At 41.1% G+C, this 72,089-nt stretch overlaps 1 protein-coding gene across 1 annotated transcript; it reads left to right on the forward strand.

Annotated features, from left to right (window-relative positions):
* Positions 1-2,812: 2,812 nt before the first annotated feature.
* On the forward strand, positions 2,813-46,254 carry npr3 (natriuretic peptide receptor 3; the record flags this gene model as incomplete). Its single annotated transcript, XM_080530923.1, has 8 exons — positions 2,813-3,482; positions 16,099-16,221; positions 17,057-17,232; positions 33,890-34,025; positions 36,829-36,923; positions 37,190-37,310; positions 40,426-40,510; positions 46,143-46,254. The coding sequence occupies 8 exons, from the start codon at positions 2,813-2,815 to the stop codon at positions 46,252-46,254; spliced, it is 1,518 nt and encodes a 505-aa protein (XP_080387049.1).
* Positions 46,255-72,089: the final 25,835 nt, after the last annotated feature.

Here is a 72,089-nt window from a genome sequence, read left to right on the forward strand (position 1 = left end):
GGGTTAGGCAGAGAATGGTCGTAGAGCAAGCGGGGGGTCAGGCAGGGGGAGTAGTCGGCAGGCAGGCAGGGGGTTAGGCAGGAGGGGTAGTCGGCAGGCAGGCAGGGGCTTAGGCAGGAGGGGTAGTCGACAGGCAGGCAGGGGCTTAGGCAGGAGGGGTAGTCGGCAGGCAGGCAGGGGCTTAGGCAGGAGGAGTAGTCGTTAGGCAGGCAGGGGTCAGGCCGGTAGGGCAGGCAGGCAGGAGGGCAGGCAGGGCAGGCAGGCCGGAGGGCAGGCAGGGCAGGCAGGCAGGAAGGGCAGGTAGGGCAGGCAGGCAGGAGGGCAGGTAGCAGGAGTCCGGTTGGTTTCCATAGACCTCCATGTTTAAAAGTGCACAATGGTCGACTTGCAAGGCCACACATAATAGGAATAAGTATGAGCAATAACCATTGTTGGACTTGCTGAAACAAGCCCACTAATGGACCCACTTGCTGATCAGCACCAATCAGCATGGTCAGCATGATGGGACACAATTTGTCCTTCAGTCTGCGTGACATTATGAGAGCAAGACCGTTTTTAGAACAAAGCAACGGCTCCAGTTGCTCATCACCAACTGCATGGAGCACCGCTACCCCCACTGTCGGTGGTGGAGGCACTTCTGACCAATAATAGGTCTTTAGAAAAAAAAAAGCTTTTTTAACTTGTGTATTTGAGCCACAATGAATTACACTATATGCTGTGATTTGTTGGCTTTTGAGAGATCTATTGATTGCACATGTTATGTGCAGTTGACGGTTGCTATGTAGTGGTTATTCAAAGGGAATTCATAAGTACATTATATTGAGGATTTTATAGACAAAAAAATTGCGCTTCTATTCCCACCTTCATCAGGCTGCTTTCCAAGCGGACGGCTTTTCAGGGGACGCGCTATACCGGCCGCAGTGGTCTCACATCAGTTATCAGCCATCTGTGTTCTTCTGCTAGAAATGTCTTTTTAGGCTCTATTTCAAGTGTTTCACAGGTGTCTCTGAAGCCTCAAAAGACTAAAGACTAGAAAGAGTGGCATGCGCTGCTGTTTGCCTCCATTTAGATGACTCTGTTGTACCATAGGTCTATCAAAAGTAATACTCACAGAGGAAATACAGGATGCTTGCAGTTTAGTTTCACAGTTTTACACATTTGGAACCATTTGTTGATTTAAAACAGACAAACTCAGACAGAACCCACCTCTCACCAAATCTTACCAACAACTAGTGGTGGTGAGAAGTGTCATGTACAGGTTTGTTCAAACAGGTTTATTCCCGTCACAAGTTATCTCAGAACACTGGTTTTGCTTAGTGTTGGACTAAAATCTCTAAAGAAGATGCAATTTAGTCTAGGACTGGACCTAACCTCTGTTTCATAGTGTCAACCCTCTCACTAGCAAAGTAAATATACATTTATTGCATGTTAACATTCCAGTACAGATGGATAGTTATTTTGGTAGCCTAAACGTTGTTTATGAACTATTTTTAACAAATTTCCCTTTGTCTGCCTCTTGACTTTTACAGAAAGAGGAGAGGTGGAGAGGAGAGCATGTGTTGTCAACCGTCTCAGAGAGGAGGAGAGAAGCGAATAGGAGAATGTGTTTTTGGAAGTGTCATCAAGTCTGTCATTAATAAAATCAAAGGGAAAAATGTGTATCTCTCGACATTATTATTATTATTATTATTATTATTTTAAGTAGCTCTCATGGTAAAAAAAAAGGTCAAAGACCCCTGATCTGGAGTTTTAAGTACAGTCTATCTTCTATTTCCACTAGATGGCACTCTGTAAAAGGACTTACTTTATGCAATGTATCCTCGAGCTGCACCAGTCGTAAATCCCAGTTGGTTCACGTTGGTACACTTGGGCATAGGCTATCAAAAATATGTATATATCTATTTATATTTGATTAATTATGTCCAGTGGGTGTTTCTGTGAGGAAACATGAATTACAATAAGAAGGGGGGAAATCTCTAAAGGTATAGAATTAATCAACAAACAGATTACATGGACTCGTGTACCCATTGACTTCAGAGTAAATGTATCACGTTGTCTGACAAGTTCATAATCAAGTTTATTTGTAAGTCGCTTTGGATTAAAAGCGTCTGCTAAATGGCAAAATTAATTAATTAATTAATTAATTATTATATGACAACATTGTATGTCAGTAGTCTGTACCTAAAACTGCACTGAATCCTCAATTCAATTTTTGTTTGTTTACATGACAGGCATTTTACATTTCCTTCACAATGCTAATTAGGAAACCCGACCCAGTTGGTATGTTTTATTTGAGGCGGTGTATCCCAGTCTGTTTTAATCCAGTACATGCACAGTAAAGTAGATGCAGCAGTAGATCATTACATGTCTGTAAAACGTGACCTGTATCTTTAAGAAGGAGGAGGGGCCGCTGAGATGACGCAGGAATAATAACGCTTCAGATGCTTGATAACCCCTCCTCTCAGCAGCGTGGTGTGGTGGCTGGGCAGCAGCGTGTGTGTGGCTGGCTGAGCGGCTCTGGTTAAACAACAGGAATTACCGGGGAAACAGTAGAATTACAGAGAAAATACTGGGGGTTTCTTGAGCAAGTTGATGAAGTTGCAGAGGACTCTGAATGCAGGATAAAACACTCCATATGATTTGACACCTTTATTCATACAGAAAGATAAAGGCAATTCAATTTAGAAATAGTCATTTACCTGTGCTCTCCGGGGAAGCAATTGACTTAGATAAAGAAAAACGACACAGTTTTATAGCATATCTCTAGCAGTGCATTACTATTGGTGATCAGTATAAGTTTTGAAGTCGCATCATGCCTTGCCTCATTTCATTGTGTTTGTATCTCTGGCTGCTTGTGTTACCTGTAAGGACAAGCACCATCACTGAAGACGTAGAAGTGTTGGTGATGTTGCCAACAAATAACTCCTACATCTTCTCCATTTCAAGAGTTGCACCAGCCATAGAGTATGCAAGACAGAGGTTGTTGAAAGTCGGCGGAGGACAGTATTCTGGACTTCATTTCAATGTCCACTATGAGAACTCCGACTGTGGCAATGATGCTCTCTTCACGCTGGTGGACAGGTCCTGCGAGAAGAAGCCGGATCTGATCCTGGGGCCGGTGTGTGAATACGCCGCTGCGCCGGTGATCAGGATGGCCTCCCACTGGAACATCCCCGTCATCTCGGCAGGTGCTCTGGCCACCGGCTTCAACAACAAGACTAAAGAATACTCCCACCTGACCCGGGTCTCTCCATCTTACCTGAAAATGGCAGAAACCTTCTCTGCGATGTTCCACCACTTCGGCTGGAAAGACGCGCTTCTGATCTACGACGACGATAAAGAGGAGCGGAATTGTTACTTCACGGTGGAAGGGGTGTACAACATCCTACAGCTGGAGGAATATAACATTCACAATTATCAGTTTCACTCTGAAGAGCGCCTGAATACTGACGAGATCATCAAATACATCTACGAGAGTGAAGGTACTGTACTGAAAAAGTATATTTCTTGTCCGATAGCCTACATGTTTAGTGCAAAAAATGTCTAGCACTTTTATTCCTAACAACTTATTCCACTATTCATATGGGCCTTATTGAAGTTGAAAGACACTTTTTTTGGCCAAATGTTTACAGGTAGGCAGATGTGAAACCCCTATTTCATCCAAACATTTGCAGGCATGTGAAGAGTTAATCTGAAGATTACCAGTTATAAAGTATGACTAATGTTAGGTGGTAGCTAGATGGCATGTTTTGCAGTGCTGAGATGCATACCTATGAATTGTTGTCACTCTTGGAAATACAACATAATACATGCACTGTGTGTGTGACCCTACTGTCATTTTACTCAAGCCTATTGAATCTGGTGGATCAGAGAGGGTGCCTTGTGTTGTCCCACTCCCATGGTCTCCTAAGTTGCAGGTGTTTAAACAGTAACATGTCTGTGTCATGACGTGACCGTAGCCAATGACAAGTTTTCAGGAGACCAGAGCAGGTGCCACAGGTCAGTTGCCATCTGACTCACTGTAAATGGCAAGCATGCTTCACTGATTAAAGGAACAATGTGCCACAAGCAGACTGAATGTATTTCACACAACAGAATGTCAGTATAGTGGGTAGTACTGTATTAACACTGTTACCCACCTGAAGAAGCCTGTTAGTATTTCACCTGACTTATGTCTCTAGCTGCAACCCCCTGATTTGGTCCTGACTGATAATGTTTTTTGGGGAAAAACCATTTAGTTTCAGGTAAAAGCTGCTTTCAAGGTAGCGTGCCAGTGTTTTAAGTTTGAGCGTTTCCTTCATGTAGAACAGTGATGCTGTTATGGGTGGTGTTATTGGAGCACCAGCCCCCCCCCTCCCTCTGAGTCCTCTCCAGACCTGCTCAATGTGTCGTCACATGGGTGTGTGTGATGTATCCTCCCTTTTTTGGATGGGAGTCGTATGTCCCTCCCCACTCTCTCCCTCTCTTCCCCTCCCCTGGAGAGCTGATTTCAACATGCCCATGCCCCCCCCCGCCACAAGCACACCCACACCCACCCACCCACCCACCCACACCCACAGCCACACACCCACACACACCCACCCACCCACCCACACAGACAAACACCAAATGATTCTCCTCTGGTACCGGGTTCCTTTACCCTGTGGTGAGCCCTCTGCCCCCGTCACGGTTCTCTCTGCCCAGAGAGGTGGCTAGCTCTCAGGGGGAGTAGCTCCATGTCTGCCATGCCGCTATGCTATTGGATCCGCTCAGGTGTCAACACATCTCCCCCAGAACCATCCATTGTCTCTCTGAGCCCATCATATGTCCAGCCTCCCAAACATTCCCTCCCAAAAATAATCCTGGCCATGACCAGGCTTCCAGGGGGAAACTCTGATTGGCATCCTTTTACCTGGAACTGAACGGTGAACTAGGAGAGCATTCATAGATTTGTGAAACCAGCCAAAGAACTACACTGAACAACATGATATCCTTCTGAAGCTCCAGCTAGAGGCGGCTCAAAAGCAAGGTTTCATTGTCATTTTCTCTCCAAATATGTTTGGATTGCACATTGAGATTGGCAAAAGGCTCATGACTGAATTGCACTCCATGATGGATGGACTAAGATGATGGATGACTAAGATCCAGAGCCCAAATTCTACATGCTGATGCCAAAGGATAGTTTCCATCCTTGGACAATAAAATTCAAATCTATTCTGTTCTCATATCGATCGCTAATCCCTATCAGACTTAAACATTGAATGAGTCTGCTCTAGGTGACGGTTACCGAGAGACGGTTGCTGAGAGACGGTTGCTGAGAGACAGTTGCTGAGAGACGGTTGCTGAGCGACTGTTGCCGAGCGATTGTTAATGGGTGACTGTTGCTGAGTGATTGTCTTCTCTTTTCACTGCACTTCATAGATGCATGGAGTAGAACCGTCTGTGCGTGCTTTCTCCCCAGGCTAGTGCAGCCTCTGAGCTAGGGCAGCCTCTGAGCTAGGGCAGCCTCTGAGGCTGGTAGCAGCATGACCTGAGGCAGGGAACATGCACCTCACCCACAGGGACAAGGGTTTGAGAGTTGTGTGTGTGTGTGTGTGTGTGTGATGGATCATCAGGACAGCTGACCAGCGTGTTGGCTGAAATCGTGTGGTCATAATAGTTACTGTTTACATTACCATATATTATATACATAGTTGTTGTATAAATTAGCATATATTATGCATGCTAAATGGTGCAGTGCCACAAAGTGAACTGGTTGGCATCCAAATTAGTATTCCAAGCATGGTAGAGGCTTTATTGTTGGGTTTGCAGGGTTTCAGTAAAGGTTGCAGGGTTGTTGTGTGGAGCAGGGTTGAGCCGCTGTAGGGGGGAGAGGAGCAACATTCTTTGCCTATTTGATTGGGCTCTCTGCTAAAATGCGTCATTCAAGGACAAATGACAAATTGACAGTTTTATCAGCTCTCTACTTGCGACACCTACTAGTAAGCACACAAAGTCCTATTAGGTATCAGTTTGTTTTATAGAAAGCGTACGGCACAAAATATGAGCTACTATTACCTAGGCCTAATTACACTTCTTAGAGATAAAACGCTTTATGTTGCCACTGTGCTGGCAGTCTATTTCATTATTAGATTAGATTAGATTCAACTTTATTGTTAGAGTACAAGTAAAACGACAATGAAACGCAGTTCGGCATCTAACCAGATACCACATAGTGCCATAAATGTACGGATAGTGCATGGTGGTACACTATCCAAGGTCAAAGTGAAAATAGGCAAACGGGTTTTAAATGCAATTCTAGCCAATTGGTTTTGAATATATATTTTCTCACACATTTTTCAGGCTAGTTTTACTGACAGCCTGCATAACACTGCTTTTGACATAAACCTTCCACATGTCAACTTACATTATGATAAGGCATGACATGTTGTAACAATCCAAAAATGAAAAATGTCTGCCTCATTTCATAATACTATTTAATTTCTTAGAGTTGCCCGTAGTGATCCACTCAACCACTTTCATAAACAAATTGGCAATCAGGTCGGCTTGACTCATGTTGTGGATGTCGTCAATCATCCTGTCACTCCTGCACATAGCTCTGAGCCCACAGATGCTGGGATGCTCATGGGCGTGTAGGATAATGATATACAAATGTGCATTACAAATATTTTCAATTCAAACAATAGCTGTGGTATCAAGGCATGTTGTGGTATTTCTAATGCCGCATTAAATATACCACATGTGCCAGAAACCCAAGCCCTATGACTTAAACAACGCTAAAGTTTGTTTACGTTTCAAAGCAAAATGTGAACCTTCTCAAGGTTGTTTTGGTAAAAGCAAATCCATTTTTACAGGTGTACCCTCCAGTTAATGGTATCTAGAACCTGCTTGTCCTATTGTTCCGTCATCAAACGGGCCAATGGTTACAGCTGAATTGCCAAATAGTTCTCACATAGCCCCGAGTCAAACTTGTTAAAGATCCTCAGCATCAAGGTGGAAGACGTCAGCGCTGCTGGAAGAAGTCCAATGACGTCTTGTTTGATTCAACTTGCTCTCAGTGTCTGTGTTATTATCAGGGCCTGTGTTATTTTTCCATTTTGAACATGTTGCACCAGCCATGGCATATCACCCAGCACAGATGAGGTTTATGGAATGAAAACACAAATAACAGCTCTGACGTGGTCTCACAGCACCACAGCAACACAACACTTGAATAGCCACCATTGTTTGTTGATTTGGTTTTTGTTTCTTCAGATGGTCCGACCATATCAATGTCTACTGGTTAGAAACACCTCACCCATGTCATTGTTTGGTGTCTCCCAAGACAGTATCATTATCAAGACAGTATCATTAGCAAGACATTATCATGTCTTCTGAGTTCTCTGCTGGTTGTTGAGGTAGAAGCAGTGAGTTCTCTGCTGGTTGTTGAGGTAGAAGCAGTGAGTTCCCTGCTGGTTGTTGAGGTAGAAGCAGTGAGTTCCCTGCTGGTTGTTGAGGTAGAAGCAGTGAGTTCTCTGCTGGTTGTTGAGGTAGAAACAGTGAGTTCCCTGCTGGTTGTTGAGGTAGAAGCAGTGAGTTCTCTGCTGGTTGTTGAGGTAGAAACAGTGAGTTCCCTGCTGGTTGTTGAGGTAGAATCAGTGAGTTCTCTGCTGGTTGTTGAGGTAGAAGCAGTGAGTTCTCTGCTGGCCTTTGAGGTAGAAGCGACTCACTGAATGCCAAAACACCAGTGGACATAATGGTTAACATTCATATGGATTGATGTCGGCCAGCACACGATGCATGTATACCATATCGAACTTACTTACAACTTAATAACCAACGACTTTAAGGGGAGGGAGCCCCTTGCGATTGGTCCATTTCTGAAGTGAAGCCTGTAAGCTTGTATAAACTCTTTGTGTTTGCCCCTGAAGTCCTGCAGAGCACTGAGGTCAATTACCTGCTTATATGGCGCTTTTCCACTACCGGGCCAACTCGAGCCGAGCCGTGCCGGCCGAGCTGGGCCGAACCGAGCCGAACCGGGCTGTTTTAGCTACCCTTCGCGACCAGGAACTACAGGAGCGAAAGGTACTTTTTTGCCAGGCTGCGTGTGACGTGTGACGCTGCACACCATTGATTGGTCAATGGAAATCGTCATCCCATGTTCATAGATTTCATCGCTAACCGCCATTTTTAAATACCACAACAGATTTCGCTCTCGGAAAATGTCACTTACTGTTTCTGTAATAACTTATTAATAAAGACTTGAAAAAACATGATAACCATCGTATTATCTTAGTTTAATGTCATTTCAATGCATCATAGAACTTTTATTTACAACAAGCATAACAAAAAAATCGCTATTATGGCGATGTGCTGTGCCTATGCTGTTCCTCAGTCCAGTGCGCTTCATCATCCCCCTTCTAAAACTGCCATCTCCCCTTTCCATCCCTTATGTCATTTTATCAATGAACATTGTATTACTGTTATTTCAACATTTAAGCCTCTTTCTCACATAGTTCCCTGTAACTTCAATGGAATCCCAAGCTGTGCCGTCCAGCCATTTTCGCCGTTCACTCATGAGTCAAATGCCGGTAGATCCGCGTCTTGCTCCCTTTAACACATGTCGGCGTTTTCCTGGTTGCGAGATCTAAACTACTAGAACTGAAAGCGGCAGCACTCGTATCTATAACAAACGCGGAGATTGTATGAGCCCCGCCCGCGTCAGTCAGCCTTTCCGTAGAAATACATCGCTCCGTTATATATCTAACGTTACATGTTTTAAGGCTGATCTGTGCATGATAGTGCTGCATTATGTTGATCTATTTATATCGATCTATTCTTGCCAATTCCTTATTACCAGTGGAAAGGGGGAAGGCTAAAACACTTTGAATGGAATAGATAGGACTTTCCGTTCAATGGATGAAGCATGATACTCGCGCAGAGTTCATCTCGCTTTTCCCCCATTGATGTAAACAATCTAAGCAATCTAATCAGAGCAGTTGTTATTATGTAATATTATTGATGGATGTGCCATTTTTGATGGAGAGCAGTGAGCGGATGACTGGATGTGAGCATGTATTTGACTAATGTCGATAGATTCGCTTCTTGCTCCGAAATCGGAGCTGTCGGCGCCGACAGGATTTTACAGCGTTCCTTCAAACTATCGTAATTCATGAACTATATGCCCAAGCAAAAAAATTCTAACAGTTTCTGAAAGCAGAGAAGTTGCTCTTTCTTTCTTTTTTAGGCTTATTACGGTAGTTCACCAACAAAAAAAACACAGTGCTCAACATGTCAGGAGAAATAAAAATAGAATCGGGGCTTTAACACATGTCGGCATTTCCCTGGTTGCGAGATCTAAACTAGTCTACTAGAACTGAAAGCGGCAAGTAACAGGCACTTAACGTTACATGTTGTAAGGCTGATCTGTGCACGATAGTGCTGCATTTTGACATAATTCTTATCGCATTTCCCCCCGCTGAGCTGTATAGCGGGGGGAATCTTATGACACGTAACTCCTCCTACAGTCCCGGGTCGTTCCTGGTCTCTTGTATACACCGCGTTCCAAATTATTATGCAAACGATATTTTTCTCAGATTTTCCTAAATAGTCGATGCAAATGACAATCAGTATAATTTTTAAAGTCATCAACCGTTAGAGTATAATTCAAATTTTATTGAACAAACCTCCCAATGATAACAGTATTTAAAAAAAATAAAAATAAAACTCAAAATGCACTGTTCCAAATTATTATGCACAACAGAGTTTCAAAACATTTTATAGGTTGTAAAGAACAAAAAATGGTAATTTGATGAATTTAGGGTTAGGAGGTCATATTAGGAGGTCATATTTACTGAAATCAAAAGCTATTTCAAACAAAAACATCTTAACAGGTCAAGTTACATGTTAACATAGGACCCCTTCTTTGATATCACCTTCACAATTCTTGCATCCATTGAACTTATGAGTTTTTGGACAGTTTCTGCTTGAATTTCTTTGCAGGATGCCAGAATAGCCTCCCAGAGCTGCTGTTTTGATGTGAACTGCCTCCCACCCTCATATATATTTTGCTTGAGGATGCTCCAAAGGTTCTCAATAGGGTTGAGGTCAGGGGAAGATGGGGGCCACACCATGAGTTTCTCTCCTTTTATGCCTATAGCAGCCAATGACACAGAGGTATTCTTTGCAGCATGACAGTGGGCTCAGAAATACATGAAGACTAATTTCCAAACAGTCTTGTTTACTGATGAGTGCCGTGCAACCCTGGATGGTCCAGATGGATGGAGTAGTGGATGGTTGGTGGATGGCCACCATGTCCCAACAAGGCTGCGACGTCAGCAAGGAGGTGGCGGAGTCATGTTTTGGGCCGGAATCATGGGGAGAGAGCTGGTAGGCCCTTTTAAGGTCCCTGAAGGTGTGAAAATGACCTCGGCAAAGTATGTAGAGTTTCTGACTGACCACTTTCTTCCGTGGTACAAAAAGAAGAACCGTGCCTTCCGTAGCAAAATCATCTTCATGCATGACAATGCACCATGTCATGCTGCAAAGAATACCTCTGTGTCATTGGCTGCTATAGGCATAAAAGGAGAGAAACTCATGGTGTGGCCCCCATCTTCCCCTGACCTCAACCCTATTGAGAACCTTTGGAGCATCCTCAAGCAAAATATATATGAGGGTGGGAGGCAGTTCACATCAAAACAGCAGCTCTGGGAGGCTATTCTGGCATCCTGCAAAGAAATTCAAGCAGAAACTGTCCAAAAACTCACAAGTTCAATGGATGCAAGAATTGTGGAGGTGATTTCAAAGAAGGGGTCCTATGTTAACATGTAACTTGACCTGTTAAGATGTTTTTGTTTGAAATAGCTTTTGATTTCAGTAAATATGACCTCCTAACCCTAAATTCATCAAATTACCATTTTTAGTTCTTTACAACCTATAACATGTTTTGAAACTCTGTTGTGCATAATAATTTGGAACAGTGCATTTTGAGTTTTTTATTAAAAAAAAAAATACTGTTATCATTGGGAGGTTTGTTCAATAAAATTTGAATTATACTCTAACGGTTGATGACTTGAAAATTATACTGATTGTCATTTGCATCGACTATTTAGGAAAATCTGAGAAAAATATCATTTGCATAATAATTTGGAACGAGGTGTATAGTGGAGAACGATTCCTATATGGAACTTTTCAAAAGCGTGGCGAGCCGTGCCGAGCCGAACCGGTCTGGTCAATGGAAAAGCGCCATTACTGTATCATTCAGGGGCTCCTGCCAAGCCAAAAGACTCTGAACTGGGGATTCACTGCTGCCATTAACCCCGGAGAAGAGCTTTTAACTCTGTTTGGAATATGATGTCACCAAATCAATCAAAACACTGTAGCAGAGCAGTGAAGTATGTTGCGCAGTGGTAATGAGCATAAGTCAGTTCGATACAATCTCGTAGTGTATGATGTCATTTTGGTTTGGACTGACTAGAAAAAAGGGAAATGGCTGGGCCGTATTAATTAAGTTATTCTGTGCATATATATTGCTGTTATTTTAAAATGAGGAATATAGTTAGTTTTTTTATTGCTGAGAAACAAAATAGTCTATGCAAGGCACATTTTTTTTTTACACATAGAACCATTGATAAGGGGTCGTTTTCACCTTACCTCCCCCCCCGCCTTCCAATCTGGCAACCACACAGCCCAATGGAATAAAGACGCAGGACTATAAATCCCCATCTCAGTAGCGACCATTACAAGTTGGCACAATGGCTCCCCTATTTTGCATATGCACTCGCGCTACATTTTTATAGTGAGCCCAGGGCACATAAAATGCACTGTGAGCCTGCGATAAGTGTGCCCGTGTGTTGCCTCCGTTGCATTCCTGAGCTCATTTGTAACGAGCGTCAGCGCCCTAGTGAGAGGGAAAATCCAGGATTTTTGAAATATTGCTGGCTGCAAGTCGCTACCCCACGGAATGGCTGGGCGAGCACACACAGGGCCGTAGTGTGTGTGGAGCGCTGAGTAATTAAAGGGTGCTATAGTGCTGGCAGTACTGAGGTGAAGTTTGTCCCACTGACTCCAGGGAGATTTTCAGGAGGCGCTTACAGTGTCAGAGCTGTGGGGAATGTTCCAGAGAGCCTCTGAATCTGCCCTATTAATGGGACACTCAGGGTTATTTCCAAACGCTCTCTCTCTCTCTCTCTCTTGTTGGTTATTCATGTTGAATCTGTTGCGCCAGGGGGGGGGGGGGGTGGTATTTCATCCATTCTATTCCCACTCAGGTTTTTTTGGGGGGTTGTTGTTATTTGGGAGTGTGGAGCTAGCACGGCCTGCTGTACCTACAGTAGTACAGAATTGCTTCTGAACTGGACTGTGCATGATTGTTTACTTTGCGTTCACATGTTGACTTTCCTAATGAAGGGCATCTCTGGAGGGGAAGGTATTGCATGGCTAACCTGTATTCCCATGGCTGGCACATTACAGCACAACTTAAGAGCCTTTTAGGGACAATTGACCGGGGCAATTATATTTGGGTAAAAGTTAGGGATGTCCCGATCCCATTTTTTCACTACCGATACCTGGGCTTCAATCAATCTATCAATCCGATATTTGTATTTATTGTTTTACTCCTGAATAATAACAAATACTTCCCCAGTATAGTCCACAACAACAGTTGGCTATTAAAGACTGCCAGCCTTTATTCAAGCAACAAAAACAGTACTCTGCAGTACTCAGTGACCAACTGGTATAAAGTTAAAACAATTTAAACAGCAGCATTCAGCATTGTAGAAAAAAAAGAGTTACTGTCCGATTTCTAGTTTTAGTGCCTTCATGTTTTTATTCTATTTATCTTCTCTTACAAATGGCAAATCAATTATAGCACCCTTTTTAAAAGTGTAGCCTAGTGACGCTGCTGGTGAGACCAAAAACCAGTCGCAGAATCAAAGGGGTGTCAACAATATCTGGTTTTCGTTTTTTTCATAACAGGCAACTTGAAATGTTAAAGTACCACTCGATATAATATACAACAGTTTAACGATCACTAACTACCTATAATCTGTGGGTTGGATTCACTGTTGCCAGAGGCTACCAGTAAGTGATACCTGGCTTGTAAACAATCTTTCGTTTTAGAACGAAACGTTAGCCGCTAGCTGTTAGCAGCGTTTTTAGCAGTCACCGTTCTTGAGCAAAACATTGATACAAACAAACATTCAAATACTTGTGTCGCCTTGAATTTTTTTCCGATTTCAATGTATGACGCATCATTTGAAAGCTTACCATCTGTAGTTTCAGACTGTGTAAACAACCGAAAAAATACATAAGCAAATGGTTTATGATTTCACCAGCTAGCATCATGACATTGTCAGACTCATTACACACAGGTAGCTACTAGCCAAGTCTCATGCCCGTGACTACTGTTGTCATCACGTGAGTGACACGCCGGATCGCGAGCCCCAGATCGCTGCCTATTTTTTTTCTGGTGCGATCTGCGATCCAGCATTCAGGACCAATATCGCGGCGATATGCGATATCAATATCGGATCGGGACATCCCTAGTAAAAGTCCAGGGCAAGGAATCGATTCCGAGGGCACCCCTAATGCGACACCATGCAGAATGCACATGTGTTTATGTATTCCTCTGACATCCTTTTACATAGGTCAGCTTCTGTCATCTATGCAGAAACAACACAATTAATAGGCTACATGTGGTACTTTTTTTTCACTATCACTATTTGCTCTTATGGTTCGATGCTAAACTGCATTTTGTTGTCTGGTACTTGTACTCTGCAATGACCACAATGTTGAATCTAATCTGAATCGAAAACTTTGTTTTTGAGGTTGTCTCCAAATAGTCTCTGAGTGAGTCCTAACTTTCATCTTAACATGGAGATGAGTGTGTGCTGAATGAATGTTTACTGTACAGTAATGTCCCTTACTGTGCCCTAGAGAGGGTAAAGTGTATTGCATTTACAACTTTGAGTTACTAAGCTAATTGATGCACAATTACCTTGCGCACGGCAGCCCTAGCCCTCGTTTATTCAACTAGTGAATACTGCGCCCCAGTATGGTGTCGCAGTGCCCACACCCGCCTCATCGACTCGCCTATAAACGAAGCCTTGCGCATTGTGACAGGATGCCTGCGTCCTACCCCCATGGACAACCTTCCCATCCTAGCAGGCATCCAGCCCGCAGGCCTCCGCCGCATGGGAGCCACAGCACGTCTCGCCTGCCGGGCCGTGGAGCTTAATAACCATCTGCTCCATGATAGGCTCACTATAACAGCGGAGCCTTCCCGGCGTCTCAAGTCGAGACACCCATTTGTGCCTGCCGCACAGGATCTCAGGCAGCAATGCAGAGATCTTAACATCAGTGCGGCAGGATGGGCGGATTATATGTGGCGCGCGGAGTGGGAAGCAAACACCTCCAAACTCCGCGACCACATCCCAGTCGCCGGCCCTGAGCCCCTCGGGATGGACTTGCCAAGGCTATCCTGGGTGAGGCTCAATCGTCTCCGGACCGGCGTCGGGCGTTTCCGCTCATCAATGCACAGATGGGGCTTGGCCCCAAATGCGTCGTGCGAGTGTGGCGCAGAGGACCAAACCGCAGACCATGTTATCCTGGATTGCCCGGTGTACCACCCACCCAACGGGATGCATGGTCTGTCGGTATTAGATGACGAGACGATGACGTGGCTTCTGGAGGGGTGTCCAGAAATATAGCCCGGGTGAGCCCCTCAACCAGGTCTCGGGGTGGTAAAAGGGTAGCCCCTCGGCCCCAAGCCTGGTGGAGTGGAGAGGAAAACAACTACCCATACGCTGAAGATGCACAATGTTGGCTATTCGAGCCAACTGACCTGGTTGGGATATGTCTGAATATCCTAGACCTTCTCTCCTCACACCATGAACAAAGGAGAGGCAGATGAGAATCCAGAGCAGGAAGCCCTTCAGTAGCTCTGAAGAGCAGGTGGGTGCGGTGGGTCCAGCCCAGCACATAAACACAGACTTCTCCGATTGCTTCAACCCAGATTGTAGATTAGATTAGATTCAACTTATATTGTCATTGCAGAGTACAAGTACCAGGCCAATGAAATGCAGTAACCTAATCTTCCCTGACCGGGAATCGAACCCGGGCCGCGGCAGTGAGAGCGGGGGAATCCTAACCACTAGACCACCAGGGAGGTGGTTGAACTAGGTGTTTTTAGATGTGTGGCTTGAACAAAAAGCCTGAAAACCCTTATGACTCTCCTGGACCCGATGTTGCCAGATCGAGATAATGACATCATGCATATCTTTGCTGTGAATCCAGTGGTTTAGTGCTGCTGCCACAACAAAAGCTTACAGACTCAATGATTTGTTTGGTACCAGGGTTGCCAGATACCAGGGTTGCCAGACAGGCAGGTGGAAGTCAGTATGTCTGTCTGTATATCAGTATTGTAGATTGTAGAACTCACTGTAGAACTCAATAGTGGCTATAATGATATGTGTTGCTCAAAGTAGTAATGAAATGTTTGTACAGTAACATAGCATCGGCTTGTAATTTTGGAATGAAATAATGCTTTAAAAGTAGTGAACGCCCATGGACTTACACCCGCGAATACCCATATCGCATGGCTGTAGGGTATACAGTACAGACACCTTCTGATCTGAGGGACACTGGTCTGATATTGCCATACCCTCCCCCCCCCCATTCCTCTCAATAGAAATATTGGTATTAAAAACCGTAATGGATCCCAACTTCAAAGAGGCACATATCTCCTTATTTCTATGGTCCCCTCTTCGGAAAATCTATATTTTAAAAACATGTTTTGAAGACAATACTGCGCAGGTCAAATGACTCACAGTTTTTTAATCCAACCAGTATAGAGACGTTTCATATATCCTTTCGCTCCAGAATAGAGGTCGATTTCATTAGATAACAATTATGAATTTATTGTCATCGTGGACGTTTGTTTGTAAAGACAAACACATTTGGAACATTTGCTTAAGTGATTTATTTTGTGTACAAAGTAGATGAAGTTGGGTCAAGGTAGCAGTTGTATGTGTAACATGTGTCGTGTGTGGTGTGGTAGTGGTGATCATGTGTAACATGTTGTGTCTTGTGTGTGGTGTGGTAGTGGTGAACATGTGTAACATGTTGTGTCTTGTGTGGTAGTGGTGATCATGTGTGCGAGGGCGGAGGCCATCCGGGAGATCATGCTGGCGGCCCACCGGAGAAGACTGACCAACGGCAGCTACATCTTCTTCAACATCGAGCTCTTCAACTCAACATCATATGGTGAATATATACACTACATATACACTACATCACAGTCCTCTTCAACTCAACATCATATGGTGAATATATACACTACATCACTACATCATATATACACTACATCACAGTCCTTCACCAGTCCCCTTATTAGTGGACGTCTAGTTATTAGTGGACGTCTAGTTATTAGTGTACGTCTAGTGGAGATCCTGCCAGAAAAATGTCTGCATTAAACATCTCATTGTGGATTTCCATTGGATTGGCTACAGTCACGTCATATGGACGCGTGGATGTCCACAAAAGGTAGAAGTGCAAGCCCCTATGTGGATGAAAATCCATGTCCGCTATTAAAATCCACACCAAATCAGCCTTTACACCCAGATGAAGATGACTTCCCTGACAATCAATGCCATTATTTCTGAGAGCAAACCCTTAGGAGATTATGGGCCAGTTTCACAGACAAGGCGTAAGCCTAATCCTGGACTAAAAAGCATCTTCAATGGAGATTTTACATTGAAAGTGTGATTTAGTCCAGGACTAGGCTTAAGCCTTGTCTGTGAAACCGGCCCCATGTGTATTAACATATGCTAGTGGTCATCAACCCTACTCATGGAGAACCACAGATTCTGCAGACCTTTATTCTAATCCAGCACTGAATCAATCAATGAATGAATCATCAAGACCTTGAGCAGTCAGTTGAATATGGCAAGTGACTGCAAGATACTACGCATCTTTCCAGGATCATTATACTATCCTACTATTGATGGTTGGTACAGTACACACACAATACTGATACATCTAGGTGTGAGTACATTTTCTAACGTTTGGCTGTGGCTTCTTTTTAAACTTCCTTTCCAAGGCAATGGGTCCTGGAAGAGAGGAGACAAGTATGACAATGATGCAAGACTGGCATACGCTTCCCTCAACACTGTGACGTTACTCAGGACAGTCAAGCCTGAGTTTGAGAACTTCACCATAGAAGTGAAGAAGTCCATCCAGAAAGCAGGCTTCCATGACTGCAAAGATTGTGACAATGTACGTAAGTTTGGAGAAAGCACCCAACAGCAAACTGAGAGAATCCTACAATCAGCTAATAGCTACCTTTTGTTTACAAATACATTGTTTACAAACAATAGAATAAAACGTATAAAGCTTATATTGTGGGTACTAATGGAATCAAGAATCAACTCTATATAGAATTGTTTTTTATTTTTATTTTTATTAAAACATTTTAATGCATGTACCAATCCCAGATTGCCCCTTTAATGTTCAGTTGAAGTTCCATTTATTTAATTTAGTTTATTTATTTATTATATTTATTTTGGGTGTGTAGGGTTTTCTGTTTTCCATGTGCACACCCTCACAAGCATTCTTAAGGTCGGTGTGTATGTTTGAACCCCATCACTGTAGGAGGCCAGGCAGAGGCCAGGCAGAGTGGTCTGTTCAACACTTGAGGATTGAGGCTGTCATTGTGTAGAAACACCATGCTGAGTTGGAGAGTAAAAAGTTGTATTATAACGCAACTGGACATGATACCCCCACTTGATAACATTAAAGGGAAACCTTTAACCTCGTGTTCATGGGACAGGGGAGAAACACTGGTCTAGCTCCCTCATTTTCAAGTCAGTTCACAATCAGAAGGTTCCATTAGATCAACTGAACGTGTTTGGAAAAAATCAAGTGAGGTAAAAAGAAGTTTCCATCTCTAGTAGACAAGCCTAGGATGGAGACCATGTTCTGCCATGTAGACGAGCCTAGGATGGAGACCATGTTCTGCCATGTAGACGAGCCTAGGATGGAGACCATGTTCTGCCATGTAGACGAGCCTAGGATGGAGACCATGTTCTGCCATGTAGACGAGCCTAGGATGGAGACCATGTTCTGCCATGTAGACGAGCCTAGGATGGAGACCATGTTCTGCCATGTAGACGAGCCTAGGATGGAGACCATGTTCTAGGATGGAGACCATGTTCATGTTCTGCCATCTGTAAACTGTTTTTAATTCAGCGAGGCTAATTGATTAGCCTCAAGCCCTGCTTAATTTAGCCCTCAGGAGACCAGCATCCTCTTGTGTTAGGGGGACTGAATGGGGGGGGGGGGGGGGCATTTGCCCAGCCACTTTGTCCCCCCTCTGCATATCAGCTTTCATTGAAAAGCCATCAAGGCTTTAAACACAGGCAGCGGGAGCCATCGTGTTGGAACAAACAGTCACTGACGAATCGACTAGACAAGGTTAATACGGCCCAGCAGGGGCCAATGCATGAAACCCTCCCTCCCTCTCTCTCTCTCTCTCTCTCTCTCTCTCTCTCTCTCTCTCTCTCTCTCTCTCTCTCTCTCTCTCTCTCTCTCTCTCTCTCTCTCTCTCTCTCTCTCTCTCTCTCTCTCTCTCTCTCTCTCTCTCTCTCTCTCTCTCTCTCTCTCTCTCTCTCTCTCTCTCTCTCTCTCTCTCTCTCTCTCTCTCTCTCTCTCTCTCTCTCTCTCTCTCTCTCTCTCTCTCTCTCTCTCTCTCTCTCTCTCTCTCTCTCTCTCAATCTATCTACCGGGGGTGAGCTGTTGAGAGGTCCGACTTCAGAAATAGCTAGCTGCTGGGAAGGCGAGCCGTCGCCCCTAAACACCAAACTCTCTGCTTCTGGTTTGGATAAGTGGTCAGCTGGACCCCCCAGGGTTGGATTGGTTTTGCTTTGTGTCACTTTGCAACGTAGATGTTCACTGTTTAGTTAGTAGTTGTTCAGAGGGTAATATGACATTCTTTGAAATTGGCTTAGCTCATGTTGTCTATGCCGACTGAGCCAGGGAGGATCTAGGTGGAGAGAATAGCGGGGTTGGATGTTAAGGAAAGTCATCCATGTTTATGGTTTGACTGACGGAGCACAATGTGCCCGTGGGGCAAGGGGGACCTGTGTTTTTTCCACCATGCATGATCAGTGTGGTCAGTGCTAGGGAATTCTGGATGGCTAATTGCCAGTTTGCTCGTCACATACAGTATGTAAATCCGAGGTCCCAGACACAGCAGCAACAGACGTCACAAAAGCCTTCATTGTCAATGTGGGCTCTGCTTGTGTTCTGTCACAGAAAGGACAGTTATTCACTTGACTGCTGAGGAATAGTAGACTTAGGCCTGATTTACAAGTTTGTAATGGAATCAGTGGACAGATTAAATATAATTCTAACTGTATTCATTTGAATGAGATTGATATGGTCTGCGCATTACATGAGCGTCTCTTAGAAATGTTGACATTGTTTTGACTAATGAGATGAAATGCAACTCTGTCTGTAAATGCAGCAGAATGAATAATATTCACATATTATGTGTAGGTGGCTTTGTGAACCATTTATGACATCAGCCTAACTGAAGAGAGAGATTGTAGATAAGTACACTCTCAAAGGCACTCACGCTCTCCCTCCCTCAAACTCCCCTCTTCCCACACATCATACACACAGTCGCCCACGGCCAAAATTACTGCCAATTAACTTGTTTCCATTGCAAGGAGAGGAAAAAAAAATAGCAAAGACATCATTCAAGGGCAGTCGTGATGCAGAGCCTCTCTCCACAACCTACGCTGAGTGTAATGCCATATCCCAAATATTTATATGCAATCACAACCAGTAGGTGGGTGTGTTGGATTACAGCACTGTTATTAGATTCACTACATGACATGCGTTATAAAAGGGAGCAGGACTGAATCTCTTGAAATGAAAACAAGAATAAGACTGAACTACCAAAACAGAGCTGTTTCCAACACAGCTGAATTCCGCTTTGAGCATTCGTTCATTGTTAATGCATGTTCAGAAGGTTTAAGGAAAAAAAAAAAAAAAAAATAGCATTTTTACTTACCTTGTTGTTCATTAATCACAAAGTAAATCATTTTCCAGTACGTGAAACAGTTGATGACATTGTATGGCAAATAAACCTACTGCATGGCACAGTATATTGAAAGGGAATGCATGGAATTGGGAAAAAAAGCTTTTTATCCATATTTACATTTAGACTTAATGTTTTTTAAATGTTGAATCTTTAGATAATTGTAGTAAATGTAATGTTTGTGGGGGTTTTCCTGTTCTGGTCCTGGGTCAGATGTCTGGTGAGTTACCAGTGTGTTTTGGGCTGCCACAGCAGAGTGCGTCATAATGAAGAAAAACAACCCTGGAGGCCAAATTAATATTCAGTAATTAAGTGTGCTTGCAGTAGCAAGCAGCACTTATTGTTATTGTACATATAATTTATTAATAATAATATTATTATTATAGCATAATTTGCCCCGGCTTCTCGTCCCACAGTTTTGGCACTAGGTAGACATGAGAGGTGTCAAAACGTGTTCCAACTCGCGTTGCTATTGTCCGGCGGAAGGTTACGGCATACGGTTTACCCACAATGCCCCGTTTTGCAGACAAAAAATCCCATAGACAATGAATTGGGCAATATTGAAAACGCCACAGCTCGGCCTCTGGGTGACGTAAAGACACGCGGGTTTCGCCGGGGGGGGCAGGGTGGTGACCAAAACACACACATACACACACTCACACACACACACACAGACACAGACTTTTTGTGGAGAGAAATCGCCATTGAAATTCAATGGCGGAACTTTGAGAACAGAGTGAGCAGAAAACGTTTTTGAACTTTTTGTACACATTGTGCAAACTGCGCCCACGGGAATTGTCCCTGTCTAGTTAGACTTATTATCTTATTATTATTAAGAGAAGTGTTGTCATTCTTGACAGCTTGATTATCGTAGCTGGTTTTAAACTTACCTCCAAGCCTTCCATTTGCGTAAAAGCAAAGAGGGGGGGAATAGCACAAGTGCATTCTGACTAAGACCCTCCAGTGGTTTAGCACAGCATTTCATGGAGGCCACAATGAATGAATTACACAAGGTTGACAAAAAGGATCTAACCATTTTTTTCATATAATTATTTATTTATTTATTTTTACTTTTTTTACTTAACATTTACTCAAACCAGGGTTAGGATTAGAGTGAGTTCCTTCCCCATTGACATACAAAATAGCTTAGAAGATGGCGAATAACTGAATAGACTTGAGGCCAAACCAAGTCAAACCAGGGCTTCATAGAAGCCCCCCCCCTTGAGCATCCATTGCATGTCACCAGTTCACCATGACTGCCTGGTGTCTAGTTGGCTCTTTGGCATCTTTGGCCAGTCTGCTGGGGGTAAAATGCAGATAGGCTTTATATGGCTGTTTTCACAACCTGAGCAGGGTGGGAAGCGTGTCCCGTTAGTGACAGATGTGTGTCTGTGTTAGGGAGATAACAAGGGCTCTATCACACACTTCATTCTGCCTCCTTCATTCCAGGCTGCTAGGACAAAGAGCTCTGTCATTTCCCCCGCAGATTGTGAGTTTGAGAGGCTAGATTTGAGGCAAGACTGAAGGCTGATGCCGTAACATGTTAGTGTATGAGACCCATGTCTTTAACATGTTAGTGTATGAGACCCATGTCTTTAACATGTTAGTGTATGAGGAGACCCATGACTTTAACATGTTAGTGTATGAGGAGAGGAGACCCATGTCTTTAACATGTTAGTGTATGAGGAGACCCATGACTTTAACATGTTAGTGTATGAGGAGACCCATGTCTTTAAGATGTTAGTGTATGAGGAGATTCATTTCCTCTCTCCAAACAACAGCTCATCCTTCTACCGTTTATATGTTCCAAATAACGTTCATTGTTAGATCTCATTTAACGTGCGTCACTTGCATCCCGAGCCGTTGCTCCTAATACCACTGTCAGACCCAAAACGGATACATTTACAGAACCTCTCTCTCTGTCACTGCTGATGTGTTTAGTATGGGTCAGTGTTTGCATAATATTTTCACCGACCAATATTTCCTCTTGGTATTAACACTGCAGTACTGATGCATTGTTAAAACAAAAAGCACACATTCAATGTGGGGAAAGCAGGCCCTGTCTGGTTATTCAAACTGGCCGTCAAACTTCTCCTTGTCTCCTGTGTCGCTTACCACAGTATGCCCCAGCCACTAGGCTAGGCTGATGTTGTGTGACTTTTCACCACAGTGAAGAAGTTGACATGCGGTTGCTCCTTTTAGTACTGCTCCCCAAAGCTGCTCAGGGTTTCAGAGGCATCAGGCTGACGCAGTAGAGAGGAAGGAGAGGAAGAAAAGGGAGGACAGTGGCCAAGCTCTTCACCACTCCCCCCCCATTGACGTTGTCGTCTTTTTCGACAAACGTTTCGAACGATGCCCTGACGGATGGATGACACAAGTCTCCTCTCCATTCAATCTCCCCCCCCCCCCCCCCCCCCCACAGACACACCACAAAAAGCTTGATACAGAAAGTTAGGGTGCAGCCTTTCTTAATAAGATACTAGAAGTGATTTTTCCCCAAAACAAGCCAAGACCTGGACTAAATGACACCTTCAATAGAGACTCTCCATTTCAGAAGCCTTTTAGATCTGCCTTTTAACCTGGGTCTAATACTAACACTGTTGACAGATAGACAGCCTAATAGATAGATATCATGAACTACATAGAAAAGTGCTTATTTAAACAGCTGCAGATTGACAAAGGAGTGCCTTATAGAACAGGAGGCACTGTAGTTGTTGATGCAAGCACTTATGAGTGTGTCTTATACAGTCGTGCCTCTCCAGCTGCTTGGCATGGTTTAATAATGCATTGTGTGGATCTTACATAAGGCTCCTAAGTGGATCAAATGACAGAAACGGGTGTTGTCAGGTAGTGTAATTATAGAACGATTTGCATTGTCTCTCTCATTGGTATTGATGGTGGTGAACATCATTACTATCCCGAATTGTGACTGTCAAAATCACTTGTGTTGAAACAATGTGATACAGTACACATTAATGTCATAATTGTATTACTTGACTTACGTTTTAAACAAACTGTGTAGAGCTTGTGTGGTGTTTTGCGCAAGCACTTATGCAAGATATATTGGAACTGAAGTTCTTGTATTCAACCTAAAATGGTATAAGTCAGCTTTTTTTTTTGCTGCAAAAATGTTCCATTGTATTCTTAGCTCTATGGGTATTTTGGGGGGGGGAAACGATTTAGCCATATATTGGGTGGGAGAAAATGTATGTCCATGGATTGTGTTGTCAGGGTTGAGAAAGCAAACGGCTTCAGATAGGAGAGTGTGTCAGCAGCACAGTGTGTAGTAGCAGCAGTGTGTGTAGTAGCAGCACAGTGTGTAGTATCAGTGTGTAGTAGCAGTGTGTAGTAGCAGCAAAGTGTGTAGTATCAGTGTGTAGTAGCAGCACAGTGTGTAGTAGCATCACAGTGTGTAGTAGCAGCACCGTGTGTAGTAGCAGCACAGTGTGTAGTAGCATCACAGTGTGTAGTAGCAGCACCGTGTGTAGTAGCAGCAGTGTGTGTAGTAGCAGCACAGTGTGTGTAGTAGCAGTGTGTAGTAGCAGCACAGTGTGTAGCAGCAGCAGTGTGTGTAGTAGCAGTGTGTAGTAGCAGCACAGTGTGTAGTAGCAGCACAGTGTGTGAAGTATCAGTGTGTAGTAGCAGCACAGTGTGTAGTATCAGTGTGTAGTATCAGCACAGTGTGTAGTAGCAGCAGTGTGTAGTAGCAGCAGTGTGTAGTAGCATCACAGTGTGTAGTAGCAGCAGTGTGTAGTAGCAGCACAGTGTGTAGTAGCAGCAGTGTGTAGTAGCATCACAGTGTGTAGTAGCAGCAGTGTGTAGTAGCATCACAGTGTGTAGTAGCAGTGTGTAGTAGCAGCAGTGTGTGTAGTAGCAGCACAGTGTGTAGTAGCAGTGTGTAGTTGCAGCACAGTGTGTAGTAGCAGCACAGTGTGTAGTTGCAGCACAGTGTGTAGTATCAGCAAGCTCCAAGAGCTTTTCTCCCCCTATCCCTCACGAAGAATGAGTGGCAGTTCTAGTTCCAAAAAAGAAAATATATATTTGAAAAAACAGAGTTGTACAGCAATATCAGCCTTCCCCTGCTCCTCCGTTGCTAATAGGCTGTTGAAGGTGAATGTAAATATACAGACATCACCTCCTCCGTTATTGAATTCTCTCTGAGCAGCAGTCCTATGTTGCGTTGGGATTTCTTCTTGTTTGGATTGGGCAGCGCACTGGGAGTAGATGCTCGAAAAGACATGGAATGGAACATTGATCCCAATCATAACATTTGCATGTATTAGTGTTAGTGTTCAGTATCCACCGCTCTTAGGGGTATCACTATTGGCAGCATGCTAGTAATTGCGCTATTAGGGCAATGGAAGCATAAAGAACCTTCTGAGAAGTGTTCAGCCATGTTTGATTGTTCCTTTCTCATGGGAAAATGAAGACATGGAAACCGGTTACAAGATATTTAAGTAGATGCCACAGTGTTTTGTTTTGAGAGAGAGCACACCGATCACTGTTTGGGAAAATGGAAGTTAGATTTACCTTAGTTACAAAATAAATGATCTAGACCACGTAAATCAGAATTGAGGTTTGATTTGTACCATTAGAATAAATCACGCGGGTAAAATGATCTTGTGATGATTATCGCACAATGACGCACTGTGTAAGTGTGGGAAAACATTTAGATAATCATTGTCGGTTTCATGGTTTGTTGTGAAAACAAATATGGTGACATTGTTTGTTTAGAAAGAGACTGTGTGGACCAAATCATATTTTTTTGGGTACTTGGGTTGTAAGTTGTCATTGAAAGCCCTGACTGGGTTTTTCTGTGAGGTATTGTTTATATGATAACGGGTAAGGTTTTTCATCATAAAGTGAAAACAAGGTATGATAGTATGCCCACCAATCAGCTGTCCACTTTGCCTTGGATAAATCTCAATAGTCCATACTCTCTTTGCTCAACTGCAATGAACCCAAAGTGTATGTTTTTACTTGAACATTTCACATCAGAGCAAATGAGAAAAGAGGATGGCACTGATCTTTGAGACTATTGAGATTCACCCCAGCACCTGGGTTGATAACTACATCAGCGATTAGTTGAAAATGCCTGGTTCGAGCTTATCTTGATTGTGATTTAAGACTCAACTCATTCCAATAATCCAATTCCGGCTTGTCTCTTTAATGATAACTCAGTTCTCGCTTGGAATTGCTGGCTTTGGGCGCGCGCAAGCAAACCTAAACACTAAATGCTACAAAGTTAAACATGACACCTTTCTGCACATTTTAAAGCTAGGTTTATTTTTATTTTTATTTTTCAGAGTTTTTAAATGATAAAAAAGGAAATGGGCCCTGTGCAAAAGTTTGGGAACCCTTTTGGATTATTCTTTGTTACCTTTTGAGAAGATGATTACTAAGGCCCAGACCAAGGTGATTTACTTGTTAGGGCTTCAATGAGTCAGGTGAATATAATTCCAGGGTTGAACTACAGTATATATTCTGAAGTAACTCCATGCCTTCTAAAGTATCCAACTGCGGTGACTGTCATCATAAGCTATAGATATAACACTTCTATACAAGAACTAAATAAGATAATATAACACTAAATACAAAATAAAATAAGCTATTCATCAAATAGTCATTTTGCCAAGAATACAGTGCCCTGTGTAGGTAATAGGACTGAAGTATTTAAATCAAACAGATACTGTGTGGTTAAAGAAGACATTTTCAGATTTTATTTGATGGTATTTGCGTGTATATTGGTTTTCACCGGTATGTTTTGGGTCATTGTCTTACTGTATGATGAAGCGACAGTCAATGCATTTTGAGGGATTTGCTTTTGCTACTCGAGCAGACAAGATGTTTCTGTACACTTCAGAATACAATCTTGCTGCCATCAGCAGTTAAATCATCAAATATAGCCACAAGCCGCAATTAAGGGTGCAAGGGTTAACCTAAATTTGCTGCACATCCCTGTTATAGTACTGTCTCAAAGCACACTAAAGTTGAGACTAACAATGACTGACAGCTCTATTTGCATATGTCATCATTTATGGTGCATATTCATTTGCATGTAGCTGTGTATTTTTATTTATTATGTACTTGTCCTTTGCAGACACTGGTACAAGCATACTACATAAGGATTTTCATGTCAACCGGACTTGCGGTTCATGAGAAGAGACATACATTTCTCATGACATACATACTTTTCTCTCTTGAAGTCATTCCACAGCATCCCTATTGGGTTAAGGTCTGGGCTCTGACTGGGCCACTCCAAAAGGCAGATTTTTTTGGAAGCCATTCTGTAGTAGATGGACTTCAATGTTCAGGGTCATTGTCCTGCTGCATCACCCAACTTCTACTGAGCTTCAGCTGGCGGACAGCCACTCTGACGTTATCCTGTAGGCAGGGTTTCCGTTAACCGGTAATTACCGGTCTTTGTCCGGTAACATTTGTTGAAGTCCGACAAATTGAAAACTCGTCGGACATAATGTCCGGTGAAAATAATTCCCTCTAAGCACAATTTGAATACAATTCGCTAAAGTTACTTTAGCAAATTGTATTCAAATTGGCTTCGGGCCACCATTTTCAGCTGAGCACCAAACACACACACACTCATACACACACAACACTGCCCGAGAGAGAAGGACCCGCCCCCTTTAGTTAGCCTATAGGCTAACTAAAGGGGGCGGGTCCTTCTCTCTCTGGCAGTGTTGTGTGTGTATGAGTGTGTGTGTGTTTGGTGCTCAGCTGAAAATGGTGGCCCGAAGCGGAGCGCCTTAACTTTATCGCACAATAACAAGGATAACAAACGAAACGGACAACATTTACACTAAGATGGAGACAAACTTCAGCGATATGATCTAACAGCCGGTCTTCAGGACGACATACAGACCCGTATGAGCTTACAGGGCTATCCCCTATCTATCTGAGAAAAGGCATAGGCCTAGGCTGTAACATCGAACGGAAATTAGCCTATACGCATTGCAAGTTAATTTAAAGCCTATTTATTTTCAAAGAGTTTTATTCTATTTTATTTTATCTGATAAAAGGCATATGAACGGAAATTAGGCTAGCCGTGTCACGCCAGAAGCCTACATGCTTGCACTGTTCAATAAAATGTTATACATCTAGACATTGTGGTATTTCTTTATATACGTATCCCAGCCTGCCTATCAATTGTTTCTCAATAAACAGTTATGTTCTCCTCATTGTCATACTCCCGAGTCCGATTAAGTATGATTTGACAGGCAGCTAAACGAAATGCCTTCCCAACCAGCGAGACCTGGTTATAGAAATGACGTTGTTTTATTGATGAAAAAAGGGTAAAACTGGAAAGAGAAAATAGAAAACTCACATTAATCCCAAACAATTTAACAAACTTCAGTTAACGTAATGTGGAGTCCGTTCATTCATCGATGCTGTCTGTTCAGTTCCCAGTGAGGCGCCCGTTCAGCGCTGGACATAATGGCATAGCGCGCATGCGAATCATGTTATATTATTATATATTATATAGCTCGCATCTAATCGTATCGGATGAGAAATAGACATTAAATGGCATATATAGGCCGCTACACAACAGTAATCACCGCGACAAACAGCTATATTATATTTTAATATGATGACCGGAATATCTCACGTTTGTCCGGTAAATCGAAATCTTCCCGGACACGATGTCCGGCGGCAATTTTTTCTAACGGAAACCCTGCCTGTAGGAAACCTTGATAAACTGTAGGATACCTTGATAAACTGTAGGAAACCTTGATAAACGTGGGAATGCATTTTCCCCTCGATGATGGCAAGCTGTCCAAGGCAGCAAAGCAGCCCCAATTCATGATGCTCCCTCCACCATACTTCACTGTTGGGATGATGTTTTCATGTTGGTATGCGTGCCCTTTTTACACCATAGGTAGTGCTGCGTGTTCTTCCCGAACAATTCAACCTTAGTTTCATCAGTCCACAAAACATTTTCCCAGTAGCGTTGTGGAGTATCAAGGTGCTCTTTGGCAAACTTCAGGCAAAGGTTTTTTTGGAGAGCAGCGGCTTCCTCCGTGGTGTCCTGCCATGGACACCATAACTGTTCAATGTTTTATGTATGGTAGACTCATGAACAGAGATGTTAGCCAGTTCCAATGATTCCTTCAAGCCTTTAGCTGTTACTCTAGGGTTCTTTTTTGACCTCATTAAGCATTCTGCGTTGTGCCTTTGGAGTCATCTTGGCTGGGCGCCCACTTCTAGGGAGAGTAGCCACAGTAATAAATCGTCTCCATTTATAGACAATTAGTCTAACTGTGGACTGATGAATATCGAAAATCTTTGAGATTACTTAGGGTTAGGGTTAGGGTAACTCTTGTAACTCTTAGCAGCTTTATGCAAATCAACAATGCTTGATCGTAGGTCTTCGGAGATCTCTTTTTTGCGAGGCATGGCTCACATCTGCAGATGTTTCTTGTGAATAGCAAACCCAAAATGTTTCAGTGTTTTTTATAAATCAAAGTATCTCTAACCCACACCTCCAATCTCGTTTCATTGATTGGACTCCAGGTTTGCTAATCCTGTCTCCAATTAGTTTTTGTAGAAGTCATTAGCCTAGGGGTTCACATACTTTTTCCAACCTACACTGTGAATGTTTCTTCTTTCGTGTAACATCAGAGGTCCAACTCGGTGTCGTGTAGCCATGCCCGCATCTCTGGTTCTAAGTCGAAGAGGCTGGCTTCCGAGGGTGGTCTATATAAGGGGCAGGTGGTGATTATATGGTCGGCGGTCTGCTCAGGGTCACCACACTCGCATGCCGCACTGTCCGCCAGGCCCCACACCTTCATTGATGTTTTAAAGCGACCGACACCAGTTCGTAGACGGTTCAGTGTGATCCATTGCCGGCGTGGTAGGTCGTCTCCTCCAATGGCGCCATCTCCTGTGTCCCAGATGTAGCGGTGGATTCGGGAGGGTCCGGCTGACTCCCACTCCTGCTTCCAAGCTGCTGCCAACAATGCATCTCTGGGGATGTCCTCAGAGGTGGAGTTGAGCATCTCTTGTGCTGCCTTGTAAGGGTGGTGGGTCTTGAGTCTGCTTGGAGGTGCTGGTGTTATTGTGGTGTTGTGCAGGATGTGCCAGTCATACTTTTGTGCCTTCCTGGCCTGGGCGAGGGTGGCAGCCTCCCGTCGGAGGCCGGCCGGTGCTGTTCCCGCGAGGACTGGCAAGAGGGACACGGGTAGGCTTCAAGCATCCAGTTATTATTCTGAGGGAGGTATTGATAGCCACGTCGACCTTTCTCGCATGAGGGCTTCTGCTCCAGGCTGGGGCGCAGTATTCCGCTGCAGAGAAGACCAGGGCTTGGGTGGATATTCTTAGGGTCTTAGCGGAGGCTCCCCAAGTTGTACCAGCGAGGCGGCGGATCAGCGCGGCCCTGGATGTCACCTTGGCCTTGACTTCTTCCAGGTGTTGCTTGAAGGATAATGTCCTGTGAATGTTTGAATGATGTATTCAATATGGACAAATACAATACAATAATCTGTGTGTTATTAGTTAAAACACATTGGGCCGGTCTCAGAGACAAGGCTTAAGCCTAGTCCTGGACTAAATCACACTTTCAATGTAAAATCTCCATTGAAGATGTTTTTTAGTCTAGGATTAGGCTTAAGCCTTGTCTGTGAAACCGGCCCATTGTGTTTGTTGACTGCCAGCCATGTTCAGAGCGGAGAGCTCCACACTGCCAGACTTTTGGGGCATTTTCGCTGAACTTTGAAGACCCACCAAATATTGACTTTTCGGACTACATAAACATTGAACATATCTACCAAAACTTTAGACTCTCTTCTTTCATCAGAAAAAGAAAGTTTGTTTCTAGCCTCTTTGAGTGTTTAGAAATCGGCCGTAGAACATAGGGTGGTTTCAGCAAAAACACCTGATTTTGACCAATAAACAGAGAAAACGAGCTTTTTCTGCAGAACTTTTTTTTTTTTTTTTTTCTGCACTTTTTCTGTATCATCCGACTCTGAACTGTTTGAAGAGTCGCGCGATGGCCGCGATGCTCCGCAATGCTCCGCGCCGCGTTTGGCACATACCCTGATCCGTTTCGCCATTACTACAACCCACAGCAAGCCACTTCCTTCTCCAGGCTTTTATCGAACTACTGCCCCCATCTGGGACCGAAATACATTACACCCAAGTCTGAAATTCACTCGCTAGGTGTAGAACATGTCAATAACGCGATCCCCGCGATTTTTTTTTATTTTTATATAAGACGCCAATTAGCGTCTTTGGCAGTCAACGTTACTATTCTATAAGACGCCAATTGGCGTCTTTGCCAGTCAATGAGTTAATGTAACTTAGATGAAGATCAGGCCATATTTTAAGATAAATGTATACATAAATGCAGTTAATTCCAAAGGGTTCACTTACTTTTTCTTGCCACTCTACATGCCCAAACACCCGCTGAACCATGTTTCACAGATGAGGTGATATGCTGTAAATCTTGGGCAGATCCTTTTTTCTCCAAACTTTCCTCTTGATCTCACTCTGGTGCATGGTAATATTCATCTTATTTGTCCACCAGACCTCTGCTGAGCTCACCAGTGCTTTTTTCTTTGTAATGATGACCCAAACTGTTGATTTTGGCAAAGCTAAGCTATGTTTCTGAGTTTCTTAATTTTCTGCTTACTATTCCACATATTCTTAATGGCTTCCTTTACTTTCATTGACACCTCTTTGGTCCTCATGTTGAGGCAAGGCAAATGCAAAGCCTAGAATCAATACTAGACATTGACAGCTCTCTTATTCCTGCATAAATGATGTGACTGCACACACCTGACTTATCAGGAACACCTGTCAGGTAGGGGGACTATGCTTAAAGTGTTTCTGAATGGTGAAACCAATTTGGTTTCCAAATGTTGTTTAGATTGTGTGCCACCAGGTCAGTGCATATTTCAAATGACTTCATCATGACAGCATGTTGGGAAGATCACACATCTCCACTTTAAGACCACACATCTTTAGCCCTAAATTCGCCTGATCACTGTTTTCTAGTGTTTGAGTTAATCTACACTCAACCATCGATGTATCTGTTCTACAGTGGGGTGCAAAAATGTGTGCACCCCTGGTTTAATTGTCTGTTACAATTAATCTCCAAGTGATTGAAAGCAAACCTGAACACTAAATGCTACAAAGTTAAACATGACACCTTTCTGCACATTTTAAGGCAAGGTTTCTTTTTATTTTCATTTCAAGGTGATTTACTCGTTAGTAGGCATGTCCCGATCTCATTTTTTCACTACCGATACCGATACCTGGGCTTCAGGTATCTGCGATACCGATATCAATCCGATATTTGTATTTATTGTTTTACTCCTGAATAATAACAAATACTTCCCCAGTATAGTACACAACAACAGTTGGCTATTAAAGACTGCCAGCCTTTATTCAAGCAACAAAAACAGTACTCTGCAGTACTCAGTGACCAACTGGTTTAAAGTTAAAACAATTTAAACAGCAGCATTCAGCATTGTAGAAAACTGTTACTGTCTGATTTCTAGTTGTAGTGCCTTCAGGTTTTTATTCTATTTATCTTCTCTTACAAATGGCAAATCAATTATAGGACCTTTTTAAAAGTGTAGCCTAGTGACGCCCGCTGGTGAGACCAGAAACCAGTCGCAGAATCGAAGGGGTGTCAACAATATCTGTTTTTCGTTTTTTTTTTCATAACAGGCAACTTGAAGTTTTAAAGTACCCAGTCCATATAATATACAACAGTTAACGATTACTAAATACTTATAATCTGTGGACAAACTCGTTTGCCGCAGGCTACCGGTAGGTGATAATGACTTGTAAACATACCTTCGTTTTAGGACGTGTTCAAAAGCAAGGACTGTGTGTTCATCTAATTATGTGTAGTTATGTGTTTTTAGCATGTCCATGTTCTCTCAGCATGCTGTGATGTTATAAAAATGCAGTTAGACATTCCTAGCGATGTACCACTGTTAGCCGCTAGCTGTTAGCAGTGTTTGTTGTTGTGGTTTGATCAGTCACTTTTCTCCTGTCGCATTCCCATTCGGTGCACCAACAATGTATGACGCATCATTTGAAAGCTTACCATCTGTAGTTTCAGACTATGTAAATAACCGAAAAATTACTTAGCAAATGGTTTATGATTTCACCAGCTGGCATCATGACATTGTCAGACTCATTACACACAGGTAGCTACTAGCCAACTCTCATGCATGTGACCACTGACTACTACTGTTGTCATCACGTGAGTGACACCCCAGATCGGTGCCTATTTTTTTTCTGGTGCGATCTGCGATCCAGCATTCAGGACCAATATCGCAGCGATATGCGATATCAATATCGGATCGGGACATCCCTACTCGTTAGGGCTTCAATGAGTCAGGTGAATATAATTCCAGGGTTGAACTATATATTCTGAAGTAACTCCATGCCTTCTAAAGTATCCGACTGCGGTGGCTGTTGTGTCTGGTGTTAAAAACCATGGGTTCCTCTAAACAGTTTCCAAGGATGTCAGAATCAAGATAATTCACTTCCACCATCAAGGAGAAGGCTACAAAAAACTCTTGCAATGTTTCAAACTACCCATTTCCACTGTCAGAAACATCATCAGAAAATGGAAAATAAATGGAACAATTGAAGTCAAGGAAAGATCTGGAAGACCAAGAAAATGTTCTGATAGAATGGCCCGAGATCTGGTGAGAAATGCTTAGAAGAACCCGCCCATCACTGCAAAAGAGCTGCAAAAAAAGAGTAGCAGACACCGGTCTAGTTGTTCACAGGACAACAATACAGTGTACATTAAACAACAAAGACCTACATGACAGAGTTGCCAGAAAGAAGCCTTTCCTATGACCTCAACACAAAATTAAGTGTCTGAAGTATGCAAAAGAAAACCTTGAAAAACCTCAAGCCTATTGGAACAATATGCTTTGGACTGACGAAACCAAAAGAAGCCACAACCAAAGGTATGTTTGGAAAAAAAAGGGTGAAGCATTTGTAGGTTTTGGAATGGCCATCACAGTCCCCAGACTTTATTTTTGAAAATCTGTGGAGAGATATCAAACATGCCGTGCATGCAAGAAGGCTGAAGAATATTTCTGAGCTACAGGTGTTGTCAGGAAGAATGGGATAAAATTCCAAAAACAAGAATTTAATTGACTTAGCTGCCTACAGGAAGCTTTTGCAAGCTGTTATAGTTGCCCGAGGAGGAGTTACAAAGTACTAGCTGACAGGGTTCCCAATCTTTTGCACACAGCCTTTTTCCTTGTTTTATTATTTTGAAACTAAAAAAACTATACAAATTAATCTTGCTTTAAAATGTGCTGGAATCATGTCATCAATCAATCATGTTTAACTTTGTACCATTTAGAGGTTAGGTTTGTTTCTTTTCACTTAGATATTACTTGTAAAAGGCATTTTGACTAGGGGTGCCCACATTTTTGCACCACACTGTATTACATACTGACGATTTCTGAATCATCAAAGTATGATAAAAATGTATACATTATTTAACCTTGTTATGTTACCCATTACTAAAATGTACAATATTAATGTATTTATAATGCAAAGGTAGATAGAGCTGGAGGTGTTAGGAGGTTGATGGAGGTTGCAGTAACAACTGTAAACTCACTGGCTAACTAACTGACTGTCTTACTGGCAGTTTAGCTAAATTCAAGCTGACAAACTCATTATCTGAGCTGTGGACACACAATGTAAAATGTATAATGTTCAGATTTTCTATTTATAACCCCCACTTATTTTTTTTAAATTTTTGTATTGGTCTGATTTCTTCCCATGAATCATGGGTTAGTTAACCCTACATGCATTCCTATCTCCTTTCAGATCAACATGTTTGTGGAGGGGTTCCATGACGCCTTGCTCCTTTATGCGCTCGCCCTGCATGAAGCCATGAAGAACGGCTCCGGCAAGAGCGACGGGTCGGAAATCACTTACCGCATGTGGAATAGAACATTTGAAGGTAAGAACCGCGTGTGAAACAGAGCATTTGAAGGTGAAAACCCTTTATGCAAAGCATGAAAGTGTGATTATAGTCCTTAACACCATGCAACGCTTATGCAACATTTACATTTCAACTGACAATACCTTTGCCCAAAATTCGACCATCAACCAGCCACACACAGGAGCTCCTCGCAAGATTTCTGAATGGGCAGTCAGAAAGTTAGTCAGAAAAATAGACAGAGCCAAGGACCACACGAGCAGAGCTCCAGAAAGACCTGGAAGCAGGGGGTACAGTTGTCACAAAGAAAACAATAGGCAATGCACTCCACCGCCACAGTCTCCATTCGCGATCACCCAGGGAAGACTCCATTGAAGAAATGGCATGTTGAAGCTCGTTTGAAGTTTGCTACAGAACATTTAGAGAAGCCTGTAGATTACTGGGAGAATGTAGTTTGGTCAGACGAGACAAAAATTTGACTTTTCGGCAACAATACGACGCACCATGTTTGGAGGAGAAATGATTCTGCATATGATCCTAAAAATACCATACCTACAGTGTTTGGAGGTGGAAGCATCATGGTATGGTGCTGTTTCTGTTTTGAAGCAGGACGGCAGACATGAATGATCCATGATCCAATTCACAAATTATAAGTATTTAGGGATCCTAAAACAGTTTTTTATATTGAGTGGGCTCTTCAACAGAAACATTTTTTTTGGTAAATATTTTTAAAGAAGCTTTTTGGTCATTTGCGCAACTTGAGAATTGCCCAGCATGGGGATGTTTTCACCAGACTGTGTAACCATCACTAGTAAATATAGACGTGTGTTAAAACATGGAATGAATGAAAACATTTAGCTGGCCATAACAAAAAAAACTACCAAAGACTAGGAATGTAAAGCTATAATGCAAGCTTTTAACATTCTAGGTCATTTCTAACCCTAACCCTAACCCTAACCCTAACCCCCCCCAAATTCCCTCTGCAATGGGTATGTCATGGGCATCTAGCCTACAGTGTGGAGCAGTGGTGGTAAGGGGGGGGGGGGGGGGGGTGATCATGTTTCTGAGCGGATTGAACATCTTTTCTAGGCTACTGATGATTAATTCTCATGATTAAGAAGAGAAGATGCCGAGATTCAAGATAGATTCAGTTAAAAAATGTTACTACACACGACAATAAAGCAATCGTAAAATATGTGACGAATGTATGCTATTGAGTTGTGTTTGATCAAATAACGTAGATGGGATGTCTAATACTAGCCTACTATTGTGCAGAACAATCATTGCAAAGCACTCAAAAGGAATGCCAATCGTGTGCACAGGGGCCCATTTGAAGTGGATTCAGCATCCTTTCCTCCACTTTGTTCTTTCCTCCACTTTGTGGTGGCTTTTGTCAGCACTTCACACATCTTCAGAACTACTATCTACCTCAGTGGTGGTGTTGAGGTAGCCCACCGCTGCCATGACAACATGCATATTTTAGACAGTGACCTACTGTATGTATCAGACCCATTGGGTAACTGATGCTGTGTTAATGACACAGTAGACATGCATACTGATAGGCATGACTGTGTTACCACTGACTGATGATGTAACCATGGCAAACATGGTATTACATGTGAGGTTAATATGGGATACAAGGGTAGAACACAATGGAAACAAGTAATATAGCATTTTTCAGCTATGATACCACTTTATTTCATAGGAAGTACCTTCTGTGTTTTTAGGTAACAAGCCATAGTCTTGGTTTTGAGGTTAAGATAGAACAGAATGGAAATAGGTAGCATTTTCCAGCTATGATACTATTTCAATAGTAACTACCGTCTCAGTTTCTTAGTTATAAATGAGACAAAATGTGTGCTTGTATGGAAACGGTGTAACAATAACACGGAAACATCTTTCATGGAAAATAATTAAGTACGCCTCACCTTGTAATAACAAGGTAATTGTCTTTATTGTTACTGGTAACTATTAGTAATTACTTGTAATTACCATGCTATTACCCACTTATTCTGAGTTGTAAAGTAAAGTGCTACCAGGAAATCAATAGCACACTTGATATTATTATCAATTACAGAAGACTGTGGCATCCCTGCAGCCTAAAGAAAAAGGTGTTTTGCACACATCACGTTGCATTACTGTTGAAAGTATGTGCAAAGATGTGAGTTTCGACCCCTCTATATCTTTTTCCAGACTTGTTTAGGTCAGATGATCAGGAAAAACTCATAATGACAGTATACAGTATATATGAAAGACCGATCCAGTTAAAAGCTCCTCAAGATAAGAAAAGCAAAACTGATTCTCTCTTCCTTTTTTGATTATAAAAAGCCACTAGTTTCCAGAAAACTAGCCAGTGTGCTCTCTTTGATCTCTTCAATCAATTTTGATTAGCTAAAAAGTAGTAAAGTAAGTCCCAAGTAAAACTGCGTAAGACAAGTCAACACAGAGTAGGCCTTTTCTTTTGCACTCATTTAGTTACAAAACGGATGTTCATTTCTGAAGCCGGTTAAAAGGCCAAAACTCCACATTGCCAGCTCTCAATGTGAAATAACAATGTTTTGTTCAGCAGGAATCGTCAAGAACAGGGTCATATTTTCTTGTTAAAAGAAATAATATTTTAAAAATGCCAAGAATTTGGGAACACGGCACAGGGATGGAATTACAATTCTGGGAGTCCCTGCCAACAAAAACGGCGGGAGGTGAATGAGACTTCCTGTTCTATTGGCTCGGCCAGACTTTCTGGGCTCTCGCTGGCTTGTTTTCCTTGGAATGTTCAGGTCTTGAAGCTAATTAATTCTCTCATTCTTTGCATACCGCCGGGCAGGAATTGCAGGCCAGGTGTCCATCGATGTCAACGGTGACAGAAATGGGGATTTCTCTGTTATGACCATGACCGACCCAGAGGCAGGCACCTATGAGGTAACAACAGACCCAAGCATGCAACCACATCCAATTTCAAGTTATTAGTCAGCATTATATTTTGGTCTCATTTACTGAGAGGATGATATACTGCAGTAGTCAATGGTGTTGTAGCCTTTCAGGTAGCTTAGAAGTCCTTCATGCTTACACCAATACAGTTCCTTAGAGGAAATGGAGGATTGTTTTTGGACTGGAGAATAATCTAGATGATACTTAAATGAAAGAGTGACGTGACATTCATCACACTGCTAATCCTGCCTTTTCAGGTGGTGTGTAACTACTTTGGTGTGAACGGGAGCTTCCAGATGCTGCCTGCCTTCAACAGTGAGCGTTTCACCCTGAGAGGAAGGCACAGAGTCCCACACACTGAGCTGCCCGACAAATCATGTAAATTATCTCTACTGCTTTTCTCTCTGTCGCAGACCAACACATAGCACACACCAGTATATGTATCTGATTTAAACAGATAGACACACCAGTATATGGATCTGATTTAAACAGATAGACACACCAGTATATGGATCTGATTTAAACAGATAGACACACCAGTATATTAATCTGATTTAAACAGATAGACACACCAGTATATGGATCTGATTTAAAGGGGGAGTCCACTCCAAAATAAAGTTGGTCAGACACTTATCTCAAAAGTAATGTATAAGGCCCTTAATAAGGAGCACTGTACATAATACATTCATACATTTAAAAGGACTATCTTTCTTTTTTTATTATCATGATTTATATTATTATTGTGTGGTTATTATACATAGTTTATAGCACTTTTTTACATAGGGTACTACTTACTATAGGGTATCTAATGTCACAACTAACATAAATCGGTTGATTTGAGCAGTACCGTAACCATACCTGTCAACAATGAGATTTGAAAATAAGGGATATTCCCCCCAAAATAAGGGAAAATAAGGGATATCCCCGCATGCCCCCGGGCCGTCCTCTCCCCCCCCCCCCCCCCCACCGTCCACAAACCATACCCCTTACATTTAGACAAGGGTACACACAGTCAATCCTAACATCACCACTAGACAACCATAGGAGACCCCTTACATTTAGACAAGGGTAGACAGTCAAACCTAACATCACCACTAGACAACCATAGGATACCCCTTACATTTGGACAAGGGTAGACAGTCAATCCTAACATCACCACTAGACAACCATAGGAGACCCCTTACATTTAGACAAGGGTAGACAGTCAATCCTAACATCACCACTAGACAACCATAGGATACCCCTTACATTTAGACAAGGGTAGACAGTCAAACCTAACATCACCACTAGACAACCATAGGATACCCTTTACATTTAGACAAGGGGACACAGTCAATCAACCACCTGCTTCAGTGCAACAAGAATTGGGTTAACTAGTTCCTATGATTACCGTAAGTAAGTGACTACAGGTGATCAGAATCAGATACCTGGTTGAAAGTAAAATACTTTGAACATCCCTGCATATACTGTATACAGTACAGGCCAAAAGTTTGGACACACCTTCTCATTCAATGTGTTTCCTTTATTTTCATGACTATTTACATTGTAGATTCTCACTGAAGGCATCAAAACTATGAATGAACACATGTGGAATGATGTACTTAACAAAAAAGTGTGAAATAACTCTAAATATGTCTTATATTTTAGATTCCTCAAAGTAGCCACCCTTTGCTTTTTTGTTGTTAATAAAATAAAATAAATTGTTGTTAATAAAATATATAATAATAATAATATTAAATATACATATATATAATAACATATTATTATTGACACATATTATATTAAATATTATTATAATATATTTTATTAACAACAAAAAAGCAAAGGGTGGCTACTTTGAGGAATCTAAAATATAATACATATTTAGAGTTATTTCACACTTTATTGTTAAATACATAATTCCAAGTTTTGATGCCTTCAGTGAGAATCTACAATGTACCAAATAGTCATGAAAATAAAGGAAACGCATTGAATGAGAAGGTGTGTCCAAACTTTTGAAAGTGCATATGTGTGGTGGCCTGGGAAAACCCGTCGGATGTCGCTGGCGTTCGTTTGTGGCAAAGAGCAAATATAGATGGAAATCGCGATTTTGGCGATTTTGATATTATGTGGTATTCTAGTACTTTGAACTCCATACTACATTATGGTGAATACACATTTTAAGAAAACAAAAGAGAAAGTACTTATTTTTATGTTTTTGTGGCGGGTAGTTTGCTAGCAAAACAACATCACGTTGAACGTGTCTCATTCTCAGTTAAGCAACGCACGCACACATGAGCGAAAGGAGAGACGATACTTCCACCTGTGTTATTGCCAGTTTACTGATGCTCACAATAAGCATAAAGTAATAACATCTTAACTAGAAGACACACAAATGGATCTGTCCCTCGCATACCGACGAGGCGAGCAGACTACCACCGCATCACAAGCAGACAAACGAGACCGGCCGATCTATAGGCTCCTCCCCCGACCCGGAGGAGAAAGGGGAGGATTTCTCCCCTTTCACTTTTTTTGACATGCTACATTAAAATGCTCATAACTTTTTAAAATAAAGGGCTATCTCAGTCATTCAACCAGTTATGAATAGCTGAGAACTTCTAATTTATGGAAATATAAAAAAATGAAAATGTCAAAATGCCACCATGTGAAGGGTTTTCCCAGGCCACCACACATATCAATTCAGCACATTTATTTATACATTACTTGACACCATGATGTCAATGGGAAAAGAGCGGCGCAATGCTACCAGCGATCATTTCAAAACGGAGATAACCGAGGCTGCGTTCGTAAATACGCTCTGGAAATCTGATCACCACTCATGGAATGCCAATAAAATTGTCCAATTGTCCAATAAAATTACTTGGTCCCTTTATGACGTTGCACCTAGTGTGCGTTCCGGCGCTCTCAGAGCAAAATTACGAACGCAGCCCAAGAAACGAGCGGAAACAAGTCAACTCCGACATGGATATAACGATTGTGCGCATGCGCCAACGTCTAACAATTAAGTGTTAAATTATATTATATTATAGGTTAAAAATACGGGACATTTACGGGAAAATATTTAAACGGGAGCACAGCGGGAAAGAAAGGTAAAATACGGGAGAATCCCGGGAAAAACGGGAGGGTTGACAGGTATGACCGTAACATGTGTACTGTATGACTTACTGTACAGCCTCATGGCAGACCTGTAGTAGTACGTGTATGACTTACTGTACAGCCTCATGGCAGACCTGTAGTAGTACGTGTATGACTTACTGTACAGCCTCATGGCAGACCTGTAGTAGTATGTGTATGACTTACTGTACAGCCTCATGGCAGACCTGTAGTAGTACGTGTATGACTTACTGTACAGCCTCATGGCAGACCTGTAGTAGTACGTGTATGACTTACTGTACAGCCTCATGGCAGACCTGTAGTAGTACCTGTATGCGTCACCATAGACCACCAGTGTGCCATTGTCCTCATTAATAGCTTCCCTTCCTCTACCAAGCAGGTGGACTAGGCGTATCGGCGGTGACTGGTATCATAGTTGGAGCCCTACTGGGGACTGCATTGCTTATGGCATTCTATTTTTTCAGGTAAGGGATCATTTTGGAAAGGAAAAAAATATATGAAAAAATGTATGTTTAGTATTTGGGCAACAATCATTTGCCTGCAATAACTGCCTGAAGTCTGTGGCCCATTGACCCCACCAGACGCTGGGTGTCTTCTCTGGTGATGCTCTGCCAGGCCTGTACTGTAACCATGGTGATGCTCTGCCAGGCCTGGACTGTAACCATGGTGATGCTCTGCCAGGCATGGACTGTAACCATGGTGATCCTCTGCCAGGCCTGGACTGCAGCCATCTTCAGTTGTTGTTTTAAGTCTTTTTGCTTCAAATATTATCATCAGGAAATGAAATGCATGGATTTAAATCTAAAGATTGACTTGGTCAGTCAAGAACTTTCCAGTGGTTGGCCCTGAAAAACTCCTTAGTTGCTATGGCAATATGTTTGGAATCATTGTCTTACTGTATGATGAAGCGCCATCCAATCAAGGGCGGAGCTACCGGCACCCGCCCCCCTTGTGATCTGATTGCCCCCCCCCCCCCGTGTGCCCCCCTAATGCCCATTGGGTGTTGAGTGCTGTCAATCAGTAACAACGTAGTTGCGAGAAGTGATCGGATTGGCCATCCCATGTGCCTCCCCAATGTTATTGGCTCTTAGTGATCAATGTCTTTGTGATCTTAGTGTTCAAACACGCAAATTCAAGTTAGTATATGCAGCTACTGCAGATCTTGTTGAAGAAGACAGTGATTTCCATTTTTTTTCATGTTAGGAAAGTTTAAGTGTTGAAGTGCCCACTCAATATAACAAACAACAATAGTTTTAGGATCAGTAAATACTTATAATTTGCAAATTGGATTAACTATCATCTGCAATAGGCTACTGTACTGGTTAAGTGATTACATGGCTTTGATTACATTAGCTTGTAAACAAATTTTCATTTTAGGACGTGTTCAAAAATAGGACTGTGTGATCATCTAATTATGTGTAGTTATGTGTTTCTAGCATGTTGATGTTTTATTAGCATGTTGTGATGTGCTAAACATGCAGTTAGATGTTCATAGCGATGTTGTTTTCAGCACTAGTCTGCTAGCAGCTGTTTTGCGTATGTTTTGATTCAAGAAGAAACTTCAGGCACAGAACAGTGAAAGATCAGTTTCAGAAAATATCAGTTTTTTCAAAGAAAGTCAATATTGGCAGATACAGTATGTCTGTGATCTGAAAAATGTTCACTAATTGATTATCATTATTAGAAAATAATAGTATGCACTAGCTGGCTGGATGCCAAATGTGTTGTCCTCACTACAGCGTAGATACTGCAGCTATCCAACTAGCTAAACTCTTGCTTGCAAAATTATGACTTGAGGCGTAGTAAACTTTACTCGTTGTTTACTCTGGTTCTTTAAATTTGTATGTAAATATGCTCTTAACATTAACATTAAGTGTAACTATGACATTATTAACTTACGACATTGCCTCTGTGGCGTGTACAGCGTGGATAGAATTAATAGCTTCAACTGGATTCCTTAACAACAACAAACTAACAGAAAGTGAGCTTTGAGAACTAGTGCAACAAACGCTTAGAAAAAATTAAAGTCCCTCCAACATTATGCCTTGAAGGCAACACACCAAATGCATTTCGTTGTCACTGTACTTGTGCTATGCCAATGACAAATAAATTGAATCTGAATCTGATCTGAATCTGAAATTGACAGCGCTGTAAATAGTGTTATTCTTGCGCAATACATTGCACCCGCTTAATATGACTTAGGCTACTGTTGGTGAGCTTAATATGACTTAGGCTACTGTTGGTGAGCTTAATATGACTTAGGCTGCTGTTGGTGAGCTTAATATGACTTAGGCTACTGTTGGTGAGCTTAATATGACTTAGGCTGCTGTTGGTGAGCTTAATATGACTTAGGCTGCTGTTGGTGAGCTTAATATGACTTAGACTGCTGTTGGTGAGCTTAATATGACTTAGGCTACTGTTGGTGAGCTTAATATGACTTAGGCTACTGTTGGTGAGCTTAATATGACTTAGGCTACTGTTGGTGAGCTTAATATGACTTAGGCTGCTGTTGGTGAGCTTAATATGACTTAGGCTACTGTTGGTGAGCTTAATATGACTTAGGCTACTGTTGGTGAGCTTAATATGACTTAGGCTGCTGTTGGTGAGCTTAATATGACTTAGGCTGCTGTTGGTGAGCTTAATATGACTTAGGCTGCTGTTGGTGAGCTTAATATGACTTAGGCTGCTGTTGGTGAGCTTAATATGACTTAGGCTGCTGTTGGTGAGCTTAATATGACTTAGGCTACTGTTGGTGAGCTTAATATGACTTAGGCTGCTGTTGGTGAGCTTAATATGACTTAGGCTGCTGTTGGTGAGCTTAATATGACTTAGGCTGCTGTTGGTGAGCTTAATATGACTTAGGCTACTGTTGGTGAGCTTAATATGACTTAGGCTGCTGTTGGTGAGCTTAATATGACTTAGGCTGCTGTTGGTGAGCTTAATATGACTTAGGCTACTGTTGGTGAGCTTAATATGACTTAAGGCCCTTGCACACCAATGCGTTTTTTACGTGCGTTTTTTACGTCCGTAAAAAAAAAAAAATAGAACTCATGTTGTGTCAACCACGCTTGCACACCAATCCGTAATAATTCGTCCGTCAAAAAAAAAACGCAACAGGTTCGATTTTCGGCGTTTTTCGCGTCCGTCAAAAGCCTTTTGAGAGTTGTTATTGACCACTCCGCCATGGTATAGACTGGGACACATCGTCAAATTAGAACTGCAGGACAGTTGGATTAAAGTTTACAGAAGTACATGTCTCAAGTATTATCTCGGCGGTTAGTCGAGTGAAAGAAAACAACATAGATGATAATTCACACAATATAATACCACGAAAGCGTACGGCACTAAACAATAACATTCAGTTGGGCAGCATCACTAAACAATAACATTCATTTGGGCAGCATCACTAAACAATAACATTCATTTGGGCAGCATCACTAAACAATAACATTCATTTGGGCATTTATTAGCAGGTGAAACTCCCCTTGCTGCCGACGAGTTCTGAGGATGGGGTGGATCCAATATTTCCTTTTCCTTTTCCTATTTTCAAGAAGTGAGAGGAGCACAAAATCATCCTCACTGCTTGAAGACTCCATGTTGCGTATTGCGAAAGGGTTAGGAGAGGAGAGTAACGCAACGTAAAAAACGCAACGGGCTCCGTAACGGACCGGTGTGCGTAACGTTTTTTTCGGATGACGGATTTAAAACTACGCATGCGTAAACGCACGCATTGGTGTGCAAAGACCTTTAGGCTGCTGTTGGGGAGCTTAATATGACTTAGGCTACTGTTGGTGAGCTTAATATGACTTAGGCTACTGTTGGTGAGCTTAATATGACTTAGGCTACTGTTGGTGAGCTTAATATGACTTAGGCTACTGTTGGTGAGCTTAATATGACTTAGGCTGCGGTTGGTGAGCTTACTAACATGACATGTTGATGAGATAAACAAGGGGACATGTTGGCAGTGTAAATGAAAAGGTCATATGCACCTTGCTAAAAGGTGAAAGAGTTAATGTTGCCAACAAAAACACTATGAAAGCCTAAATACACTGTGTAGCCTAACTGTACTATTTAAGAAAAGTAATTGTTTCCACTTAGTAGTCTAAATGTTGAGAGGTGGGTGGCGGCCTTCATTTTGGATTTTTTTGGGGTGGCTTTTGGCCTGCATCCAATGGATTTGAAGGTATTTTCTTGTACTCAAACAGACAAGATGTTTCTGTACACTTCAGAATACATTCTGCTGCTGCTGCTGCTGTCAGCAGTAACATCATCTATTAAGACAGGTTCGCCAGTTGTTGTGGCAGCTATACATGTCCAAACCTAACTGTAAATCTTGGGCAAATCCTTTTTTCTCCAAACTATCCTCTGGCAATCACTCTACATGACAAGATGAATATTATCTGTCTACAAGACCTTTTTCCAGACCTCTGCCTGCTTTCCAGGTACTTTTTAGCAAACTGTAACCTGACCATCCTTTTTGAGGATAACTAGTGGTTTATACCTGCAGTGTCTGTGTCTGGCAGGTGACGTATTCTGCAGTCTCTGACACATTCAAGCCTACCTCCTGGAGAGGGTTTCTGATCTGAGGGACAGTTGTTCTACCTCCTGGAGAGGGTTCCTGATCTGAGGGACAGTTGTTCTACCTCCTGGAGAGGGTTTCTGATCTGAGGGACAGTTGTTCTACCTCCTGGAGAGGGTTTCTGATCTGAGGGACAGTTGTTCTACCTCCTGGAGAGGGTTCCTGGTCTGTGGGACAGTTGTTCTACCTCCTGGAGAGGGTTCCTGATCTGAGGGACAGTTGTTCTACCTCCTGGAGAGGGTTCCTGATCTGAGGGACAGTTGTTCTACCTCCTGGAGAGGGTTCCTGGTCTGTGGGACAGTTGTTCTACCTCCTGGAGAGTGTTCCTGGTCTGTGGGACAGTTGTTCTACCTCCTGGAGAGTGTTCCTGGTCTGTGGGACAGTTGTTCTACCTCCTGGAGAGTGTTCCTGGTCTGTGGGACAGTTGTTCTACCTCCTGGAGAGTGTTCCTGGTCTGTGGGACAGTTGTTCTACCTCCTGGAGAGTGTTTCTGATCTGTGGGACAGTTGTTTGGGGTTTTTCTTAATTATGGTTAGCATCCTTCAGTCATCTGCTGTAGAAGTATTACTTTTACATTTTCATTTTAACAATTTAGCAGATGCTTTTGTCCAAAGTGACTTAGGGCTAAGTGCCTTACTCAGGGGCACACTAGTGGTGGTGTTCTTAGGTGGGATTTAAACGCATGATCTTCTGATCACCAGTCCAACTCACTATCCTCTAGACCACCACTACCTCTCTTCCTTGGCCTAAATAAAAAGAAATATAATGTTGCAAACTGTTAATGTTTGGCAAGCTCACAGTTTTGGCTATATTTTAGATTTTTCTGCCTAATAAAGGCTTCCTTGACTTTCATTGACACCTCTTGGTCCTCATGTTGACAGACACCCATAACAGCCTCTCAGGCAAATGCAAAGCCTAGAATCAATACTAGACATTGACAGCTCTCTTATGTCTGCACAAATGATGTGACAGAACACACGTGACTTACAGAAACACCTGTCATGCCAATTGTTCCATTACTTTTGGCTACCCTAAAATACGGGGACTTGTCATTTCTTAATGGTGAAACCAAAATGTCTTAATGGTGAAACTAAAAGCTGATAATCTCTACTTTAACCTCTTAGTAATTGTTTAATTTTAAATCCTAACTTCTATGTTAGTTATAATGTATAATATGTGCCATTTAGCAGACACTTTTATTCAAAGCAACTTATTGCAGTGAGTGCATATATTTTCTGTATATATGGTCCCAGAGGAAATCAAACCCACAACCTAAGCCTTGTTAGTGCCCTGCTCTACCAGCTGAGCCACAGAGACCACAGAGGAGGGTAAATCCAAAAGAATAAACAATTATTCACTGTCCCTTTACTTATGTAGAGCACTGTATATTTTTGACAGGTTAAAAACTATGAGATTTAAATATTCAGCAGCATTGTCAAAGATCAATTGTCTACAGTGATTTACCTGGATGAGTCAAAGTAAAATCCGCTATCATTCATAATAATAATCCTTTTCAGGAAGAACTACAGGATAACCATAGAGAGACGGACGCAGAGGGAGGAATGTGACATTGGGAAGCATCGCCAGTTACGAGAGGACTCCATCAGATCAAACTTCTCAGCGGCGTAGAGTAACCCAGAGGGCCTGACGTTCCCGTTCCAGGGAAGCCCACGTCGGAATGTGACCAAAGACTCTACAAAGGCTGTCAAAGGAGTCATGCTATTTAAAAGACATACTGTAGTTTTGTGTTGTTGTTTTTTTTGTTCTTTTACATTTGTTTGACTTTCACAAACTCAGGAAAGTTGTATCAATCACACAGCACCACTTGCATTGCATCTCTGTAAAAAGCTATAGGTGTGTTTTCTCCTTAAGAGAGCCAGAGCCATAATGTTTACGATCTGGGCATTAGATAGATTTTGTTTGCATACCCTATCAATACATTAGCTGGAGGAGAAACAGTTGTCATGGCAATTACTTATGCCATGACAACAGTTGTACTGAGTCATCAAGGGTTTGGATAATTTGGCACAGAATGTATTCATGATAAATGATGCCATGTGACCCTTTGAACATATTTGACCTGTGTTTAAGTGGCGGAGTTTGATTCAGCACCAAGTAATTAGCTACATTTGTAAGGGACAGAATGTTGGTTCTCAATGAAAGAGATGAACATTGATTGATGACCATGTACACTGGTCTTGGGCTAGAATTTGAATGGTTTTGGTATGTTGCCACATTGGTATACCCCAAAAGGGGAGAGACCCTTCCAATTCCAGGAGACTCATGTCTTCAAACTGAAACCAACATTAGCTGGTGTCTTTGCAGTGATTTATGTTATGATTCAGTCATTTTAAAGTAAATTATGTGGTATTACAAAATAGAAAGAAAATATGCAAAGGTAGATATAATATGTTCTCCCAGTATATTACACTTTAACATTTTGGCACAAAAAGAAAGCTTGGACAGAGGATAGTGTGACAAACGAACAGTTTTGAGACCTGCTATTGATTAGACAATATACTGTATGTGTGGATACTATAGAATCATAAATACAGTATGTGTAAATTATAGTTATATTTATGTATTTTAGTACAATAATAGAAACAAGATGAAAGACACTTATTTTGTACATATTTAATTAGGAACACTTCAAGTATTAACAGTGCAGAATTAGATTATTTTTTTGTGTAAAACTATAATATGTATTGCTCATTGTTTCACTGACCCCTATCTCTTGAATACAGTATGGAGCAGGAGTGTTCCATTTATGATGTGTTGTAGATATACATATTTTGGAGGCTACAGAAAACCATGTGCTGTATCATGTTTGTTGCTAGTTTCTAAGCAACAGTTTCATGATAATGAACATTTTGGAAAATGATTATGAAGTGCGTCTACTGCTTGTCTTTTTCCAGTTATCATTCAATTATGATAAACGTGCCTGTTGCTTGATATAAGGGTTGGTGACCAACAAGAATAAAACTCTCAAGAGCATTTGTGTGGAGCTTCAGGTCCGGCCTATTTCAACTATGTAGAATTAATTAATGTATGTGGAACTCCTCCCTCTCCTCCCTCCTGCAACAGAAATGATCTTAAGTCTTTAAATCTATTTAAAATCATGCCTGTTTCTTTTGAACTAACTTCGGTGGCTATTCAATGTTTTGGTAGGCTTTAATGACGAAATGTAGTCCTTTGGAAACATTTTGTCAGATAATAATTTCTAAATTCTCAAGTTCTAAGCAGCAAAAAAACTAACCTGGGAGCCCAGGCCAGTCATTGCATGCCTTGCTCAAAGTGGCATAATGTAAGATTGTAGCTTTTAGAAGCTCTACATGCCCATGATAAAGACATTTGGTGGAACAAATGTAATGTTGAACCATGTGGGTTTGGTTTCTGTAATCACATTTTTAAATATCTAGCTCGAGCACTGGCTTTTACAACACATTTTTACATTTCAGTTATTTAGAAGGATATCCACATATTTGCCACTATAAAACCAACGTATATTCACAGTTTAAATTTTTTTCTGTGACAGACGATAAAATACAAAACTTCCATTCTGTAATGTTAAAGGGAACCCTGGCTATTAAGACATGTAGGCCTTAACACGCTCTAATTGCCATCTCCTACTAAAATATGTTGGTAGAAAGACATGAAATATGTTATTATGTTAAAAATCCTTAATCCGTATTTTTTTTTGCCATAATCCTGCAGATTATACTGCGAAGTAGAGACGTCAAAATGGATGCTGGTTGCTTTTAGCCTACCGGTCGCAGGTCACAATTGTGACAGCTGCTGGTGAAAAGTGCAACCAGTAGCCATAATTTTCAGTCCTTAAACTACAGATTGTAAGCTTTCAAATTATGTGTCATACATTGAAATCGGAGAAAAATGTAACACGACAGGCGTATTTGAATGTTGGTCCACCTCAAACACTGAATGGGAGAAAAGTGACTCTAAACGCAACCACAGCTACAAACGCTGCTAACAGCTAGCGGCTATATATGGCTATATATGGCTATATAATATGGCTGCCTCCATGGGTCAAAATATGTATTACAGATTGAGGATTTTTAACATAATGAACATATTTCATGTCTTTCTACCAACATGTTTTAGTAGGAGATGGCAATTAGAGCATAAGGCCTACATGTCTTAATAGCCAGGGTTCCCTTTAAGGTACCATTACAAAGGTTATTGTCATTCTGGTGTTGAATGGGTGCCAATGAATGCTGATTCAAGTTCTATCATTCTCAATGAAACCCCTTACTCACTCTTACTAGATGTATGTAGTGTAAGGGGCTCTAAACCATTTACCACAACATCTCATATGAAGCTAATATTTTGAGACTGACATAACAAACCTATTTTCTCCAACACCAATAGAGCTTGCTTAATACACCCAACAACAATCTCTGCAATGACTTCGCTGTTAGGGCTCTATTTTTAGCCAGCACAAAACGGACACAAACGCAGGTGTATTGGCAATGTGTGTCTGCGATAACAGGAAATGACAGCATCCCAGCACCCCTGGCCAGTTTTTACACTGTTAAAATATAGACCTCAAACTTGTATTGTCATATTTTAAACTCCATTGTGAAACATACATTCTGATCAGTGAAAGCAATGTCACTGGTTTGATGGGCCAAACACCAGGGCTGCTTTCCCAGACACATTAAGCCTATTCCTAGACTAAAAACACTATTGAATGGGGATGTTTTATTGAAAGTGTGATTAAGTGCAGGACATTAGCTGTCCAGAATAGATTTAATCCACTGACCCTTCTTAATACCCCAAGATATTTGGCATTAAATATGGCATGGGAATATTTCCATGTAATGTTGTCAGTTATGTAATAAACAATTCACTAATCATGTAAAACCCAGAGGGGTGGTATCCTGGACGCAGGTCTAGGTAAACCGAGACTAAGCAGCATCAAAGTGGCCTAACTACAATTGCATTCCTCAGACATGGTTTAAAAGTCCAAGATTTTCACAAATAATGGCTTCATGAATCCAATGTTCTAAAATGAAAATTACAGCTAAACCAAATCTAAGTGAGGTTTTAGATCAGACATTTACGTAAGTAGGTCTAATTTTGGATTAAGGCTGTTAATCAATGGCAATGAACTACAATGAATGAACTACATGAACACCACAGAGGGAAACCATTTTAGACATGCAATCTACTCCAGGATTAAGAGACCTCTGGTCTACTTGTTCATTTGTGTTGAATGAATGCAAACAGTAGCTCCCTTTTCTTTTACTTGGCTTCTGTTGGAGAATCATGCATATTTTCTAATAGAGTGTTTTTACACAGATAGTCCAAATCAACTACCAATGTTTAACATTTTCTTTCCATCTCTGTTGTTCATCTGATTAATCCTTATTCTCTGTCGTCTTGAGACTCCATAGTCCAGAACTAAGTAATCACAAGTTAAGAGTTTCAGAAATCCATTATTAATTTAAGTAGATTAAGGCCTAGTACTGTTTTAAATGTAGCTCTGGCCGTGTAAATTTCTTCTGCAGTAAATGTATAATCTCTTGGCAACTTTGGTGGCCATTATGATTTGTGGACTATTTTCTTTACTGCCCAGTGAGGTACAGTACTGTACAATATCTATGTGTCTGTCAATATGGATACAGTACTGTACAATATCTATGTATCTGTCAGGATGGATACAGTACTGTACAATATCTATGTATCTGTCAGGATGGATACAGTACTGTACAATATCTATATCTGTCAGGATGGATACAGTACTGTACAATATCTATGTATCTGTCAATATGGATACAGTACTGTACAATATATATGTATCTGTCAATATGGATACAGTACTGTACAATATATATGTATCTGTCAATATGGATACAGTACTGTACAATATCTATGTATCTGTCAGGATGGATACAGTACTGTACAATATCTATGTATCTGTCAGGATGTATACAGTACTGTACGATATCTATGTATCTGTCAGGATGGATACAGTACTGTACAATATCTATGTATCTGTCAGGATGGATACAGTACTGTACAATATCTATGTATCTGTCAGGATGGATACAGTACTGTACAATATCTATGTATCTGTCAGGATGGATGTCCACAGTTCACATCACTTTAATGTTTGGGGAAAGACAGAAGCCGTTAGAGCAGATACATAGATTATGTTTTTCAGTGAAGATAGGAATAAGGGCAAACATATACTGATGTAAGTAAGTATCTGCATATAATGTGTTGTTATTTATTGATACCATTTTGTAGAAATGTAATATTTGATCGTATTTAACCCCCTGTTGTTGTGTAATACAATATCATTGAGGTGACATCATTTGGAAATATCTACCTTTTACAAACATCTATATCTTGATAAATATGTTGTTGTAACATTTTAAGACATATCTGGCAGAAATGTAACTTATTTAGATTACCATCATACAGTTTATATATATTGACAAATAAAGTGTAAAAAGTATTTTGTCTAATTTCCTGCTGTGGTGCATATTTATGAAGTATACAAGTCTGATATTTTAAATAGTTTCATGATGGGAGTTCATTTTTATCCTGTTGTTTTTATTAAACATGTTGAACACTCAGGAATGCTACACTGAGGTGTAGGGAGACTTACACAAATCTACAAAGTTGAATGGCAGAGAGGAAAAAGCACAGTTGATGGGACAACATAAAATCAGCCACAATTGAAAGCTTTTTGGAAACTTTTTGGTCATTTGTGCGACTTGAGAATTGCCGGCATGCAGACCTTTTCACCAGACCGTGTCACAAATGTGGAAAAAGGGAAGGGGCCTGAATACTTTCCAAAGCCACTCTATGATGGATACTTTGTGTCCCTCCTGAGTTGTGACTAGTCTGAAATAGCTTCTGGAATAAGAATAGGCACAAATCATGTTGAAAATATGATGTGTTGAGCAGGGTGGCTTGATTTGAAATGGAGAAGCCATTACACCATGCAGTTTGACTGTTTGACTTCAATAAAGTGTGATTTGGCTTGTCAAATGCCCCCTTCACCTGCTCTCTGCAATGTTTAGGGCCATGAGACTATGCACTGTGCAAGGGGGCACAGTGGGCTGGTGAAGATGTTGTAGTAAATCATTGCTGTAAATATCTTATCCTTCAAGCATAGATGTAGAGTAAGACAGAGGTATTTTAAACTGATTTGCCACTCTTGGTATGGCAAAAGGAGGTTTTAGCAGTGGTCTAAAATTCCTCATGTACTCCCGAGGTGCTGTGGGCAAACAAGCATGATTGAAGGTTGCCATGTCATGAAGTCATTCTGCCAATGCAAACAGTACCTAGCCTGAGCTGACCACCACAGGAAATGCAGGCAAGGGATTGAATGGTCAACTAAATTCTTCCTCCAGAAAATTAAGAATATTATTGAATAGAAATACTTTATTATGGCAATTGCAAAAATGAGGATTGCATGGGACAAAAACTGTATTATTATTTTCTATGACATAATCATGTTCAGTAAAGTGCACTTATTTACTATAAGTATCCTACACACTTACAGTGCCCTGCGCAAGTAATGATTCAGTGAAGCATTGTTTTCTTCTTTGTAAGGTTAAATTAGAGATTCTTATTTTTTATTTTATTGTATTTGTGTACATATTGGTTTCACCATTCAGAAATGACCCCCTATTTTAGGCCACCAAAAGTGAAGAAACAGATTGATCAAATGTCCAAATTAAGCCCTCTTGTTTACTGTTTGGTCGACAATCCTTTGCCTGCAATAACAGCCTGAAGACTATGACCCACTGACCCCTCCAGATGTAACTTTGGTGATGCTCTGCCAGGCCTGGGGCCTCATTTATAAAGCTTGCCCAAAAACATGCGTACGCAGATTTTACCGCAATTTGGGGATTTATACAAAACAAACTTGGCGTGAAGCTGTGCGCACCTCTACGCACACTGTGATCCATGCGTACGCATTTGAAATGGATACCATTTCCACCAACATAAATCGAAATATTACCTCTCACGTATTATATGACGGAGTGCACACAAAGAATATACGTGCACACTGCACATATCTTATTCGCCCTTGTCCTGTACGCATCACACTGTACATATATCTTTACTGTACGTATCCTATTGATATTCATGCAAATATATTGACTTTTTATATTCATATTCATTGGCTGGACAAGTTGAGCACCGTTCCAGATTCACCGTTCCCGAGTGCTCAGTGGGTAACATTCACGATAAGTCCAATGATTGCAATATCCATACATTGAAGAACATGAACAAGCCCATTGTAGACAACTGACTATCATCCCCAAGCATGTATACGGACTACGAAAACATTAAGCGCACCGCCACTTTATTACTGAACTATCTATACTAGTTGCACCACCAGTGTATCTTGGCTTACCTGTAATATTGTCACCTTTATCTTGTATTACGCCTATTGCCTTATGTCTTGTGCTGCAAAGTCAGGAACCGAGCCTAATAATTTTACTCTCTTATACTTGTGTAATGTAACGTAACAATAAACTTGAAACATTCATGGCTTTCTGGTTAGATGATGAACTGTGTTTCCTTGTCTTAGTACTTGTCAATGACAATAACGTTGAATCTAATCTAATCTAAAAGAAAACACATGATTTAGAATAATAAATACAAAGGGAGATATCTGTTTTTGCAAAACGACCCCAAATATGTTGTACGGTTTAATCGGGAATCATATTTAATTGGATCTGTAATTATTAAACAATACTTGGATGTTATGAAATGTATTATCATAAATAATAAGGTAGAATTACGTTTAAACTGATGCCGATGCAGTCTGGAACATAGATATTATATACGTATATATCAGTGGCGGGCGGTGCATTTCACACCTAGGCCTTCAGTGATGTCCGACACATTCCTACCTGAATTATTCTACCTCTTAATACCATCATTATGACGCCATGGCTCTAGAAACTAGACAGAAACACAGTATAACCGGGCGTTGCATCACCTTAACATAGTCAGACAAGTACAACAGAGTTATATTAATATTTCCGAAGCATTTTTAATCAATAAATCCGCATTTACAATGAAGAGTGTTAAACTAACATCTTTAAGATCGCTACATTACCCACGTCTGTCGTCTCGTCCACCATAATAGCGACAAAGGGTGCCTTTTTAATCTCCATTTTGATCTCTTCTCCCATCACTTAAGCAATAGCAAAAATCTGGTCGTTTTGTATTTTGCCTGACGTCCCAGTAAACACTTTGTTTGTGGACAGGTGGTAATGTAAATCTGGGTTGTTTTCAGCCAGAAAAGAAAGAAGCTCAACGTAGTTTCCTCTGTTTGTGGACTCGGTGCTTTCATCGTGTCCCCTAAATGAAAGTTATTGTTTACCCAAAAACAGGACACAATCGATCAGTATTATCGATCAGTCAACGAAAGCTTTCGTTGTGATGCTCCGTTTCCCTGCGCACTTTCAAACGTTTCACATCTACCGGCAGTTACGCATCTCAATAGTGAATATCAATAGTGCGTATCAATAGTGCGTATCAATAGTGCGTATCCAATCAAAAGACGTGCTGGGTGCTGACATCATTGAGCCTTCCAGCAGGCGCCGTTGTTGCTTTTGCTCGCATCTACGTAGGTTTACTAGGAACGCCACAGGTTCTCGTTCCAACGTTAAGTTACAGGTCGAATTCGCGGCACCGTTTTTTGTGAAGGCAGGCAGATTTTGGAGCCCCCTAGCAACACATTTTGATTGGATAAAAGCTCTAACATAAAGGCCAGCCCTCCAAATCTCAATCGGAGACTGGAAGCAGCGCAACCAAGAGGAAAGCTATGAAATGAAGAGAATAGACTATGGGGAATCATTCATACATATTTGTGGAAAAAATATATTAAAATAAAATGTATATTCTGATGATGTTTAGGCCAGCAGAGAAGGCCTTGCTGGCCCTGACGGCACACCACTGGTATATATTATCTATCGTCTGGCAGATGATAGATGAGAGAAGAGTTTCATATTGTTATGAGGTGTTCGTTGCGTGGAACTGTTGCGCAGAAATTGACTGGGTGAAAAAATGGGTTAACCCAAACCCTAACCCAAAAAAACATTTCCGCCATTCTGTCAGGCGTTTCACTGACCATTTATAGGCAACTATGGGTATTAAAAAGGGTGGGACAAGGCTCTTGTTCACGTGCGCAAAATGTAGAGTTGATTGTGATTTATAAAGGGAAGCAGGCGTGGAACTTGCGGTGCGCAATTGCGGTGCGCAATTGCGTGCACACCGTTTTATAAATCCGAATGTTGGTATGCGTAAATGTTCCTGCTTTGCATAGGTACGCAAGCTTTTTACGCTAGTTCTACGCAAAGCTTTATGAATTAATTAATTAATTAATCTTTATTTCGAACATGATTTCATTTATAAATGAGGCCCCTGTCCTGCAGCCATCTTCAGTTGCTGTTTGTTTATTTGTTGGAAATCTCCTCTTCAACAAATAAAATCCATGTTCAATATGGTTTAAATCAGAAGATTGACTAGGCCAGTCAACAACTATCCACTTTTTGGCCCTGAAAAACTCCCTAGTTGCTATGGCAGTATGTTTTGGATCAGTGTCTTACTACTGTCATCTGCTGCCGTCAGCAGTTACATCACCAACAAAAATGTCTTCCAGTGAGCCAGTCACAGTGGCAGCTATACATGCACAGCCATAGCACCCTCCCCATATTTTACAGATTAGGTGGTATGCTGTGAATGTTGTCCAATTCCTTTTTTACCCGCACTTTAGTCACTATACCCTTTAGTCACTATACTCTTTAGTCACTATACCCTTACGTCACTATACCCTTTAGTCACTATACTCCTTAGTCACTATACTCTCTAGTCACTATACTCTTTAGTCACTATACTCTTTAGTCACTATACTCCTTAGTCACTATACTCTTTAGTCACTATACTCCTTAGTCACTATACTCTTTAGTCACTATACCCTTTAGTCACTATACTCTTTAGTCACTATACTCCTTAGTCACTATACTCTTTAGTCACTATACTCTTTAGCCGATGCACTGAAAAACTACAGACCAATATCCAACCTCACATTCATTAGTAAGATACTTGAGATGGAAGTTTCACTACAAATAAACTCCTTTCTGAAAGAAAATAATGTCATGGAGGAATTTCAATCAGGTTTTAGAACATATCACAGCACTGAAACTGCTCTTACTAAAATAGTGAGTGATCTCAGACTAAACTCTGATGCTAATAAGGTCTCAATTCTCGTCCTATTAGATCTAAGTGCAGCGTTCGATACGATCGACCATGATATCCTAATCAATCGTCTCGAAGAGTTAGTTGGTCTTTCTGGCAGCGTGTTAAATTGGTTCAGAACATACATTACAGGGAGAAAGTTCTATGTCAAGCTTGGAGATCATGTGTCTGAGAAATATGACAGCGATTTCGGAGTCGCACAAGGGAGCTGCCTTGGTCCACTACTATTCTCACTATACATGTTGCCACTCGGGGACATCATTAGAGAGCACAACGTATGTTTCCACAGCTATGCCGATGACACGCAACTGTACATTTCTGCTGAACCAAATGATACTTCAGCTATAGACTCCATTACGAATTGTCTTCTAGCAATAAATAAATGGATGAGCAATAACTTCTTGAAGCTAAACGAGGACAAAACTGAAGTCCTACTGATCGGCCCTAAAGCAAAGAGGGATATGCTGCTTAATAATCTAGGGAAACTGACATCATTGATTAAACCTGAGGTTACAAGTCTAGGTGTTATTTTCGACTCAGACCTCAGCTTCAAGTCCCATATTAACAAGGTGACGAAAACATCATTCTTTCACCTTAGAAACATTGCTAAAGTAAGACCACTTATAAACCAAAAAGATGCTGAAAAACTGATTCATGCCTTTGTCTCAAGCCGGCTCGATTACTGTAACACACTTTTTACTGGCCTTCCTAAAAAAACGACTGCAAGACTTCAGCTCATTCAAAACTCTGCAGCTCGACTTCTAACTAGAACCAAGAGGAGAGAACACATAACTCCGGTCCTAGCTACTCTGCACTGGCTGCCAGTAACATGTAGGGTTGATTTTAAGGTCCTCCTCCTTATATACAAAGCCCTTAATGGGCGAGGCCCAAAGTACATTGCTAATTCCCTTGCCAATTATGCACCCTCAAGAACACTAAGATCATCTATCGCAGGTTTATTAGAGGTTCCCAGCAACAGTCAGAAGAAGATCGGGAGCGCAGCCTTTGCCAACTATGCCCCAAAGCTTTGGAACACATTACCTTTAGAGATCAGGGAAGCCAGCTCACTTCAATATAGCCTTCAACTAGCTTATCTGCACCTGCCCACTGTTCATTTGCCAGCAATTGCACTCCTTTAACTAGCTCATCTGCACCTGCCTACTGCTCATTTGCCAGCTGCTGCACTTTAAATGTTTTATCTATTTATTTCTTATATTTCTACACAGTAATGCACATGGTCTTTAACTCCACAGACTGTGGGGGGATAACATTGGTACCACAAAGCCAAGTTGGGCTACAGATCCAGTTGACTGGGATTTTGCGCTGCTGTGTCTAGAGACAGACGACAGTTGGGCTACACATCCAGTTGGTTAAAATACTGTGATCTGACACTGCCGGATCGATGAGAAAGAGGTGATTGTACGTTGTCAGAAGGTTTGAGTAAGTGCAAAAGAAAGAAACTGCAATGTTGATACTGGATTTTTGGTGCAAGGTCAGCCATGTTTGAACTTGAAAGCCAGTGATAAGTACAGCAAGACTGTGTAAGGTAGGGAAATGAGAGGGATAGGGAAAGGTATTCTGCTGATGAGAAGATGGATAGCGGTTACTAAGTGTTAAGGCAGAGGTTGTATTTTGTTTATCTTTTTCTCTTTTTTAATTTATTGTATTTTATCTTTACCTTTTCTTTTACTGTTTTCCCCTGCTTTTATATTCATTCTATGCTATGTTTTATTATATTCACTTCATGTTCTTAGTCCTGTTGTAAAGCACTTTGAGCTGCATTTCTTGTATGAAAGGTGCTATATAAATAAAGCTTTACTTACTTACTTACTTACTATACTCTTTAGTCACTATACCCTTTAGTCACTATACCCTTTAGTCACTATACTCTTTAGTCACTATACTCTTTAGTCACCATACTCCTTAGTCACTATACTCTTTAGTCACTATACTCTTTAGTCACTATACTCCTTAGTCACTATACTCTTTAGTCACTATACTCTTTAGTCACTATACTCTTTAGTCACTATACTCTTTAGTCACTATACTCCTTAGTCACTATACTCTTTAGTCACTATACTCTTTAGTCACTATACTCCTTAGTCACTATACTCTTTAGTCACTATACTCCTTAGTCACTATACTCCTTAGTCACTATACTCTTTAGTCACTATACTCTTTAGTCACTATACTCCTTAGTCACTATACTCTTTAGTCACTATACTCCTTAGTCACTATACCCTTTAGTCACTACTCTTTAGTCACTATACCCTTTAGTCACTATACCCTTTAGTCACTATACTCTTTAGTCACTATACTCTTTAGTCACTATACTCTTTAGTCACTATACTCTTTAGTCACTATACCCTTTAGTCACTATACTCTTTAGTCACTATACCCTTTAGTCACTATACCCTTTTCCAGAACTCTGCAGGCTCTTTTAGGTACTTTTTAGCAAAGACTAGTCTAAAGACTATGAATAGACATAACTTGCTTTTATTCATATGCATAACAGTAGGACCAAATGTGCATCACTCTCTGAATTTTCAAACAATTCTGAGCTGCTTCACTGAGAGGCTTGATACAGTGGGGTTCCAGTGGGCACCCCTAGTCAAGATGCCCTTTACAATTAATATGTAAGTGGGGAAAAAGCAAACCTAACCTCTAAATTGTACAAAGTTAAACATGACACATTTCATCCCATTTTAAAGCAAGATACTTTATTTTATTTTATTTTTTACTTTTTACCGTTTCAAAATAATAAAACAAGTTAAAAGACCTTGTGCAAAAGTTTGGGAACCCTGTCAGCTAGTACTTTGTAACTCCTCCTCGGGCAACTATAACAGCTTGCAAACACTTCCTGTAGCCAGCTAAGAGTCTTTCAATTCTTGTTTCGGAATTTTCCCCCATTCTTCCTGGCAGAACACCTCTAGCTCAGAAATATTCTTTAGTCTTCTTGCAGGCACGGCATGTTAGAGATCTTTCCACAGATCTTCAATAATATTCAAGTCTGGGGACTGAGATGGCCATTCCAAAACCTTCATCCGTCTTTCCTGGAGGTACTTCATGGTTGATTTTGAGGTATGCTTCGGGTCATTGTCTTGCTGGAATACCCAACCTCTCTTCAACTTCAATTTCTGGATTGACCTTCGATTAGCCTCTAGAATGTCTTGATGTCCACCTGCATAAGATTGGCCCCAGTTGCTACACAAAGCAGAATGGATCCACCTCCATGCTTAACAGTTGGCAAGGTGTTCTTCTCTACAAATGCTTCACCCTTTTTTCTCCAAATATATCTTCTTTGGTTATGGCCAAAAAGTTCAATGTTGGTTTCGTCAGTCCAAAGCACATTGTTCCAATAGGCTTCAGGCTTCTCCAGGTTTTCTTTTGCATACTTCAGACACTTAATTTTGTGTTGAGGTCGTAGGAAAGGCTTCTTTCTGGCAACTCTGCCATGTAGGTCTTTATTGTTTAAGGTACCCTGTATTGTTGTTCTGTGAACAACTAGACCGGTGTCTGCTACTCTTTTTTGCAGCTCTTTTGCAGTGATGTGTGGGTTCCTCTGAGCATTTCTCACCAGATCTCCAGCCATTCTATCTAAACATTATCTTGGTCTTCCAGATCTTGCCTTGACTTAAATTGTTCAATTTATTTTCCATTTTCTGATGATGTTTCTGACAGTGGATATGGGTAGTTTGAAACATTTCAAGAGTTTTTTGTAGCCTTCTCCTTGATGGTGGAAGTGAACTATCTTGATTCTGACATCCTTAGACAACTGTAGAGGAACACATGGTTTTTAACACCAGACACAGCCACTGCAGTCGGATACTTAAGAAGGCATGGAGTTACTTCAGAATATATAGTTCAACCCTGGAATTATATTCACCTGATTCCTTGAAACCCTAACGAGTAAATCACCTTGAAATGAAAAGAAACCTTGCTTTAAGATTAGCAGAAAGGTGTCATGTTTAACTTTGTAGCATTTAGTTCAGCTTTCAATCACTTGGAGATTAATTGTAACAGACATTTAAACCAGGTCCGCACACATTTTAAGGCGGAGAAGAAAGAGGACTTCACTGTTGAAGTGAGTGAAACTAACGTCAAACGTCATCAAAATGCGAAGGCCATCGTATTTTCAATGACGTGCAAATCGGAATTGAGAGTTATATGCGACCTGCCTGGTTAGATCGCAGTCGAAATGACATATATATATATCCGATCTGTGCCACATGTGAGGTGAGTAATTGTGTCACTTCTACCTGGCCGTGTGAACGCAGCCTTGGAGACATCCACTGAGTTTTCTGGCTCATCAAACTGAATACAGAACGATTTAATCGAAGCAGTCGGTGATGTAATTAGAAATTATGGTGGAATGAGCTTCCCACGGCTGTCAGAACTGCAGAGTCACTACCCATCTTCCATCTGAAGACTGAAGACCCATCTCTTCAGGTTACACCTTAACTGCTCCTCCTGAGACATCCACTACCCCCCAGCACTGCATCTCCTAAAGACACCCGCTTTTCCCCTTTACTGTGTCCCCTATGACTTCTACTGCCCCCCTTGTACTGTTTCTCTGTTCTACAGTGTCTATATATAACAAAAAATATATATATATATTTTAAAACATTTTTAAAAAAAGAAAAAGAAAACCTTTTTCCTTCTATCACTGAGACTGCCAATGGCCCCTGGCCTGAGCTAGATTCCTCTTCCTGCTACGACTGGTGGATTGATGATTCACTTGCTTAGTCAAATGTATTGATTGTAAGTCACTTTGGAATAAGGCATCTGCTAAATGCCAAAAATGTAAATGTGAATGATATCAAAGAGGATATTAATGCAGCCCCATTTGTTGCAGTCGAAGTAGACAAGATAACATATGTCACAAACATAACCCAGGTCTCTGTTGCGTTATGTGGCTAAAAGTCTTATGAGGGAGGAGTTCTAAAAGTCATATGAGGGAGGAGTTCTAAAAGTCATATGAGGGAGGAGTTCTTGGGATTTGATGAATTGAGTGATGACAGACGAGCACCGGTTATTACTGATTGTTTTTGGAGTGCTGGGGAAATACAATTGTGTTGAAAATCTTATGACGGAGCCTCTGTGATGGCATCAGATCTTAATGGGGTGCAGGTCAAGATTAAAGAAGAGTGGTGCCCCGCGGTGGTGTAGCGGTCTAAGCACTGGCCACTAGTGCAAGCTGCCCACCGGGGACTGGGATCGAATCCCAGCTCGCCAGATCCGGATATGGCTGGGGCACACACGGGGAGCGGCATATTGGGCGGCCGCTCCCGAGGGCGGTATAGGAGTATTTCCGGACAAGGATCCGTCGCGCAACAGCGCCCCCGGGGTGCCGGAATAACAGGTGCTGGGCTCGAGGAGCCAGTCAGCTAGTCTGCCTGGCGGCCTCTTCTGGGACTGCAATAGGCAGGGGATAATTGGATGCTAGGTTGGGTTCAATTGGCTACCAAATTGGGTGAAAAAGGGATAAAATCTAAAAAAATAATAAATAAAAAATAATAAAAAGATTAAAGAAGAGGTACCTGAAGACACGTTTCCTCTTTTAACCAATTTCTTGTGAATAATTAGAAAATTGCTACCCTCATAATTCTAGTATGTGTCTGAGAATTTCACTTTTCTATCAACGCACATATCACCGTAACTTTTTTTAAATTATCTGTATATTTGTTCATTATGTCAATCTTGTTTGTCTTCTATGTCACTATTTGTCTTTGTAATGCATTTTCATTCATAAATATATATATATTATTATATTATAAGTATTGATATAAATGAATATCTTTCCCAAGATAACAGATATTTAACAAACTATCTCCTTCCCGATTTGCTTTATTGCATTACAAGACCAGAATATGTGAATGTAGTTTCTCCACAGTTCCTCCAGCAAATAAAAGTGGGTGCTGTCTGATATAGTTTTATATCTGATGTGTTATGAAATAGCAGAGATCTCTCCAATATACAGAGTTTGTACACCTCAACATAGGTTTTCCCAATCAGAGTCTGATATATTAAACTCTAGTTAGTTCTGATATATTAAACTCTAGTTAGTTCTGATATATTAAACTCTAGTTCGCTTTCCCATTTGGCTTTTGCTTTTAATAATAATGCATTTATTTAGATGCATTTATTTTGTAGAGCATTATTATTTCGATTTTGGGTAGTCTGTGTGTATAGTTGTAATGCTTTCACCATCAGAGAGGAAGCTTTAGATTTTACTTTTTGATCATATATTTTAATCACACACTTTACCAAAGGGTTTAATTCTGATGTTAGTTTCTCCTTAGTTACTGTTTCCATGGTGGTGTGTTTTTAAGTACATTTCTAAATTAGAAAAATGTCAACGATCATAACGACTTCCATTCCCGAGGTGTTGGTATCTCTGAGGTGCTACTCTATACTGTATGCTAAGTGTGGCCTACGTGGGCATTTAAACCTACATTGTCTTTGTATTGCCAGGAGCCATCTGGTCCGACCTAAGTGTAGGTTTGTTAATAACAACACTATACTTACCTGCTGTGCAACACAGTCAAGTAGAATGTATGTATCTTAATGTGATGCCTTTGGATTTGCCATTTATGTGGAACATGGTCTTAATTACGGCTTAATGCCAGCATGTAGTTCCTATTGTTTAATTCAAAACATGTCGCTCAACTCATTGTTCACTAAATCATAGGGGCTTACTATCCAAGGGGATGCTTCCAATTTAGTGTGCACTGTTCTCTGTAATTACTCTATTGGTTAATGTCGTATGCAGGGGGTATCAGAGGTCCCCAGGGGGTACCCTGTTCTAGTACACTTAAAAGAAAAGTACATTTCTCCAATAAAACTAAGCATTGGGAAATGTGAAAGAGTACAGTTTAGTTGCTAGGCTCTTGGAATAATACAATATCACAGGAGTTGTTCATTCTTGATCCTTTTTTGTATAAACTGCAGAAAGTCAACGTCACATCTTTTTAGACAGTACTGGAGCTGTAGTGTGGCTCCATCAAGCACTTCTGCACTGCTATTAGAAACAACTGAGGTGGGGGGGGGGGGGGGGTCTGTGGAGGAAACAAAGAGAGAGCATCAATGTTTCAACCTTTTCAGGCCACAACAGTGGTCTACTATCAAAATGAGTCCATATCAGACGCTTTGGTTAAGATCATCTACGTCAGGGGTCAACAACTACATTTGTCCAAGGGACAGAATTTTTCTAAGCATACACTGTGGGAGCCGGACTTATATATATATATTTATTTATTTTATTTCAGCATAATTAGCATATTATTGTTTAATATTTTCACTTTCTTATTGTAATAATTTTCAGTTATTAATCAAGCAAAATGTCACTCTCAAAGAGAGAACCTGGGGCTTCATTTATAAAGAAGTACTTGAACATCATCTTTGACTTGCACGTAAGCACATTATTCTAAACGGACGTAAGCATTATTTATAAAACGGGCTGCGCTTGTTTAAAATTGCGTATGTACTAAAGTCTATAAATACCAAATATACTTGGGAATGAGCTTTGTATTTACGCCCTGTGATAGCGGCTCAATTATAGCGGCTGAATTAAGCCAAGTGAGCGGGAGAGGGCAGAGAAGGGTGGCTTCTCTGTAAGTTGCATTTGTAACGTTTGATCATGACAACCAGTAGCCTACTCAAGTTGTAAAAGAAAATCAGGGGGGATGGTGGATTTTATCATATGGGGACAATTTTTGCATCCCCTCAGCGTCAGTGACTTCAGTGTCAGTGACTTGGTAAAAATGTCATTGCATGTGTGCGTGCCCCCTCCCTCGCCCACAGTATTTTACTCAATATGCGAAAAACGAAATGTTGAAATAGCAGTAATACTACGTTCATTGATAAAATTACATAAGGGATGGAAAGGGGGGATGGCAGTTTTAGAAGGGGGATGATTTTGACCATTTTTATTTCAGAGGGGATGCCATCCCCCCTCATCCCCCCTCAACTTGAGTGCTGATGACAACTAACCAGCAGTGGCGGCTGGTGCTAAAAAATTTGGGTGGGGCACAGGTTATGGGGGCATGCTCCACGGGGAAGAATATCAACTTTAAAATCTGGATTTACAGTCGATTTTAGCATGAGAATAACAGTGTTTCCCCTAGGTTTGCTGCCTTGGGGGGGTGGCATGGACCGTGGTATGGACCCCCCCCCCCAGGGGGTAAGACCCTGCGACATACCAGCGTCATGTCCAGGGGGTGTACTAACTTGTACATAAGCCGCCTCACGCTACGGAAACAGGAGATAGGCTCCTTCCCTATGGGCCATTAGGCTCGAGAACCATCGGTTCTCAAGGCTACTTACTTATGTGGTCTTGACTACCTGTCCACTTTCTCACCTGGTTCTTGCTCTCTCTCTCTGGTGTGCCGACACCATCCTGCTCTCTCTCCTTCTCTCCCTCTCTATCCTCCTCTCTCCCTTTTGCTGTCAACCAAAAGGCAAACATAACAACCAGAGTATTTATAATCTAATAAGAGGTATACATTGATCCATATCAATTTATAACATAATTATAATTGAATTTTGGATTGCTGTGGGCAATGCAGTCAGATAATGTCATTTTGACATTACTCTCTCACCTGGAAAAAAAACATGTCTAACTATACTATACAAAACAGACATTTCGGTCCCTATTATGCACTTCTTAACTTGCCGTCTTAAGTGTTAATTAAGACGCACCGCCAGGTTAAGACCTACCGCCACCCTTATTATGCGCTTCATACGCGCTACTGCTATTATGCAGGTGTCGATAGGCGCCCACACATAAGACGTAAAACTCCCGTGCATATATTGCTCATTGTGGGAGTGTTCATATGTTAATGAAGTGCACTAGGCGCCCCTGCTATTATGCGATCTGACTTTGCTCCTATCGCTAAGAAGTGGTTTGAAAAGTTCTTAAGTTTAGACTTCATGCACGTTTTGAAAAACGAGCGCGCCTCCGCGGTTTGCGCATGCATGTGGGCACACATGAACACGCACGTGGCTCCACGGCAAGACGTCAATTACGGTCACAGTATAAATGCTTTATTTCAGAAGGGAGAGGCAGAGAAGCGCGCTGACCTCCTTCTTAGGACTTCCATAATAGCATAGCGCTAATGACTCAACGCAGCCGGTTCTTAAAGGGAATGGCACCTGGCACGCTGATTGGGTTGATTGAGAAGACGCCCAAAACACACCCATGACTAATTTCTTTGCTTAGCGCCGGGTTTTAGGCGCCCACTACAGCACGCATAATAGCAAAGTGGCCTTGACCACGCCTCCACGTCTTAAGTTTAGATCTACCGCCTCGTCTTATTGATGAAGTGCATAATAGGGCCCTTCAAATGCTTCAATCCACTGTCCATGTACTGTAAATATGCCATTATGGTATTACCAATGAAGCCCAATTCTAGCAGAATAAGAAAGATTGTATATCTAATTTAACTTAAGTAAAATAATAAAGTGCCTCCAGTTAGCTCTTTAGCTGGCATGTGTGCAGCAGACTAGCTCATCTCATCACCTCTGAGCTAGCTAGTAGCTTGATAGTTCTTTGACACTATTTACAATGGAATTATAGTCATTGTCAAGTGTCAGTCAGACACTTTCTAGTCACAATAATAACGACCAATTTTAACCAACTTTCTCTGTCAGAACACTCAGCAATTATATTTGCTAACGTTTCAACTTGCTTACTTTCTATCTGAAGACATCTCACCCGGCAAAAACTCTCTCGCGTCGCGCGCACAATGTTGTATTTCTGGTTTGGAGCCGGAAATTGCAAAACGTCACGTTTGACGTCAGACTTAACAACTGGATATTCAGGGATATTCAGGGCATTTTTTTACATTTTTACTACCCCTAGTGGTAGTGGCCCTAGGCTGCAGCCTAGGTAAGCCTATAATCTGCGCAATTTTTGCGAGAAATAGGAGACAGCCAATTGGAGCGCTGCTACAGCTCACGTGTAAGCCAAAAGTATTTGGCCTGCCATAGACTTGCATTCGGCCGGCGCCCCGACTCCTCCCCCTATGTATTTTAACAGTGAATTTTACACACACACAGATAAAATGTTTATTGTATTGGAGGATTTTTAATGAATGCTGATAGGCGCCGACAGAATATCAGCCGCATTTTGTGAATAAACAATGTTTATTTAAAAAAAAAAAATAATACAAATCGCAACTAGGAAGTGAAGGTGGGGGCGGCGCCCCAGCGCCCTCTATCGGCCAGCCGCCACTGCTAACCAGCAAATGCTTATACTGTAATAATATAATGGTCTTATTCTTATCAGGTGACATTGAAAATATGTCTGCTCACTCCCAGACACCGGAGACACTGGAGAAAAATCCAGTATAATTTAGCGCATGGCCGGGCAAGGTCCGTTGTGGAGCGCACTATAGGCATGTTGAAGGGGAGAAGGCGTTGCCTTGACAGCTCCGGAGGAAAATAAAGGAAGACTGAAATACAATCATAAACATCAGTTTCCTTTAAATCATGAATTAAACTCATTTTATCGGCTGATAACAACATTGTTAATTTTATTATGAGTCACGTTCACTTCGCATGAATTACAGTAGGCAGTGCGGCTCACATGCCTGTAATAACTCTGCATAACCAGTAGGTAATGTGCGTACGCAAGGTCAATACCCGACGTAGAGCTACGATCGTTTCCGCGGTCAAATTGACTCACGTTGAAATTGTATAAATCACTACGTTGACGTGGTTTTCTACGTACGACACGGGTAAGATCAACATTTTATCCAAAGTACTTTCTATAAATGAGGCCCCTGAAGCGTAAAAACCACGTGGAAAAACGCAGCTTTAATGAGGAATGGACTGACAAGTACACATTCATCTTGCCAACATTAAGTAACGCAAAACCTGTATGCCTCATCTGCACTGAAACGGTAGCTGTTGAAAAACAATACAATCTTCGCCGTTACAATTATACAAGGCATGCAGCTTCCAGAGAATCATACCCTGAAAAGTCTTATCATGAGACCCGTCGCAGAAAAATTGCAACTCAAAAGCTGGATATGGACATGCCAGTAGAATTATTAGCAGAACGTTATCTGAACGAGAGAGCAACTAGTGCATCTCTCTGAGCTGTCTGGGTTCTACAAGCATAACAAGCAGGGTTCGAGTTATGTGGGAGCCAATGGGAGCTGAGCTCCCATAAGGAAGGTCTGAGCTCCCATGAAAGCAGTAAAATCATACATCTGTGGGGGTCGCTAATAATACATTACCACAACCATTATTTGATCAAAAATGTCAATGTAATGAGTATTATTTATATTTATTTATATTATAAATATTCTAAAATAAACACGTTTTCCAAAAGAACTACGCGCACCAGCATTAATCTCCTGTGAATGACAGTAGGCCTTTGACTGCCTGCACTTTACCACCAAGACACTATGGGGCGCAGTAGAATACTGTGCAACAGCAGAATATGATCGTTGAGAGCTTGCGAACGTGATTATTGAGAAGAAAACATTCAGTAGCTAGCTATCATGCCGCCCCAAAAAAGGCCACTGCTGCCGACCGAGTCGACAAGCCTGGAAAGTTTCGGATTTTCAACCAAGAAACCAAACTTGAATTCAGCTGCCCTGTTATGACACCTAACGTTGAAACTGTTGAAATAGCAGAGCTCAAACAAAAGCAAGTGCTTCCGAAGAAAGTAGCAGAACTCACCTCCAGTAGGCTATGTATAAGGAGACAGCTAGTTCGTTCAGGGCAGCCTATACTGTCGCTAAAGAAAGGATGCCTTATACAAAACTGAATCCAATTATGAAACTTAATGAGATGAATGGCGCGACAGTTGACCTTTGCTCACCGATCCGATCATTCATGTGACCAGATTGTAGAGCGCATTGCACAAGAGATGAAACAAATTCATTTCTAATGTCAAATCACTTGATTCCCGTAGTAGCATAACATTAGATGAAAGCACAATTCATGGATGAGCATGCGTGATTATTTATGTCAGGTGCGATGTCACTGGAAATGGAGATGTGGACAATGTGTCGTGCTAACAGGAAAAGTGAATGGACTGTATAGCAAAAACAACAAAATGATTGGCCGAGATACCCGTGACTATCGCTTATAGCTGTTGTTTCATGTGGTGCTGTTGATGTGGTGAAATGAGTAGCCTATGGCTCATTAAAACTCCTAAGTCCCATCGCTGTGTGGGCATGAGATTTCGCACTGTTATTTTGGAGACCCCCACAAAGCTCAGCTTATAACTCCAACCCTGATAACAAGCCACTTACCTCATTCATTTTTTGACTGAGAAGTTAGTTGTTATTTAAGTCACTGTAATGTGCATGTGAAAAATGTGCCTATAACATGAAATGTTAACACATTTCAGGACAAAAATCCCTTCAGGATAAGCTAATATAAAGCTATTTTGCTACGTCTGCCGCATTCCATTTAAAAGACGGGAATTCGTTTCAGCTTCGCTACTGCTATTTAGAAGCAAGGTTGCAGCTTTGTGAATGAGTTAGGTCTGAATCCTCCTGCATTGGAAGAACCATATGAATCTATGCTATGGCCGCGTTCGTAAATTCACTCTGATTCCAATCAAATTACTTGGTTCCATGATGACGTTGAATCCAGTGTGCGCTCCGACGAATTTACGAATGCATTTCGTATTGCATTTCGTGAATTTACAATGCATATGTTCTAAACGGTATTTCCCTCCTCACATTTTCTTACCGTAATTCATTAATATTTTAAAAACATTAATATTCCACGGGCCGGATGGGAAGCTTTGGCGGGCCGCGCCTGCTGGTGATCCATGATTTACATGCTTCAATCCCAAATGTGAAAGAAAGAAGCCATGTCACTGTTCCCATTAGTTTGTTGTTGAGGATTCTAGCTGGCTTTACATAGAAGATGACATGGGACAGGGAGTAATGTCAACATCACTGTAACAACAGCATAAATCATTAAAATAACCACCATATCAAATAAATGTTTTTGCCATAGAGTGGATTAGGTGCTTTCGTCATCGCAGATTTCCTTGTTTCTGAAGTGGAGATTTATCACATTTGATGAATGTACCCATTCATTAAATATTTGAATTAGTTTAAAATGACAGAAACTTCTCAGAAACTCTTGTGACATGTAAAATGGTAAAGTTAGGAGACCATGTTTGTAATGAGGGCTAAACAGGTTAAACAAGTTAGCCCACTCTACAGATACGGCTAGAAATACAGACCAGGAAACAACATTCGTACTTCACCAATTGTACAATAAATAATCATACATTTCTAAAAGAAGAACCTGGCGTGTCTTAAAAATGCATAATCACTCGGCTCTCTACAGAGTAAAAACGTTACTGGTGGATACTAACCATGTTTTTCAACATCTCAGAACTTTCTCAGAATGTATGCATACATTGTTTCTACAACCTTTACTCCAAAAAATATATTTTTCTTGGTATTGGGTTTGGGATACCTAGAAAAAAGAAAGAGGAAAAAGCCTGAGTGCTCTAATTACAATCTCTATTTCTGCATCAGGATTCCTCTGCGTCCTTTAGCCTTCGACATTATTCTTACTATCAACCAAACACATCTTCTGTTGATCACTGCCTTATCTGATGAGTTTGTGGAAACCTCCCAAGGCACTCATTGAGGGAAGATTTGACCCCCCAAGAGCTTTCGTGATATCCCTTAAAAAATAAACCAAAAGCTGAAATTGCTTTGCAAGCAGGACACTTTGGTTAAACAAATGTGGGGCTTTACTGAGGGCTAACATGCTTCTTACTGAGAGTGAAATGTCAGCTAAGACTAGCATTGATTACAACTCAGTGAAGCCATTGGATTAACCTTGGTGTTGCAACTATTAATCAGTTATTACCAATGCTAAGCTAACATGACACCTACATTTAGTCAATCTGCATTGCTCATTCTCATGTTTTAGAAAACAAGTCAGTTGACTATTCAGTGGCTATTAGCTTTTAATGCCAATTTTGGCCCACGTTATGCTTGGTTAGTATTTAGTATTTGACCTTGTTTCATCCCAATTCCTATATGACAACGCACTGAAGCATGTATAACTATGTACCAAATATTTACTATATATCAAATCAAACTAAATCAAAGTCCAATTCTACAGAACCTTCTGCTGTCCATCCAAATGCTCAATGGGATTTCCAAAGGCTATTAAAAAATGCAGTCGATTCAAAGTCACCCTTTTTATTTCACATCTGGCAATGGTAACCCCAGTGGAAAAATTCCTTGGATTCTTTTTAATCAAAGGACTGCAACACTATGAGGTTGAACCTGATAGCGATGTTCAGCCTCTGAGCAGCCATGCTGAAGGCTGGCCCGCTGATGACCTGCACTATTTTACTTCCTTGGCCCCAAACTGCTGTGTCTTTTAACAGGGGACATTCTTCTACCTTATAGTAGACTGTTTTATGAGTTTGTGAGTGAATGTCCACTTTATGACTTGGCATTTCCCTAAAAGAAATGTAGCAAAATGAAATACCTTCATAAAGTATTGATTTAACCACTGCATAAGTTATTGAACGACTTGTTGGGTACCTCATTGTGCAATAGGAGTATCAAGATTTGATCATGTATGTTATGGTTCTTTATTAATATCTGCCTTCTATTGATAAAGATGATTTCAATAACACAACAAGTAACCCTTTCCTTGGCACTTCCTCATCCCTATCAAATGAGTGTGTAACCAGACATATAGCCACCCCAGTGTAAACCAGACATATAGCCACCCCAGTGTAAACCAGACATAGCCACCCCAGTGTAAACCAGACATGCCCACCCCAATGCACTGTTGCTTCCAGTTGTGCACATTACATACTTCTATTCTGTTGGGAGGAAACCTTACATTTCATTGTTCATTTATTATCATTATTATGTATTATCATTATATTTATTATCATTATATTCCAGTGGAGTCTCACCTCCCTCAGCAACAATGTAGACATTCCACAAAGTCTCCAATGGGTTTGCTTTATTAAAACAAGGAAATGCAATCTCACAGTTCACAGCAGTGAAGGAAATCTCTCTAAAGATTATCTCTATCTACCTAAAGTAGACAAGTCATTATGTACTGAACAGAAATAAAGGTATACTTTTAATACTTTTTAAATTCCATCCTGTCTAATGCAAATCATTATCTTCATCATTATCTGTTATATTTGCTTGAAAGAAAAACATGGGCTGAGATTGATAGTTTTGATAATAAATAATGGGGAAAGGAATATAAAACATAGCCTTAAAGGAATATAAAACATAGCCTTAAAGGAATATAAAACAGCCATAAAGGAATATAAAACATAGCCTTAAAGGAATATAAAACAGCCTTAAAGGAATATAAAACATAGCCGTAAAGGAATATAAAACAGCCTTAAAGGAATATAAAACATAGCCTTAAAGGAATATAAAACAGCCTTGAAGGAATATAAAACAGCCTTAAAGGAATATAAAACATAGCCTTAAAGGAATATAAAACATAGCCTTAAAGGAATATAAAACAGCCTTAAAGGAATATAACACAGCCTTAAAGGAATATAAAACAGCCTTAAAGGAATATAACACAGCCTTAAAGGAATATAAAATAGCCTTAAAGGAATATAAACAGCCTTAAAGGAATAAAACAGCCTTAAAGGGGAAGTCCGGGATTCCAAACAATAACACTGTGGTCCCCTGTCACTCTGGGTAAACAGCTACGGGATGGGGCTGGACAAATATTACCTCTGTCAAACGTATAGACTGAGTTATGGATGCAAGGACTGACCATCCCTGAGGTAAAACAAATGTATTTTGAGTTCTGATGGGGTAAGGCAGTTGAACTAGCCTGTACAAGTTATATTATTCAAGAATCAATTGTTATATATAATTAATTTAAAGGTAAAAAAGAAAAGAAAAAAAAGAAGTAACAATCACAGATAAATCAATTTAAAAAAATAAAAAGTATCATTACTTTACATTATCATTATGTGCATAACTGATTACAGATACAATACCATCCCTGTATTTACTGGAGGCATTTCCATTAAGCCCAAGTTAACTCTATTATATTAGTTTATTTTAGAACACCTCTGCAACCTTTTAAACACAGAAGGGAAACTAAACTAACTTTGTCCATTCTGTGGATATTGGAAGAGAACAGCTTTTTCCCAGTCATTGAGAGGGGGGGTGTTCTACTAATGTGTTCACTGTTGGTTGGAAAAGGCAGTG

The sequence above is a fragment of the Nansenia antarctica genome, assembly GCF_963989245.1.
Source record: "Nansenia antarctica genome assembly, chromosome: 5".
Classification (NCBI taxonomy): Eukaryota; Metazoa; Chordata; class Actinopteri; order Argentiniformes; family Microstomatidae; genus Nansenia; species Nansenia antarctica.